The sequence below is a fragment of the Eumetopias jubatus genome, unplaced genomic scaffold, assembly GCF_037043125.1.
Source record: "Eumetopias jubatus isolate StellerSeaLion01/CBP00866 unplaced genomic scaffold, mEumJub1_p1.0 scaffold_12, whole genome shotgun sequence".
NCBI classification, from domain to species: domain Eukaryota; kingdom Metazoa; phylum Chordata; class Mammalia; order Carnivora; family Otariidae; genus Eumetopias; species Eumetopias jubatus.
Window position 1 is genome coordinate 111,691,316 of NW_028274818.1, and position 72,089 is coordinate 111,763,404.

General features: G+C 46.9%; 3 pseudogenes; all 3 read left to right on the plus strand.

Annotated features, from left to right (window-relative positions):
* Positions 1–10,630: 10,630 nt before the first annotated feature.
* On the plus strand, positions 10,631–11,723 carry LOC148162899 (deoxyribose-phosphate aldolase-like; annotated as a pseudogene).
* A 23,480-nt stretch (positions 11,724–35,203) lies between these two features.
* LOC148162900 (histo-blood group ABO system transferase pseudogene) lies at positions 35,204–36,006 on the plus strand (annotated as a pseudogene).
* An 11,405-nt stretch (positions 36,007–47,411) lies between these two features.
* Positions 47,412–53,026, plus strand: LOC148162901 (acrosin-like; annotated as a pseudogene).
* Positions 53,027–72,089: the final 19,063 nt, after the last annotated feature.

The window sequence follows — 72,089 nt, forward strand, 5'->3', positions numbered from 1 at the left end:
GGGATCTGCTGGGTTTGGAGACTCCACACGGGGTCAGGTGCCAGAGATAGCAACACTCGGTCACAGGCCGGGTGAGCACGGAGTGCGGCCAGAGACCAGGGAGACGGGAGTGACTGCTTTCTCTGGGGGCACACTGAGGAGCGGGGCCCCAAGTTATCAGCTCCTCCGGGTGGAGATTGGGAGGCCACCATTTTTGCCTTGGTCCTCCAAAGCTGTACCGAGAGCTTGCAGGGAACAAAAGCTCCTGAGAGCAAACCTGAGCAGCTTGCTTAGCCCGGACCGAAAAGGGCGGGGCAATTCAGCCTCCGGCAAAGACATTTGGAAACCACAGCAACAGGCCCCTCCCCAGAAGATCAGCACGAACAGCCAGCAAGCCAAGACCAAGTTTACCAATCAAGGAAAATGGGAGAACTCCAGCGCTAGGGGAATACTGCACATAGAATTCATGGCTTTTTTTTTTACCATGATTCATTAATTCATCAAAGTTAATTTTTGTTAACTGTTTTTTTTTTATTTTTCTTTTTTCCCTTTTTCAGCCAACATCTTATCAAACCCTTTTTAAAAAAATTATTTTTCATTTTTAGAGTCATAATTTATCCCTTCATAGTAGTTACCCTTATTTTTGGCATATATATATAAGTTGTTCTCTCTTTAAAATTTTGAGATACAGTTTCTTCTAACAGATCAAAATATACCCTAAATCACTAGTGTATGGCTTTGTTCTAGTCTCCTGCCTGATCACATTCTCTCCCTTTTTCCTTTTTTTTTTCTTAAATCTTTCTTTTTTCAAACATCTTCTTATCAAGTCCTTTTATAAAATCTTTTATAATTCTCATCTTTACAGTCATCTTCTATCCCTTCATTGTATCAACCCTTATTTTGTACATATATGTCTTTCTTCCTTTAAAATTTCAGGAGGCACTTTTTTCTAACAGACCAAAATATGCCCAAAATCTAGTATGTGGTACTAATCTATGCACTAGCCTGATCATATTTGATCATATTCTGCTTTTTTTGTATTGTTCTGTTTTTGTTATCTTTTTTTTTCTTTTTTTTTCTCTTTCTTTTTTCTTTCTTTCCCTTTCTTTTCCCCTGGTTTCAGGCCTTTTCTGATTTGTATACAGTATATTTGCTGGGGACGTTGTAAACCTGTTAGCATTTTGTTCTCTCATTCATCTATTCTCCTCTGGACAAAATGACAAGACGAAAGAAATCACCTCAGCAAAAAGAACAAGAGGTAGTACCGTCAGCCAGGGACCTACTCAATACGGACATTAGTACGATGTCAGACCTAGAGTTCAGAATCATGACTTTAAAGATACTAGCTGGGCTTGAAAAAAGCGTGGAAGTTATTAGAGAAACCCTTTCTGGAGAAATAAAAGAATTAAAATCTAACCAATTCGAAATCAAAAAGGCTATTGATGAGGTGCAATCAAAAATGGGGGCACTAACTGCTAGGATAAATTAGGCAAAAGAGAGAATCAGTGATATAGAAGACAAAATGACGGAAAATGAAGAGGCTGAGAAAAAGAGAGAGAAACAACTACAGGATCACAAGGGCAGAATTCGAGAGATAAGTGATTCGATAAGACAAAACAACATTAGAATAATTGGGATCCCAGAAGAAGAAGAGAGAGAAAGAGGGGCAGAAGGTATATTGGAGCAAATAATAGCAGAGAACTTCTCTAATGTGAGGAAGGAAACAGGCATCAAAATCCAGGAGGCACAGAGAACCCCTCTCAAAATTAATAAAAATAGGTCAACACCCCGACATCTAATAGTAAAACTTACGAGTCTCAGAGACAAAGAGAAAATCCTGAAAGCAGCTCGGGAGAAGAGATATGTAACCTACAATTGTAGAAACATTAGATTGGCAACAGACCTATCCACAGAGACCTGGCAGGCGAGAAAGGACAGGCAAGATATCTTCAGAGCACTAAAAGAGAAAAATATGCAGCCAAGAATACTATATCCAGCTAGGCTGTCATTGAAAATGGAAGGAGAGATAAAAAGATTCCAGAACAAACAAAAACTAAAGGAATTTGCAAATATGAAACCAGCCCTCCAAGACATATTGAAAGGGGGGGCGCCTGGGTGGCTCAGTTGGTTAAGAGACTGCTTCGACTCAGGTCATGATCTTGGAGTCCCGGGATCGAGTCCCGCATCGGACTCCCTGCTCAGCGGGGAGTCTGCTTCTCCCTCTGACCCTCTTCCCTCTCGTGCTCTCTATCTGTCACTCTCTCTCGCTCAAATAAATAAATAAAATCTTAAAAAAAAAAGAAATATTGAAAAGGGTCCTCTAAGCAAAGAGAGACCCTAAAAGCAGCAAAGATCAGAAAGGAACACAGACAAATAAAGCTAACAGTCACTTTACAAGCAATACAATGGCACTAAATTCATACCTTTCACTAGTTACCCTGAATGTAAATGGGCTCAATGCCCCAATCAAAAGACACAGGCTATCAGATTGGATTAAAAAACAAGACCCATCCATATGCTGTCTGCAAGAGACTCATTTTAGACGCAAAGACACCCCCAGATTGAAAGTGAGGGGGTGGAAAACCATTTACCATGCTAATGGACACCAAAAGAAAGCTGGGGTGGCAATCCTTATATCAGACAAACTAGACTTTAAAACAAAGACTGTAATAAGAGATGAGGAAGGACACTATATCCTACTTAAAGGGTCTATCCAACAAGAAGATCTAACAATTGTAAATATCTATGCCCCGAACATGGGAGCAGCCAATTATATAAGGCAATTAATAACAAAAGCAAAGAAACACATTGACAACAATACAATAATAGTAGGGGACTTTAACACCCCCTGACTGAAATGGACAGATCATCTAAGCAAAAGATCACCAAGGAAATAAAGACTTTAAATGACACACTGGACCAAATGGACTTCACAGACATATTCAGAACATTCCATCCCAAAGCAACGGAATACACATTCTTCTCTAGTGCCCATGGAACATTCTCCAGAATTGATCACATCCTAGGTCACAAATCAGGTCTCAACCGGTACCAAAAGATTGGGATCATTCCCTGCATATTTTCAGACAACAATGCTTTGAAACTAGAACTCAATCACAAGAGGAAAGTCAGAAAGAACTCAAATACATGGAGGCTAAAGAGCATCCTACTAAAGAACGAATGGGTCAACCAGGAAATTAAAGAAGAATTAAAAATCTCATGGAAACCAATGAAAATGAAAACACAACTGTTCAAAATCTTTGGGTCACATCAAAGGCAGTCCTGAGAGGAAAGTATATAGCAATACAAGCCTTTCTCAAGAAACAAGAAAGGTCTCAAATACACAACCTAACCCTACACCTAAAGGAGCTGGAGAAAGAACAGCAAATAAAGCCTAAACCCAGCAGGAGAAGACAAACAATAAAGATCAGAGCAGAAATCAATAAAATAGAAACCAAAAGAACAGTAGAACAGATCAACGAAACTAGGAGCTGGTTCTTTGAAAGAATTAACAAGATTGAGAAACCCCCGGCCAGACTTATCAAAAAGAAAAGAGAAATGACCCAAATCAACAAAATCATGAATGAAAGAGGAGAGATCACAACCAATACCAAAGACATACAAACAATTGTAAGAACATATTATGAGCAACTCTATGCCAGCAAATTAGATAACCTGGAAGAAATGGGTGCATTCCTAGAGATGTATCAACTACCAAAACTGAACCAGGAAGAAATAGAAAACCTGAACAGACCTATAACCACTAAGGAAATTGAAGCAGTCATCAAAAATCTCCCAAGAAACAAAAGCCCAGGGCCAGATGGCTTCCCAGGGGAATTCTATCAGACATTTCAAGAAGAATTAATACCTATTCTCCTGAAACTGTTCCAAAACATAGAAATGGAAGGAAAACTTCCAAATTCATTTTATGAGGCCACCATTACCTTGATCCCAAAACCAGACAAAGATCCCATCAAAAAGGAGAATTACAGACCAATATCCTTGATGAACATGGATGCAAAAATTCTCACCAAAATCCTAGCCAATAGCATCCAACAGTACATTAAAAGGATTATTCACCACGACCAAGTGGGATTTATCCCTGGGTTGCAAGGCTGGTTCAACATCCGCAAATCAATCAACATGATTCAATACATTAACAAGAGAAAGGACAAGAAACATATGATCCATTCAATAGATGCAGAAAAAGCATTTGACAAAGTACAGCATCCTTTCTTGATCAAAACTCTTCAGAGTATAGGGTTAGAGGGTAGATACCTCAATATCACAAAAGCCATCTATGAAAAACCTACAGCGAATATCATTCTCAATGGGGAAAGGCTGAGAGCTTTTCCCCTAAGGTCAGGAACGCGGCAGTGATGTCCACTTTCACCACTGCTATTCAACATAGTATTAGAAGTCCTAGCCACGGCAATGAGACAACAAAAAGAAATCAAAGGCATCCAAATCGGAAAGAGGAAGTCAAACTCTCACTCTTTGCAGATGATATGATACTTTATGTGGAAAACCCAAAAGACTCCACCCCAAAACTGCTAGAACTCATACAGGAATTCAGTCAAGTAGCAGGCTATAAAATCAATGCACAGAATTCAGTGGCATTCCTACACACCAACAACAAGACAGAAGAGAGACAAATCAAGGAGTCGATCCCATTCACAACTGCACCCAAAACCATAAGATACCTAGGAATAAATTTAACCAAATAGGCAAAGGATCTGTACTCAGAAAAGTATAAAATACTCATGAAAGAAATTGAAGAAGACACAAAGAAATGGAAAAACGTTCCATGCTCATGGATTGGGAGAATCAACATTGTGAAGATGTCAATGCTACCTAGAGCAATCTACACATTCAATGCAATCCCCATCAAAATACCATCCACTTTTTTCAAAGAAATGGAACAAATAATCCTAAAATTTGTATGGAACCAGAAGAGACCCCGAATAGCCAGAGGAATATTGAAACAGAAAAGCAAAGCTGGAGGCATCACAATTCCGGACTTCCAGCTCTATTACAAAGCTGTCATTATCAAGATAGTATGGTACTGGCACAAAAACAGTCACAGATCAATGGAACAGAATCGAGAGCCCAGAAATGGACCCTCAACTCTATAGTCAACTTATCTTTGATAAAGCAGGAAAGAATGTCCAATGGCAAAAAGACAGTTTCTTCAACAAATGGTGTTGGGAAAATTGGACAGCCACATGCAGAAGAATGAAACTGGACCATTTCCTTACACCACACACAAAAATAGACTCCAAATGGTTGAAAGACCTAAACGTGAGACAGGAGTCCATCCAAATCCTAAAGGAGAACACAGGTAGCAACCTCTTCGACCTCAGCCGCAGCAACTTCTTCCTAGAAACATCGCCAAAGGCACGGGAAGCCAGGGCAAAAATGAACTAGTGGGATTTCATCAAGATAAAAAGCTTTTGCACAGCAAAAGAAACAGTCCACAAAACCAAAAGACAACCGACAGAATGGGATGAAAATATTTCCAAATGACCTATCAGATAAAGGGCTAGTATCCAAAATCTATAAAGAACTTATCAGACTCAACCCCCAAAGAACAAATAATCCAATCAAGAAATGGGCAGAAGACACGAACAGACATTTCTCCAAAGAAGACATCCAAATGGCCAACAGGCACATGAAAAAGTGCTCAACATTGCTCGGCATCAGGGAAATCCAAATCAAAACCTCAATGAGATACCACCTCACACCAGTCAGAATGGCTAAAATTAACAAGTCAGGGAACGACAGATGTTGGCGGGGATGTGGAGAAAGGGGAATCCTCCTACACTGTTGGTGGGAATGCAAGCTGGTGCAACCCCTCTGGAGAACAGTATGGAGGTTCCTCAAACAGTTCAAATTAGAACTACCATTCAATCCAGCAATTGCATTACTGGGTATTTACCACAAAGATACAAATGTAGGGACATGAAGGGGTACGTACACCCCAATGTTTATAGCAGCAATGTCCACAATAGCCAAACTGTGGAAAGAGCCAAGATGCCCATCGACAGATGAATGGATAAAGAAGAGGTGGTATATATACACAATGGAATATTATGCAGCCATCAAAAGGAATGAGATCTTGCCATTTGCAACGACGTGGATGGAACTGGAGGGACTTACGCTTAGTGAAATAAGTCAATCAGAGAAAGACATGTATGATATGACCTCATTGATATGAGGAATTCATAATCTCAGGAAACAAACTGAGTGTTACTGAAGTTGTTGGGGGTGGGAGGGTTGGGGTGGCTGGGTGATAGACATTGAGGAGGGTATGTGCTATGGCGAGCGCTGTGAATTGTGGAATACCTTTGAATCAACGATCTGTACTTCTGAAACAAATAACGCAACATATTTTAAGAAAAAAGAAAAAGAAGAAGATAACAGGAGAGGAAGAATGAAGGGGAGTAAGTCAGAGGGGGAGACGAACTCTGAGAGATGATGGACTCTAAAAAACAAACTGAGGTTTCTGGAGGGGAGGAGGGGTGGGGGATGGGTTAGCCTGGTGATGGGTATTAAAGAGGGCACATTCTGCATGGAGCACTGGGTGTTATGAAGAAACAATGAATCATGGAACACTACATCAAAAACTAATGATGTAATATATGGTGATTAACATAACAATAAAAAAATTTTAAAAAAAGAACATTTTATGAGCAACTATATGCTAGCAAGTTAGATAATCTGGAAGAAATGGATGTATTCCTAAAGATGTATAGACTACCAAAACTGAAACAGGAAGAAATAGAAAACCTGAGCAGACCTATAACCACTAAGGAAATTGATGGAGTCATCAAAAAATCTCCCAACAAACAAAAGCCCAGGTCCAGATGGCTTCCGAGGGGAATTTTACCAAATATTTAAAGAAGAATTAATATCTATTCTTCTGAAACTGTTCCCAAAAATAGAAATGGAAGGAAAATTCCCAAACTCATTTTATGAGGCCACCATTACCTTGATCCCAAAACCAGACAAAGACCCCATCAAATAGGAGAATTACAGACCAATATCTTTGGTTAACATGGATACAAAAATTCTCACCAAAGTACTAGCCAATAGAATCCAACAGTACATTAAAAGGATTATTCACCACGACCAAGTGGGATTTATCCCTGGGCTGCAAGGTTACTTCAACATCCGCAAATCAATCAATGTGATATAATACATTAATAAAAGAAAGAACAAGAAACATATGATCCTCTCAATAGATATAGAAAAAGCATTTGACAATGTACAGCATCCTTTCTTGATCAAAATTCTTCACAGTATAGGGTTAGAGCGTACATACCTCAATATCATAAAAGCCAACTATGAACAACCCACAGCGAATATCATTCTAAATGAGGAAAAATTGAGAGCTTTCCCTCCAAGTTCAGGAACATGACAGGGATGTCCACTCTCACCACTGCTATTCAGGATAGGACTAGAAATCCTAGCCACAGCAATCAGACAACAAAAAGAAATCAAAGTCATCTGAATCAGCAAAGAAGGAGCCAAACTCTCACTATTTGCAGATGATATGATACTGTATGTGGAAAACCCAAAAGACTCCACCCCAAAACTGCTAGAACTCATACAGGAATTCAGTAAAGTGGCAGGATATAAAATTCATGCACAGAAATCATGACATTCCTGTACACCAACAACAACACAGAAGAAAGAAATTAAGGAGTCGAACCCATTTACAATAGCCCCCAAAATCATAAGATACCTAGGAATAAATCTAACCAAAGAGGCAAAGGATCTGTACTCAGAAAACTATAAAATACTCATGAAAGAAATTGAGGAAGGCACAAAGAAATGGAAAAACATTCCATACTCATGGATTGGGAGAATCAACATTGTGAAGATGTCAATGCTACCTAGAGCAATCTACAATTTCTATGCAATCCCCATCAAAATACCATCCACTTTTTTCAAAGAAATGGAACAAATAACCCTAAAATTTGTATGGAACCAGAAGAGACCCCGAATAGCCAGAGGAATATTGAAAATGAAAAGCAAAGCTGGCAGCATCACAATTCCGGACTTCCAGCTCTATTACAAGGCTGTCATCATCGAGACAGAATGCTACTGGCACAAAAACAGACACATAGATCAATGGAACAGAATCAAGAGCCCAGTAATGGACCCTCAACTCTATGGTCAACTCGTCTTTGACAAAGCAGGAAAGAATGTCCAATGGAAAAAAACAGTCTCTTCAACAAATGGTGTTGGGAAAATTGGACAGCCACATGCAGAAGAATGAAACTGCCCATTTTCTTACACCACACTCAAAAATAGACTCCAAATTGTTGGAAGACCTAAACGTGAGACAGGAGTCCATCAAAATTCTAAAGGAGAACACAAGGAGCAACCTCTTCGACCTTAGCCGCAGCAACTTCTTCCTAGAAACATCGCCAAAAGCAAGGGAAGCAAGGGCAAAAATGAACTATTGGGATTTCATCAAGATAAAAACCTTTTGCACAGCAAAAGAAACAGTCCACAAAACCAAAAGACAACCAACAGGATGGGAGAAAATATTTGTAAATGACATCTCAGATAAAGGGCTAGTATCCAAAATCTATAAAGAACTTATCAAACTCAACCCCCAAAGAACAAATAATCTAATCATGAAATGGGCAGAAGACACGAACAGACATTTTTCCAAAGAAGACATCCAAATGGCCAACAGGCACATGAAAAAGTGCTCCACATCGCTCGGCATCAGGGAAATCCAAATCAAAAACTCAGTAAGATACCACCTCACACCAGTCAGAATGGCTAAAATTAACATGTCAGGAAACGACAGATGCTGGCGTGGATGCAGAGAACGGGGAACCCACCTACACTGTTGGTGGGAATGCAAGCTGGTGCAACCCCCCTGGAAACAGTATGGAGGTTCCTAACACAGTTGAAAATAGAGCTACCATACGATATAGCAATTGCACTACTGGGTATTTACCACAAAGATCCAAATGTAGGTATCCGAAGGGGTATGTGCACCCCAATGTTTACAGCAGCAATGTCCACAATAGCCAAACTGTGGAAAGAGCCAAGATGTCCATGGACAGATGAATGGATAAAGAAGAAGTGGTATATATACACAATGGAATATTATGCAGCCATCAAAAGGAATGAGATCTTGCCAATTGCAACGACGTGGATGGAATGGGAGGGTGTTATGCTGAGTGAAATAAGTCAATCGGAGAAAGACATGTATCATATGACCTCAGTGACATGAGGAATTCTTAATCTCAGGAAACAAACTGAGTGTTCCTGGAGTGGTGGGGGTGTGGGAGGGATGGGGTGACTGGGTGATAGACATTGGGGAGGGTATGTGCTATGGTGAGCGCTGTGAATTGTACAAGACTGTTGAATCACAGATCTGTACTTCTGAAACAAATAATACAACATATGTTAAGAAAAAAAAGAGGAATAAGATAGCAGGAGGGGGAGAATGAAGGGGAGTAAGTTAGAGGGGGAGACGAACCATGAGAGATAATGGACTCTGAAAAACAAACTGAGGGTTCTAGAGGGGAGGGGGGTGGGGGATGGGAAAAAATGAAAAGGAAAGCCAGTATCCCTCAAGAACATAGATGCCAAAATCCTCAACAAATTATAAGGAAACTGAATTCAACAATACATCGGGAGAATCACACAACACAATCAAGTGGGGTTTATTCCAGGGATGCCAGGATGTTTGCACATGTGCACATTAAACATCAGGATACACCATCTTAAAATAATAAAAGATAAAAATCATATGATTGTAACAATAGATGCAGAAAGAACACTTGACAAGATTCGATATGCATGTATGATAAAAACTATAAACCATCTGGGTATATAGGGAACATAGACCATATTTGAAAAGCTCACAGCTAAAATCATACTCAAGGGTGAAAAGCTGAAAACTTTTCCACTAAGATCAAGAACAAGACAAAGATTTCCACTCTCCTCACTTTCATTCAACATAGTATTGAAAGCCCTAGTCAAAGCATTTAGACCAAAAAAAAGAAAGAAAGAAAAAGAAACAAAGAGAGAGAGAGAGAGAAGAAAGAAAAGAAAGAAAGAAAGAAAGAAAGAAAGAAAGAAAGAAAGAAAGAAAGAAAGAAAGAAAGAAAGAAAGAAAGAAAGAAAAAGAAAGAATGAAAGATAGAAAAGAAAGAAAAGAAAATATGAAATCCAAATAGGAAAACTGTCACTATTTGCAAATGACATACTATATATAGAAATCCCTAAAGATTCCACCAAAAAAACTGTTAGAATAAATAAATTCAGTAAAGCTGCAAGACACAAAGTCAATATACAGAGACCTGGTGCATTTCGTTTTTTTTAAGATTTTATTTATTTATTTGACAGAGAGAGAGAAACAGCACAAGCAGGGTGAGCAGCAGAAGGGGACGGAGAAGGCGACACCCCACTGAGGAGGGAGCCCAATGAGGTTCTCGATGCCAGGACCCTGGGATTGTGACCTGAGCCAAAGACAGATGCTTAAACTGACTAAGCTACCAGGTGTCCCAACTGGTTGCATTTCTGTATAGTGACGACAAACTTCCACAAAGAGAAAATAAGAAAACAATGCCATTTACAATTGCATCAAGAAAAAGAAATCTAGGAATAAAAGTAAGAAATGAATCAACCCGCAGTTCTGAGGCATGCAGAATAAATCCAGGCTTGCAGAACAGTGAAAAAGGAGTGGGAAGCTGCTTGGCTCCTGAAAGCCATTGTCTTTATAGGTCTTACTACACTTTCAGACGATGACACATCATCCAACGTTCAAAGGCTCTGTTATAAAGCCAAGTATCCAATCCGGGAAGCTCTCTTAAAAAGTTTAAATATGTGTGATAAAGGCCTTATGACCACTGTTGTTTATGTCTACACCACGCGGCTGTGTGATGCCGTTAAAGCACTGAAGGCCCCAGGCTGTACCATCCCAGTGGCTTCCGTGCCCACTGGCTTTCCAGCTGGACAGACTCATTTATTTATTTATTTATTTATTTGAGAGAGAGAATGAGAGATAGCACGAGAGGGAAGAGGGTCAGAGCGAGAAGCAGACTCCCTGCTGAGCAGGGAGCCCGATGTGGGACTCGATCCCGGGACTCCAGGATCATGACCTGAGCCGAAGGCAGTCGCCCAAGCAACTGAGCCACCCAGGCGCCCTGGACAGACTCATTTAAAAACACGATTGGAAGAGATCAGATTGGCTGTGGAAAATGGAGTTATGGAAATCGATGTGGTGATTAATAGGACCTTGGTGCTGACCGGCCAGCGGGAAGCCCTGTGTGATGAGATTGGTCCGTTTCACAAGGCCTGTGGGGGGCTCATCTCAAAACCATCTTAGCTACAGGAGAACGTGGATCTCTTACTCATGTCTATAAAGCCAGTATGATCGCAATGATGGCAGGATCAGACTTTATTAAGACCTCTACTGGAAAAGAAACGGTAAATGCCACTTTCCCAGTAGCTATAGTAATGCTGCGGGCCATTAGAGATTTCTTCTGGAAAACTGGAAACAAGGTAGGCTTTAAACCAGCAGGAGGCACCGCAGTGACAAGGATTCCCTTGCTTGTCTCTCTCGTGTGAAGGAAGAGCTGGGAGATGAATGGCTGATGCCAGAACTCTTCCGAATAGGTGCCAGTACTCTGGTTTCGGACATCGAGAGGCAGATTTACCATCACGTTTCAGGAAGATAGGTGGCCTATCATGATCTTCTGATGTCTTAAATCTGTGACCAGTTCCGGAAAAGTGCTTTACAGCAACATGTAAAATGTGTTTTTCTACGTAATCGCTAAAATTGTTTAATTAAAACATGAGGGAATGAATAGATAACTGACTTTTTTCCCGCCTTAAAACTTTCACTGAATTTAATTCAAAGAATAAAAGAAAAAATCAACGAATCCATACATGGAATTCTTTCCAGGTGCCTCTGAGTGGTCCTAATTACTTGAAGATCTGTATTGTTAAATTTGTGAAGATTTTCTCCTAAAAATTCTGAATAAAATATTAATCATAGCTTTGACAGCATTAAATACTAAGGGGGGGGGGACGTTAAACTGCCCAAGAAACGTGTCTTTAGTGAAAGAAAACGTAGCATCCCTGAGCTGCCGGCCATACTCTGACGAATTCAGGAGTCACTGACTTGGCACTAACTTCCTGCCATGAAAATCTGTCTTTAATTTTTGCAACAGATATGCTCTCCTATTAATTGTTTTGTTAATGAAACTCTTGTCGGTACATGATACTAGGCTATTGCATTTAAAAAAAAAAATCTCTGTATGAACAAACAATGAATCATGGAACACTGCACCAAAAACTAATGATGTAATATATGGTGATTAACATAACAATAAAAAATTAAAATATAAAAAAAAATCTCTGTAGTTTATTTTTTTGGAAAAATAAAATTGTATGGTGCTGGTCTAGAAACAGACACACAGGTCAATGGAATAGAATAGAAAGCTCGGAAAATGATAGTCATAGCACTTTTGGCAAAGTTTACTCATTAGAGTCAGTACATTAAAGGTTTATTTAAACTTAGCTCTGATATTACTAACTCTGAATGGGAATTAATATTTATTAATATTAATTAATCAGCTGTTTCAACAGCTGATTCCAATAAATGCTTCTGTTTAAACATGTTTTATATAAATATATATTATAAAATAAGGATGATTTAGAATGCACATTTTTAAGAAAACTTAAAATCACTTTAATAAAACTATCATGGAGAAGGAAATATAGATATCCATCATCACAACTGATAGCATCACAAAAGATGACAATCACACACAATCCGTATTTGATGGAAGGATATAACATGACTTGAGAAGTTCTGCCCAAATGTTTAACCTGTTGGGAGCTATAGATCCAGCTACTCATTTAAAAATCACATGTCAGAGAAGTGTCCTAACAAATAGTATGACATGTAATCAATGAAGTCCACACTGCGTATATTCTTACGGGAAAAATATTTTCTCAAAGGAAAACGCTAAGACAAAAGCGGAGGAAGGAGGAAGAGGAGGGAGAAGGAGAAGCAGAAGCAGAAGCAGAAGAAAGCTGAGAAACTAACCCACACAGCTATGGTCTTAACTGACGACACAGCAGCAGACAATATGCAGTGCGGAAAGGACTGTCTCTTCAGTGAACTGCACTGGAAAACCACACGCTACATGCAGAAGAATGGAACTGCATCACTTTCTTACACAAAAATTTAAATGGATGAATGACTTGAACATAAGACCTGAATCCATAAACCTCTGAGAAGAAAGCACAGGTAGTACGTTTCTGGACATGGTTTTGGCAAAGAGTATTTTAGATCGGACACTAAAAGCAAAGGCAACAAATGCAAAAATAAACAAGTAGAACGACATGAAATTGAAATCTTCTGCACAGCAAAAAAAAAAAAATACTAATAAAAAACTTAAAAGGTGGACTACCCAAAGAGAAAAAATAACTGCAAATCATATGTGTGAGAAGAGGCTAATATCCAAAATACCCAAAACACTCATACAAATCAAAACAAACAAACAAAAACCTGTATAAAAAATGGGGAGAATATGTGAACGGATACGTTCCAAAGATGGCACCCAGGTGACCAACAGACACAGAAAACGTTGTTCAACATCACAAATCATCGTCAGGGAAACATAAGTCAAACCTGTAATCCGCTATCACCTCACAACTGTTGGGACGGCAATGGTCCCAGAGACAGACACCAGGTGTGGTCAAAGGTGTGTAGACAAGGGGACCCTGTGCACTGTTGGTGGGAATGTACATTGGTACAACCACTGTGACAAACAGTATAGAGGTTCCTGAAAAAGTGAACACAACTACCACATGACCCAGGAATTACTCTACTGAGTATTTATCTAGAGAACACAAAAACACTACCTCAAGAAGATAGATGCACTCCGTTGTTCACTGCAGCATTATTCACAATAACCAGACATAGAAACAGAGACCTTGGGAGCATTATGCTAAGTAACTCAGACACAGAAAGACAAATACCAGATGTTCATGGACGTTCCACATGGAAAAATATACTGAACGCATAGATACTGAGAACAGACTGGTGGTTGCCAGATTCGGGGATGGGGGGCACGGAAGGTGGTCAGAGGCACAATGTTCGAGTGATAAAATCCGTAAGTCATGGAACATTCTGTGCAGCATGGAGACTAAAGCTAACCTAGCAGGATGGGGTACAGTTTCCCCCACTATTTGAAAGTACATTGATCTTAGGAAACCTTTCACAGCAGAAATGGTGTAAACCAAGGGAGGAATTACCATTCATTTATACAGAAAAAATAGTGAGCAAGCTCAGACTCCAAAAATGACTTCTCTTTGGCTTTCCTTAGGCCTCAGGACACAAATTCTTAATGGATGGAGATAAAGCACAGCTGATGCTCACAGACACAATTCAAAGCGCTGGGGGCTGGACATGGTGAGCGGTTCCCAGGAAGGAGCTGGTTGTGGTGTTCGCCGCCTCTACAGTGGCTCCCAGCAAAACAGATGCTGAACGCGATGCTCAGTTTTCGACTTTTTTCATAAGAGGGAAATCCTCTTCAGGTTTCTTCCTGTTACTGAAGCCAGGCAATGACGTAGATCTTTCAAAGAAAGCCAGTGTCTCACCGTGAACTTTTAAAAAGTGGGGAACACTTGTACTTGAAATTTGCTGAGGGAGTAGATGTTAACTGTTCTCCCGGACACACACAACAGCAGATCCACCGTGAAAGGCACCTTCCCGAGCGTGCGGAACACAGACAACCTCCTACCCCCAGAAACCTCCTCCTTCCCTTCGCTCAGGACAACCACTCAAAGCTGGGTGTTACACCAATTCCTCCTTTCTCCCATTCCCAGTATCTAACCCATCAGCAAATCCAGTGAGCTCCATCTTCAATGCAAACAGAACATGACTGACCACTTCTTCCAAGGCCACCTGTCTGGTCCACACTGGAGCCCATCTCTTACTTGAGTTCCTGGAAAACCTTCATCATGGCCCTCCGTTGCCCATCCTCAACCCTCTGTCATCTGTTCTCAACACTGTAGTCAGGATGGCCCAGTGAAAAAGGGTCCCATGGGGTCACAACCCTGCAATGGCTTTCTGTCTCCCTCTGTCAGCTCCCTGAGGTCATGTCCTAAGCTGTCTCCTGTGGCCACAGTGTCTTCTTGCTGCTCCTGGACATACCCGGTGTCCTCCTGCCCCAGGGCCTTTGCACATGTTTTCCCTTCCTTTTAGAATGCTCTTGATGTGATATCACTCACCTTTTTTAGATCTTGACTCAAGGATCACCTTCCTTGTGAGGGCCCACTAGCGCCTACGTGAATAGCAAGTACCACCCCCACCTCCCCTTCAGCACCCCTGCCCTGTCTCATGCTCTGTATTTCCATAGCAGTTATCACAGTCACCAGTCCATCTCAGCAGGGCAGAACCAGAGACCTACACTGATGGTTTCACCACTGACTCCCTCCTATTTCCTGTTCCAAAGCCCTGGGGAAAAGGTGCCCCAGGGCTCTTGCACAACCAGAATTCGCAGGACCAGGGGGTCCACCTACTGTACCCTGAACACCATCAGGAAAATGAGCCACACGAGGACTCCACCTGCACATGAGACCTGAAACCAGACACCTTCCTCAGTTACAGGTGAGCACACACACTTCCTCCCCTTGCCTGAGGTGCTCATCTGAGAAAGCTGAACAGAGACCCATCCCAGGGTCCAAATCTCCCTCTGGCCAAGGTCCTGGGAAACAGACTTCTCTCCTCCCTGCACCAACCACCTGCGATTAAAGTCCAGAATCCTCCCGTCGTCAGGCAGAGTGGTGAACCTGTCCCTCTTTCCTGTGACGTCATCACAAACCAGGCTTTGCTGCACAGATTTCAGGAAGGAGCCTGCAGCAGGGTCAGCAGACTGCACAGGTTCAGCCTCAGTCTCACACATCCGGTTCCACTTGGAACTAGACCTTCATGGAGACTGGTGTCCTGTGTGGCCTCAGTTCCAAACACGGGAGCTAAGATTTCAGTTCCACATAAAAAGTGACCTCTTGCACACAGCACAGGAATGTGGAGAGGATTTCTCAGGCTTGTGGCTCTGGAAGAAGTGCTTCTGCCAGCTGAATTCACCGACACGAGGCAGGGGACATCTGCTGTGCCTCCTCTGAGGAAGCAGGGGGCACACTGGGCAAGAATCAATAATGCTGTGTGTGGACTTCTTCCCACCCACCACCTGGCTGAGCCGAGGGCTCGAGAACGAAACAGGGAACAACGCTCTTATCACATCTGCAGCAGGAGGGCTGGCCAGGGAGTAGAACACGGTCTCTGTCCCTGTAGCAAGCTGGCCTGCCCATCATGACTGACTGACGGTCCACCACCACGGCATCACAGCCTCCCAGCTATCTGATCCGACTACCCTGCCAGGCTCAGACCTGCTGACACAGTGAGTCATAAGACCCAGCAACTTCTTTCCACTCCAGCTCAAGGCTTCTCACAGAGAAGCAAACTCCAGCCTCACAAATGTGCTCATCATTAGCTCTGGAGTTCCCTGGGTGGTGTCTACACTGGCCCACACAGGTGTCCCATCCAGACCACTCCACAAATGCCCTAGGGTTTCAAGCCACTTTCAAGCTGCCCTTAGAAAGGCAGGAACTGGCCTGATTAGGCACACCAGCCAGGTGATACCATGTGCTGGAAACTCGGACAATATCCTCGCTGAACACTGACATTTCCAAGTCCAAGCTACAAATCTTCACTCACTGGATGCTGAGCACCGTGTCAGCACCAACGCTGCTCTTTCAATTCACTTGTCTCCCATTCCGTAAAATCAGAAACCAAGCTCCAGTCACCACTCCATTTTCCCTTCAGAGAAATAAGGCAAATGACAGAATAAAACACTATGTATGCACAGCACACTTCTATCAAAATATAATCCCTTCATCTTTCTCATACCGGCAGCCCTACATTACCCATATTAATGAGAGATACCACAAGTTCAATCATTATATATATAGGAGACCTTGTGTTTTTCCTTTTGATATTCGTATCTCGAAGTCAATATCTATATTGCTTTCTTAAAATAATAATAATAATAATAATAATAATAATAATAATAATAATAATGTGGTCACATAAGGGTCTGGATCTCCATAGCCACACAACATGGCTCTGGTCCAGATAAGGATGAAGACACAACCTCAGCCCACGAAGCGAAGCCCTTTCCCTCAGGGATCCCGACACGCCTCACGGGATGATGAGTTCCTTTGCTACATGGAGTTGTCCAAGTACAAAGGATGCAGGCACCCTCCAGGATTCCTTCCGTTTTCTTCATAAATTCCCCAGCTCAAGTTGCAAGTGACTCACCGGGTCAAGCTTCCAGAGCCCAGGATGGGCCACCAGGTAAGCAGCTCCCTCGGAGAAGGCTAACAGGGGGCTCAATTTCCTTTGGGAGCACGATGCACCACTCCCCGAGCTCCTAAAGAACCTACACTCCTTCTCCATGTGTCCCTCTCACAAAGGGCACGGCACCCTGTTACAGCTCTGAGGCTGTGTTTTACTTTAAAACATAATTTCTAATATCAGAATGTGGTTCATGGAAGAGGAAAACATGAACACCCACAAAGGATTCTTTTAGTATTTCGGAAGATTGTTCTCCCATCGTTTAATTGAAACAGGAAATAAAAAAGCACAGATAGCCCCTTCCAGTAGCAGGTATGATTCACTTTGGTGATTGGAAGAAGAGCAGGAAATAAAAGAGTAACAGATGTTCTGATGACCTGTCTTTTCCACCATCTAAGTTTTGCAACTTCACACACACTCAAAGAAAGAAGCTCAAACAAATGTCTCAGCCTGGCAACTCTGAGACGTCTGAACCGGAGTGACAGGGACAGACGATGACGTCATGTATGTTGGGTGAGGCTGGTGGCACAGAAGAAGGTGCTCGGCCAGCTCTCCACCTGGGCTTCACCTGTCCTCAGCCAGGAACCTCCTCACGGCCCTCACCTGTCACAACTCTCACACGGGAGACCCACAGCCACCCCTGGAGCCCGCCCTGCCCACACCCTCCTGCTCAATGCACTCAGCTCTCCTCTGAGACCCCTGTGAATTTTACCCAGACCTGGAACTCCCCCATCTGCTGCAGAGCTCCAGGATTCCACCTCTTCTTCCAAAATGACACTGGCCCAAGGCTTTCATGAGAAAGGTGGAAGGCTACCTAATGAATGGTTCACACCTACTTTCCCCTTCTGTCATATTTCTCTGCACTGACCTTCCTACCTGGGCAAACTGTAACATATCAATGGAACATGAAAATGCTCTGAATCTTTCATCACAGCCTTCCGAGGACCCCTTGTGAGGTAAGAAACTAGTGTATCCTACAACAGGGTGTTTTAAAACTATCATCTACAGAATAGTACAGCCAAAATCACTACATTTTTACCCTACACTTCACGAAGCAGAACATTGTCTTTTTCTTTTCTTCTTTTACTTAAATTCCAGTTAGTTAACATGCAGTGTAATATTCGCTTCAGGCGTAGGATTTAGTGATTCCTCACCTGCATATGACACCCAGTGCTCATCCCAACAAGTACCCTCCCTAATACCCATCACCCATTTAACCCTTCCCCCCATGCACCTGCCCTCCAGCAACCCTTGGTTTGTTCTCTAAGGTTGAGTCTGTTTCCTCATTTGCCTCTCTCTTCCCCGCCCCCCGCAACTATGTTCATCTGTTTTCTTTCTGAAGTTCCACATATGAGTGAGATCATAGGAGATTTGTCTTTCCTTACTGATTTTGCTTAGCTTAATCCACTCTAGATCCATCCACATCCTTGGAAATGGTAAGATTACCAATGACATTGTCTTTTTTGGAAAAGTGAAATTACTCTTCCAAATTACTCCTCAACTCATCTGTTTCTCATGTCACTTGAGTGTGGTCTGGTTTACTCCAGCCTCCAGGGCCCACCCGGAGGACCCTCCTGCACCATCCTAACAGACCATTACCACCATCCCCAGGCAGAGGCAGTGCACAATACTGAAGTTGGGGGACGGCTCTGGGGCTTACTGCCACCACACCTGTGCTCTGGGGCACAGGGACACCCTGCTGAACTCAGGGTGCTGCTTAAGGTCCATTACCTGCACTGTCTATGACAGGGAACAGGGGGCATCCCACTGAAATTGCGGGCTGTGTGTCATCCTTACATGCACTCTTCCTGGGGAATATGGGAAACCATGAAATGTCTACAACCCACCCCACAAAAGCTCAGGTGAGCAAGTGCCCTGGAGTTTACAGGTCTGGGGGATATGGCCAGTTGATGGACTTTGGGCAGAAGAGACTTTCAAGGGGAAAAGAAAACTCATCAGAGTTGGCAGCATTAGCTCACTGCCTGTGGCCTTCTAAGACCCCCACCTCCCACCCAGCCCACACCGTATCCCCGGAACCCCCACCTCAGCCCACAGCACGGACTCACCCAGCCAGGAACTACTCAGGTCAACTCTTTTGGAGCGCCATTTCACCTGCCCCACCTCTGCATCCCTGGGCAGCCCCAGGTCCACCCACAGAGAGGTAGCTCCACCCCCACATGGTCATTGGTCAGGGAGGGTTGTGCCCCGAGCCCACTGGATGCTGCACCTGCCTGTACCACGCAACCCACCCTCACACCAGTGCCTCTCTGTGAGTGCAGGTGGTCCTAGAGGCACCTCCTAGCCCCAACACCTGGCTCAGTGGGGCAGGTATGGGTGGGGTCATGGGTAGGGCCCCCCAGACATCCGACCCCTTTTGCTGACCCCTCTGGCTGCAGACCACCCCCAGAGGTCTGCCCCATCTCCTCCTGCACCAACCCTGCCTACAGAGCTGTTTCTGGCTCCCGGCAAGGTTAGCTGCTCTCAGACCCTCCAAGGCTTGGGCTTTAGGAAATGCCATGGTTTCCCACATTTCCAAGGCAATTTTAAACCCAAAAAGTAATGCTCTAAGCGGGAAGAACTTCAATTTCTTGTCTCACCCAGGAAGTGGATAGTGCTTCTTAGACCTTCAAAGCACACTTGTAGGATGAGCCCTTTTGAGCTAGAATATATATACATATGCCTGGTTCTGCAGGGAAATGTCCAGGATGAAGAATAGCTACCCTTCTGTGCTATTGGAGTTGTGAAGCAGGAACATTTATTTTTCACTTAAAAAGAAAATATACTGTTACTGTCAATACTAAATGAACAAACCCTTTTATTTTATTTATTTTTTTATATTTTTATTGTTATGTTAATCACCATATATTACATCATTAGTTTTTGGTGCAGTGTTCCATGATTCATTGTTTGTTCATAACACCCAGTGCTCCATGCAGAACGTGCCCTCCTCAATACCCATCACCAGGCTAACCCATCCCCCTACCCCCCTCCCCTCTAGAACCCTCAGTTTGTTTTTCAGAGTCCATCATCTCTCATGGTTCGTCTCCCCCTCTGACATACTCCCCTTTTCTTCCTCTCCTGTTATCTTCTTCTTTTTCTTTTTTCTTAAAATATGTTGCGTTATTTGTTTCAGAAGTACAGATCTGTGATTCAACAGTCTTGCACAATTCACAGCGCTCACCGTAGCACATACCCTCCCCAATGTCTATCACCCAGCCACCCCATCCCTCCCACCCCCAACCACTCCAGTAACACTCAGTGAACAAACCCTTTTAAACAGTTTAGAGAAAAATGAAGAGTTTTATTCAAACCCACCTCAGGACAGCGGCCTGGGAGACACAATCTTCACAAGAAGGGAGTGCTCCAGGGAAGGATCATTTGGGGCAGGTTTATATATTTGTTCTCTGTTGTTTTACATACAGAGTTACACATCATCATGAGGAAGAACATTCCAGAAAGTTACAGACTTTTTCTTATGTTTTCAGTTTGTGCAAGTCAGTATGACTTGAATCTTATGGGAACCAGAGAGGTTCTTTTGTTTTTCTTATCTTTATGTTTGCAATGGCATTTTTTGGTTATCTTTTTCTTCTCAAAGCAGATGTACAATATGTGTTTGGGGATGAACACATGGCCCATGCTTTGAGGTTTTACCCAGCTGTTATGAGCTTGGTAAAATGTTAAAGGATATCTTCCATGGGAGCCCAGGATCAGAGCCCATGGATGGTAAAAGGTAAAAATCACCATTATCATTATAATTACACTTAAAGGGAAGAACTTGAGGCAAAACACCTTTAACATTAGTACCAAGAAATCATGTTGAAAAAGAAGACCAAACCTGGGGGCATCACACTGCCTGACTTCAAGCTACATTACAAATGTGATCATCAAGACATCATGGTACTGGCACAAATACAGACACATAGATCAATGAAACAGAATAGAGAACCCAGAAATGGACCCTTGACTCTATGGTCAAATACTCTTTGATAAAGCAGGAAAGACCATCCAATGGAAAAAAGACAGTCTCTTCAATAAATGGTGCTGGGACAACTGGACAGCCACATGCAGAAAAATGAAACTGGATCATTCTCTGACATCATACACAAAGATAAACTCAAAATGGATGAAAGACCTCAAGGTGAGACAGGAATCCATCCAAATCCTAGAGGAGAACACAAGCAGTAACTTCTTTCACAGGGGACACAGCAACTTCTTTCAAGACACATTTCTAAAGGTAAGGGAAACAAAAGCAAAAATGAACTTTTGGGAATTCATCAAGATAAAAACCTTCGGCACAGCAAAGGAAACAGTGAACAAAATGAAGAGACAACCCACGGAATGGGAGAAGATATTTGAAAACGACATTACAGATAAAGGGCTGCTATCCATGATCTATAAAGAACTTATCAAACTCACCAACCAAAAAACAAATAATCCAGTCAAGAAATGGGCAGAAGACATGAACAGACATTTCTCCAAGGAAGACATACAAATGGCCAACAGACACATGGAAAAAGGTTCAACATCACTTGCCATCAGGAAAATACAAATCAAAACCACAGTGAGATACCACCTTACACCAGCTAGAATGGCAAAACCTAACAAGGCAGGAAACAAGTATTGGCGAGGCTGCAGAGAAAAAGGAACCCTCCTACACTGTTGATGGGGTTGCAAACTGGTGCAGCCACTCTGGAACACAGTATGGAGGTTCCTCAAAAAGTTGAAAATAGAGCTAGCCTACGACACAGCAATTGCACTACTGGGTATTTATCCCAAAGATACAGAGGTAGTGAAAAGAAGGAGCACCTGCACCCCAATGTTCATGGCAGCAATGTCTACAATAGTCAAACTGTGGAAGGAGCTGAGATGCCCTTCAACGGAAGAATGGATAAGGAGGATGTGCTTCATGTATACAATGGCATATTCCTCAGCCATCAGAAAGGATGAATACCCACCATTTGCATTGACATAGATGAAACTGGAGGGGATTATGCGAAGTGAAAGAAGCCAAGAAGATAAAGACTATTATCATATGGTTTCACTCATATGTGGAACATAAGGAATAGTGCGGAGGACCAAGGGCAAGGGAGGAAAAAGTGAATGGGAAGATATCAGATAGGGAGAAGAAACATGAGAGACTCTGGACTCCAGGAAGCAAACGGAACGGTTACAGAGGGGTTAAAAACACTGTGACCTTGGGCAAGTTATTGAACCTCAACTACCTGCCTATCTTACTCTTAAAAAAAGAGTATTGGCTCACTTTCAGGTGAATGAAGAGCAGAGTTAATAAAGGAAAAGAGACATAAACTCACACACCAGTTCTGTCACTATACCAGGTGGTTACTGCACTGTCCCTGCTTCTGGTGGAGTGGCCGACTATAGCTCACCACTGCCTCCAGTGGCGGCAAGCGGCATGGACGTGGCTCTCTGTATTGGGCCCGACAAAGGCTCAGCACTGCCTCCAGTGGCGGCAAGCTGCACTTTCATGCCTTCCTGCATTCCTCACACAGAATCCCTGTCTTTCCACTAAATGAGTCCCCTGGGAACATTGTTCCAATTGCTAAATTGAATGGACCCTTTTCAGTGTTTACCATTCTTCTTTCTGCACCACTCGATGTGGACAACAGGCTGAGAGTCTTTGTTTCAGGGATTGTCAGGCTCCTCAGGCTGGCAGGCCCGATTCCAGCCAACATGTTTCCATTGCAACTGACGCTGAACAATGGAGCTGCACATGCTGTCTCCTCTGATGTATCCGAAGTGTACTACTGAGCCCTGGCAGAACTTAAGAAATGTATGGGAGTGTGACTGGGGGCAGCAACCACCATCCGCACCAGCACACGTTCATCACGAGTGTTCAATATGGATTACTGACATAGAGAAGCCAGTCTGAAAAGGGAAAACTTGTCGAAGTCTGAAACTAAAGCACTGTAACGGCATCTAGAAAGCATAAGAATGGGGGGGTGGAGAGAGAAAGCAAATGAAACATTCTAATGGTCTTACCTACTGAGGAAGAGAGAGGAAGTAAAGCATCTGAAAACCTCTCCTCCTGTGAAGAGACACAGCAGGGGGGGAAAGCAGTTGGACTGGGGACATGGGGGTCCTCTTTCTTCCACATAATGGTTGAGAAATTTGTTTGTAAGTCTTACAGGGACAGTAGGAACCATGAGTGGCGTAGGAGAGAAGAAAATAGAACTTTTTAATTTTTTTTAATTTAGTTATTTGACAAAGAGAGACAGCGAGAGAGGGAACACAAGCAGGGGGAGTGGGAGAGGGAGAAGCAGGCTTCCTGCCTAGCAGGGAGCCCGATGTGAAGCTCGATCCCAGGACCCTGTGATCATGACCCGAGCCGAAGCCAGATGCTTAACGACTGAGCCAGCCAGGCGCCCCTAGGACTTCTTAATTAACTAGAACATTTTAAGGGAAGGATAAAGAATCAAACCAGAAAAAAAAAAAACGAAGAGGAAATAGAAGAAAAAACAACAAAGTGAAACAATCAATAACAATTAGATCTAAAGCATAAAATTTAATGAAGCAACTAAAATACTTACAATGAATGAGCTGAATTCCATTAAATAGGAAAGGAAGACTGCATGTAAAATATATTGTTTATAAAAGCAAGTCTTGGGGCACCTGGGTGGCTCAGTCGTTAAGCGTCTGCCTTCAGCTCAAGTCATGATCCGAGGGTCCTGGGATTGAGCCCCACATTGGGCTCCCTGTTCAGCGGGAAGCCTGCTTCTCCCTCTTCCATTCCCCTGCTTGTGTTCCCTCTCTTGCTGTGTCTCTGTCAAATAAAGACATAAAATCTTTTAAAAAAGTAAAAAATAAAAACAAGTCTTAGCAAGTGTAATAAAGATTAAAAATAAAAAGCAAAATATCAGCAAATGCAAATAAAAATAAAGCTGAGGTGGCAATATTAATATCAGAAAAGGTGGAATTTAACTTAACAGCACTAAAAACTAAAAATAAAATAAGCAAACTTAAGAGCACTCATCAGAATAAAGAGGGGCATTTAAATAAAAAGCCATTTAAAAAACCACCATGATAAAGAAGATGTGGTACACATACACACACACACACTGGAATATGACTCAGCCATCCAAAAGAATGAAATCTTGACATTCGCAACAACATGGATAGAACTAGGGTGTATTATGCTAAGGGAAAGAAGTGAGTCAGAGAAAGACATATGCCACATGGTCTTACTCATATTTGGAATGTGAGTAAGAAAACAGATGAACATATGGATGGGGCCAGGAGGAAGAAAGAGGGAAATAAACCATAAAAGACTCTTAACCATAGAGAACAAACTGAGGGTTGATGGAGGGAGGTGGGTGGGGAAGGGCTAGATTGGTGACAGGCATGAAGGAGGGCACTTGTTGTGAGGAGCATTGGGGGGTATTATATGTAAGTGCTTAATCACTGAATTTGACTCCAGAAACCAGTATTACACTTAAATATAAATATATATATATAAATAATAATAAAATACATTTTAAATAACCACCATAGTCATTATAAGTTTGATTAACATGGAATAGTGAAAAAATATACAAGGTCCCAAGTGAGAAAGATGTCATAAACCATATATATAGAAAATACTCATTATTAGTATTTATGACACTGGGTAAAACTCTAAAAATAAGTTTAAGAAATAAAGAGAGGATGGGTAACTTTGTGTATTGTTATACCTGTTATAACAGTACAATTTCTGAGGAAATAGAACTAGAAAATTGACCAAGGATACCTAGAAAATTTAAATCAATCTCAACTTGAAAGAAAAAAACCTATCATCAATCCTAATAATGATACTAGTAATACAGCCCTTGAAACAGATAGCTTCACAGAGTTAGCTAATCATTAAAAAATAAATTATTCAAATGATTTAAATGAATTCAAGGTATAGAAAAAGATAGAAAATTACATAATTGACTCTATAAAGTCAATATTACCAACAGCGCAAACTGATAAAGATTTTTGTAGTATACAATCTCACTTATAAACATCTAGCATGTTTATAAGTTTATAAGTTAATATTTATAGAACAAAATTTTATTGAAACAAGGCGCAGGGTATCAAAAGCACGCATCATGACCCAGTGAATCCAGGATATGAAAAATCTTCCAACATAAGAATTACATCAAAAAAGGAGACTGCCATAGGATATCAATAGATGCAGAAAACTTGTTGGACAGAATTCATAAGTGGCTTATCTAATAAAACCTTGAAGTACAATCACAATGAGAATACCTTCTTAAAGACGATGGAGTTATTGACCTGAAAATAGAAACCAAACTTGAAAAACGCTAAGAGGTATTTCTGTTAAAATTGGTTTTCTTGCTTCAACTACTACCAATCATACTGATATTGTTGAATGTTAACAAATGCAATAAGAAAAAAAAATCAGTATGATATTTGGAGAAAATACCAAGTTATTTTTAGTCTGTTATTATTTTTCACTGGGTTTTATAACTAGGAAGCCTAAAGGTTTACAGAAATGCTAGAATTAAGTGACTTTGGCAGCTGTTTGGTTAATATATATTATCCAAAGGTAAATATACAAAATTAATTGCTCTATCTTTTTCCTTAATGATACCAATGAGAAATGAAAATGAAGAGAGATACCATGAAAATTTTAAAGGAAAACATTGAAAAATTAAGGATAAGTAAAACACCTATCTAAATAATACTATAAAACTATGTGAAAGATTTGGACCAATGAAAAGATATGCTATGTTCCAAAACAGAATAGTTACTAGACCAAAATTACAAGTTCTCCAAAGTTAATATATAAATTTAATATAAAATAAAATTTTAAAATTCCAATTCAGGGGCACCTGCCTCAGTCATTAAGCATCTGCCTTCGGCTCAGATCATGATCTCAGGGTCCTGGGATCGAGCCCCGCATCGGGCTCCCTGCTCCGTGGGAAGCCTGCTTCTCCCTCTCCCTCTCCCACTCCCACTGCTTGTGTTCTCTCTCTCACTGTCTCTCTCCGTCCAATAAATAAATAAAATCTTTTTAAAAAATACCAATTCAAGTACTTAAAATTGGACAAAATGATACTAAAATTTATCTAAAGTACTCTTCTCATAAAATTTTAGAGAATGGTGCCAAAAGGAACAGGGCAGAGGAGATCTTGACTTCACAGATCATAGGGTATACTATAAATTTATACAGTCTACAAGAGACTCAGTTTAGATTTAAAGAGGCACATAAGCTGAAAGTGAAGAAATTAAAAAAAGACAGGTCACAAAAGTGGTCAACAGAAGAAAACAAATATGGTTACACTTACCGCAGACAAAATCGACTTTAAGTCAAAAACTGTCTCAATAGACAAAGAAGGCCCTTATAGGATGGTGAATGGGTCCATTCAACAGGAAAATTGAATAATTATAAATATATTTGCACCTAACCTCAGAGCACCTAAATATGTCAAGCAAATATGGACAGATCTGAAGGGAGAAATAGATAATAATAGTACGGGAGTTCATGACCACACTTTCAACAATGGATAAGCCATCTAGACAGAAAATCAATATGGAAACACTGGACTTCAACTCTACTTTAGACCAAATGGACTGATGGACCCATGCAGGACATTCTATCCAATAGAAAAAGAATGCACATTCTTCCCAAATGCACACGGAGCATTCCCCAGGATCGATGACATTTTAGTTCACAAAACCAGGTTTAACAAATTTCAGAAGATTGAAATCATTTCAACTATCTTTCTCATGACAATGTAGTGAAACTAGAAATAAAAAAAAAAAACAGGAAGAGAGAAAGAAAGGATTTGGACGATTATCTTACACAACACACAGAAAACAACTCAAAATGGAGGGAACTGAAGGGGAAAAAAATGAGCACCTGCCCGAGGTACACAGGTGAGTCCATCAGGAGCACCAGCAACACAGCAGTCTCCGAAGGGAAGGTAGGAGGTCAATGTCAGACAGGCAATTGGAACAAAGAATGGCTGAAAACTTTGCAAATGTACTGAAAGTCATGAATCTAAATACTCGAGAATTTCCATGTGCTTCAAGCAGGATGCATCACAGAGACCCAGACTGCCAAGAACCAAGAGAAAAAACACTGGAAAAAGTCCAAGAGAAGCAATTCGCAATGTGCAAGGGATCCACAGTAAGATTAGATCAGTTTCCCATCCGAAGCCCTGTAGTCCAGGAGTCAGCAGGATGACAAAATGTGGAAAGGAAAAAGCGGGAAACCTGTCCCTCAAAACTAAGGAGAAAGTGCTAATCCTAGATAAAATCCTGGGGCGTTTGCAAACCTGTACAGGGACACCTGTGCTCCAGGCATCGCCAACGGGCTTCCTCAAGGTTAAAAATGCAAGGACACTAGACAGTAAATCTCAGCCACGTTAAAAAATAACATCGGTAGGGGCGCCTGGGTGGCTGAGTCGGTGAAGCAGCTGCCTTCAGCTGAGGTCATGATCCCGGGGTCCTGGGATCGAGCCCCACGCTGGCTCCCTGCTCTGTGGGGAGCTTGCTTCTCCCTCTCCTCCCTGCTTGTGTTCCCTCTCTCGCTGTCTCTCCTTTTCCCTCTCTCAAAGAAAATCTTTAAAAAAAAAAATAACATCGGTAAAGAGAACTACATGGGAAATATTTAAAAAACAGCATTAAAGGCTTTCTGGTTTCTGGTTCTCTCTACTTTCCTACCTAATTAAAAATATGAGTGTGCAGATCACAGTGGAGAGCTCGAGTGAGCGGGAAGATGCCGAGCTCACCTCCTCGCATGGACCCGACAACACACACGGAAGGCCGCCCACTCTGGAAAGGACCTGAAGACTGGAGGACAGGCCTTCTGCAGCGGGGGGCTTGAGGAGAGGGCCACATCCACAGGGCAGCGGGGGCTCAGACGAGGTCCGAAGTCAAAACCCGAGCACAAATAGCCACAATCCAAAGGGATGTCAGAGACGCAGAGATCCTCCGTGGGGAGTGAGGCCATCAAGCCCCACATCGGGTACCCCGCGTCTGAGGACCTCCCCAGGAAGACGAACCTGCATAATGTCTGGCTTTGAAAATCTTCACAGCTTATCTTGGGGAGCTTTGAAAATTAGGGGGACATCACTCTGGGAGAGCTGGAGGCTCCCCTCTTACACCACCAGCGTGGTGCGACACCCCATCTAAGACCTAGCATGGGGGCAGCAGTTTGGAGAATCATTGTCTAACATAGCGTGTGTGCTGGAGGGCAAGGATTGGTAGGGGCTTTCTCTGGGAACAGAATGCCCAGCCCTCAGCACTTTCCTGCCCTCCTTCTGAAGTTACCCTGGTGTTTGCAGGAGCCAATTCTCATGCTTTCCATCTATCTTGCTAGCACTCCACACCCTGCTGGTCCCCTGTGGACCCACCTCCCCAACGCTCCCATCCCAGCAGGTGCCCCTGCAAAGTGGATCAGGCCCCACCGTTCCTGGCGGGCACTTTGGCTGGGACCAGCAGTCCTGCAAGGAGACTCCTGTCCAGGGAGGATGGGAGCCAGTGCGACCCAGCAGCGCACACACAGCAGCTGGGGCTGGGCCTCTCAGCTCACTGTGCTGGGAACAGGGGTCCTGTATCTGATCTGGCAATCCCACCCAGCAAACCCGGCACCTACGGCCAGGCCTCCCAGCAGCCGCACTGGTACAAGCAGGTCCCCAGTTGTGGAGGCCGGTCACTGCCAACAGTTGGCCCGAGGGCAAGCCCTGTCCCTCAGCACTCCTGCAGCACTCATGACAGGGGACACAGGGTCTGGTGACCAGGGTGACAGTGCTGCCTAGCCCCATGGGACACTTTCTGTATAAGACCAGGAGACACAGCCGACCTTATGCACAGAAACAAACACCATATCAGACAAAATGAGGAGACCGAGAAAATGGGGTGTGAGGCTCAAAGCAATGAGGATCTAATTTGATTTTGTCCAGGTAGTTAATGAATTGCCCTAACATAACTTACTGAATAATCCTTTCATCAGTGATTTCAAATCTATAGTCTTATGAAATGTGGGTTTATTTCTGGACTTGCTTTTCTGTGCCATGATCTGTGGTATCTGCTAAATTCCAAGGCTGTCCCTATTCCAACCAGAGCCTCTAAATTCTCAGAAATAGACTTGGCGTTGCCTCAGAGATATGTGTTTGCGGTCTCGTCTCTTACACTAGACTGCGGGTTCCTTGAGGGCAGGGGATCTTATTCTTGCCGGCACCTGAGCAAGTACGGTGCCAGGGAGGAAGGAAGGGCACAGAAGCATCAAGAGAAGTGGGCACGCTCCAGCACAGGGTGGTCAGATTTAGCAAAAATTGTACTGGTTTTCCAGCCACGGTAGAAGATGACATAAACAAGTAATTTTTGTTTAACTATGTCCCCTACAATATTTGGAACATATCCTAAAAAAGTCATTTGTTACCTGGCTGAGATTCTAAGCAGGGGTCCTGTATTTTATCTGTGATAAAAAGTGCCCCAGTGGGCACTCACACATCTGGTAAACCGGACCATTTCCCTGTTGTTACTCTGCACTTGCTCCTTAAAGAAACTATTAACGGGTACACGAGAGACACAAGCCTATACACTCAGTCCAAATGTTCCTCGTTTGTGCCAGGCGCCATACCAACTGAAGGGTTATAATGATGGGCAAAATCCAGCCTGGCCCTCGCTTCATGGAGTTTGCCATTTAGTGGGATAGAGGGCCACGAATCACATGATCAAGCTCATTTATTGGAAAAGTATAAGGTGGTACAAGAATGCATTGCAGTGGACTGAATATGGTGGGGTGGGTACTCAACCCCCAAACAAGGCGTAATTGAGTCAGAGCTCATTATGTATCTAGGAGAGAGAATTCCAGGAAAGAGAACAGTATGTGCAAAGGTCCTGAGGTGGGAGGGCCCAGGTGGGAGGATCTGAGGTGAGTGAGGGAGTAAGCGAGAGGGGGCTGCAAAGGCAGGCCGGGGCCCGATCCTATGGGCCCACAGTGAGTTGGGGCAAGTGCAGGTCTTAGCAAGGCATGACTTAATGCTGCTGCGTTTCTGGAGCTGGCTATGGCCACAATACCAGATTGGGTGGTTGGAAGGGGCCGGTGTGGATGGTACCAGGCATCTCTGGGAGGGCGGACAGTGGCCTCACAGGCAATGGATGGGCAAAAGTAGGCTGCACTGCCATCAGGCACGGTGGAACCACGGTGGAAGGCAGGCAAGGGGAGAGGCATCAATGAGCCCCTGGCACAGCAAGGGCAGACCTCCACCGTCCCTGGGGAGGGGGTGTTAACCTACGGCGAGAAGGGGGAGCCTGACCTAGGGTGGGAAGAGTCAGGGAGCCCAGGAGAAGGTGTGCACACAGGAGGGCTGATGCCAAGATGGCAGAGCCAGCGAGACCCTCGTGCACCCAGCTGCAGAGCTGGGGCAGAGGGGACGCACGCGTCTCCCAGCCTCCCCTCCATGAGCCTCATGGAGATCCTGCAGGTAGGCGGCATTAGCCCCGCCCCACTTTGCAGGGGGGCAACTGCAGTTCAGAGCCTTTCCCAGATGGCAGAGCTGGTACAGGGCAGAGTCGGGATTCGAACTCACATCTGTTGAGCTACTAAGGCCACACTCTGTCCTGTGTGCCAGGAGCCCCCTCCTGTCCCCTGACCCTCACAGCGATGACATAACAAGGTCCAAGATTTAAGATGGAGAGCTCCAATTTCAGCAGGGGAGGAGAGTGGGAAGGTGGGAAGGCCAATTCTCATTTCCTGCAGTTCTGCAAGGTGATCCGCCCGGGAACCTGCACGGCTGGGCCAATTTAGGGCACCCAGAGTGGACACGGCCACCCTGGCCACATGCTGTGGTCAGTAGAGGAGCTTGAAAATGCTGAGCACCTGCCTGTCCTCCCATTGGTGCTTCCCCCCAGGGGGTTCCCACATGCAGTCAGGTAATGACCCACTGGGACATCAGCTGCTCTCAGGCTGGAGGATCTCAGAAATGCCCCCCCCAACCCCGCCCCACTGCACTGCCCAGTATCCCAGCTAATCTGAGTTTTGAACTAAGATCTTTAAAGGCCCAAGACCCCTAAAAATTATTGTCTACCCCCAGCTCTGAAATACAGCTGACCTTCGAACACTGTGGGGGTCAGTGAGGCTGACCCCACATGAAGCCACAGATCCGCATATAACTTTTAAGCCCCCCAAAAAACATAGCTACTGATAGCCTACTGTGGACCAGAAGCCCTACCAGCAACATAAACTGTCGATTAGCCCATATTTTGTATGTAGCATATATTACATACTAAGTTCTTACAATAAAATAAACTAGAGAAAAGGAAAGGTTAATAAGAAAATCACAAGGAAGAGAAAATGCATTCATAGTATCATACTGTATTCACCAGGGAAAATTTCCACCTCTCAGTGGACCCACAGAGTTCAGGCCCGAGTTGCTCAAGGCTCAAGTATAACTGAAAATAAAACAAGACTAACATGGCACGACTGGGTGGCTCAATCTGAGTGTCTGCCTTCAGCTCAGGTCATGATCCCAGGGTCCTGAGATTGAGCCCCACGTCGGGCGCCAAGCTCAGTGGGAAGCCTGCTTCTCCCTCTCCCACTCCCCCACTTGTGTTTCCCCTCTACACAGTGCTCTGGCCTTAGCTGAGTTCCCACGGTTGTACCTCATTCTCCAGAACATGTTCATTCTCCCTGAGGGAGACTTTGTGTGCATTAAACACCCAACTCCCCATGATTTCTCTGGAGAAGGGGCTATCCAAGTCCTTTGTCTATTTTAAAATTAGGTGGTCTTTTTGTTGAGGAGTTGTAAAAGCTCTTTACATATTCTGGACAACAGTCTCTTACTAGATACATAATGTACAAATATTTCCTTCTGGGGGCTGTCTTTTCACTTTCAGGATAGTCACTTCTGATGTACAAAGATTTGTAATTTTTTTTTACATCTTTTTAAGAGCGAGGGAGAGAGAGTGTGTGAGCGGTCGGGGGCAGAGGGAGAGGGAGAGAGACTCACCTGCAGGCCCTACACTCAGCGTGGAGCCTGACATGGGGCTTGATATCATGATCCTGAGATCATGATCTGAGCCAAAATTAAGTTAGGTGCTTAACTGACTGAGCTACCCAGGCGTGCTGAAAAGATTTGTAATTTTGAGGATATGATTTTTTCTTTCTTTTCTAATGCTTTGGTGTCAGAGCTAAAAGCATTGCCAAATCCAAGATTATGAAGATTTATCCCCATTTATTTCTTCTAGAGTTTATAATTTTACCTCTTACATTTAAACCTTTACTTATTTTGAGCTAACGTTTCTATGTGGAATGAGGTAGGGTCCAGTTTCATTCCTCTGCACATGGATAACCAATTGTCCCCCAATGTAATGTTGTCCACCCTTGTCAGAATTCAGTGGACCATAGAAGAACGGGTTTATTTCTGGTCTCAGTTAAATCCCACTGATCTGTATGCATACCTTTTGAAAAGGGTATGCATAAAAATAAAAAATTGTTATTTTATATATTTATTTAAAAATTTTTAAATTTAAATTCAATGAATTAACATGTAATGTATTATTTGCTCCAGGGTGAATGCATACCTTTACAACAGTATCACAACTTTTTCTTGACTGTTGCTTTGTATGAGATTTGAACTTTGGAAGTATGACCTTTCACCTTTGATTTTCTTTTTCAAGATTGTTCTGGCTAACTTGTGGTCCCTTGAAATTCCATATGACTGTTAGGATTAGCTTGTGCATTTCTTCCCAAAGGCCTTTGTGAATTTTCTTGGGAACACATTGAATTTCCACATCGCCTTGTGTTCTACTGCCATCTTATCAATAGCATGTCTTTTCATCACCATGGGGTGTCTTCAGAATTATTTAGGTTTCCCTTACTTTCTTTCAGCAATGTTTTGTAACATTCAATGTACAAGATGTGAACCTTGATTACTTCTATACCTAAATATTTGCTTCATGTTGATGTTCCCTAAAATGGAATTGTTTTCTTAAATTCCTTTTCAGATGATTCATTGCTAGTGTATACAAATAAGAGAGATTTTTGTGTATTGATATTTTGTCCTGTAACTGTGCTGAATTAGGTAACCGGCTCTAATCATTTTTTGTTGATTCTTTTGGAAGCTCTATATAAGATGATGTCATCCCTCGTTTCTGACTGTCCATCTTCAGACTTATGCATGGTGTTTCCTAGAGTTTTAATGAGAAAATTACTCCTTATTCCTGCTTTCATGAGTATTTATATCAGCAACAGACATTGGACTTTGGTTAGAACATTTTCTGCATCAATTCATATGACCACATGTTTTTATTTAAAAATTCATTGTGCTGTATAACATTGCTTGTTTCACTCTATTGAATAACCTTTGAGGTGTTTGTGCAGAGCCACTTGCTTAGGGTGCACAGTCTATTTATGAGCTCTTGGTTTTGCAATTCTTCTGATCTAGCTTCTTACATCTATATTAAGAAAGGTACAGGAATGCATTTTGCTGATTTTGTGGGGTTGGTAATAGTGGATAGGGTTAGGGTTAGGAGTTAGGGATTAGGGTGAGGCTTAGGGTCACCCTGTCCTCTGCTGCACAGAACCCATTCTCCTCTGGCAACTAGAGTGATATTTTCGGAACATAACCTTTGGGCCTTTCTGTGGTATGCTCCCCTCATGCCCGTCCTCTCCAGCCTCATCTCTTCCACCACAGCCACCCTTCTGTGGGCCACCCAAGTGTGTGGTCATCCCACATGTGCCCTGGCCCTGACTACAAGCCTTTGCTTTTGCTGTGCCCTCTGCCAGGATCACTCTTCCGTCCCCTTGCCTCATATCTGACTTCTTCCCCCATTGGCTGGGTCTGGACTTGCCCTCTGGTGACCTGACACATGTCTGCTGGTTGAGTGTGGTTATCCCCTATTTCAATGTAGTGCCCGCCTTCCCTGTGTGAGCGATTTACTAACCTGCCGGGTATGGGGCAGGCACAGGGAAGTAGCCTTAGCGCCTATGCAAAAACATCAGTTTCAGAGGGGCTCACCACACTTGATAATGGGGGAACTGCTGTCCTCACAGGGCGGAGCAAGTATTACCCTTAAAGGGGGACCAGCCATGGGACGTGGTTGGATAAGACTTTGAACCCTTGGGGGCCGGGGAGATGTAGACCTGGACCTGGAAGCTTACACCCTTGGATTCAAGCCTGGGGCCTAAGCAAGCCCCCTCTTCTTCTTGGTGTTGACTTTTGCCTTCCCTGTCCACAGGCTGGACCTGATTCCTGATGTGGCAGAGTTTGAGGGTGACCCCTCCTAGGAATACCAGTGGCTTACTGAGCACCTTGTCAGCAGGATGCCCAGCAGTCTTCCAGGGAGGAGCCTACAGGAAGTGGAGACAGGTCTGTGGGGGCCAGCGGCAGCCCACTCAAAGCAAAATGGGACAGGTGGTAGGCCCTGCTGATTCTAGCCCCTCTGTAAGACAAAGAAATGAGGGCTGTGCCCAAAGGTGCTTCCTTCCTGGAAGGTGGGGATGGGATCTGCAGGGGGGCGGCCAGTGGAGGGCACCTGCAGGGTTTGCCCAGGAGCTCAGCACAGGGGAAGTTTTCCAGGCTCCAGCATGCTGACTGTGGGGCTGCATGGGTTTCCAGCCTCCGAAGCCTCAGGCTCCCCTTTGGAAGACAGGCTGCTGATGGCCCCCATCTCTGGGAACAGACATTAGGGAGGTCCTGCTGGCAGATTCCCTCAGGAAGGTCAGGAGGTGGATGTTCCTTAAAGGAGCCCAGGGCCTGCCCCCATGAAGAAGTTGCACACGTTCAAGGCCCCCAACTCTGGTGTCCTGCTGCCAGCCTCTGGCAGTGACCCTCTTCCTGCCCTGTCCACTCCCCCTGTGGATGCGTGGTCTTCCTGGAGCTGTTCCTGCAGATAGCAGAGAAACACTACATGGTGGGGCATGGGGTCACCTACTAGGTTTTCACCAATCAGCCAGCTGCCGGGCCCCGAGTCCCCTTCCAGGTAAGCCGGAGGGTGGTGGTCCTCATGGAGGACACAGGGTCACTTACTACGTCTTCACCGACCAGCTGGTTGCTGTGCCCCGTGGGCCACTCTGGGAGGGCCAGAGGATGGTGGTCGTCGAGGTCCGCGGCATCCTGCTCTGGCAGGATGTGTCCATGTGGCACATAGCGATGATCAGACGCTTCCGTGAGCAGCGCTTCCTCTGTGATGTGGAAGACCTGGTGTCCGTGGACGTGGATGCAGAAATGAAGTTCTGGGAACATGTGGGCATGGAGATCCTGTCTCCCCTCTTTGGCACCGCACACCTCGGTTTCTACTGGGCAGCCCATGAGGACTTTAGCTATGAGCGCTGGACACAGTCCCAACCCACATCCCCAGGTACCAGGGCAACTTTTACTACATGGGGGCCTTTTTTGGGGAACTGGTGGTGGAGTTTCCCCGAATGACCTCGGCCTGTCACCGGGCAATGGTCGTCAACTGGGCCAATGGAATTGAGGCTGTGTGGCCCGATAAGAGCCACCTGAACAGGTACCTGCTGGGACGCAGGCCCACCAAGGTGCTGTCCCCGGAGGACCTGTGGGACCCATGGCTGCTGGGCTGGCCCCCCCATCATTCCCCGGGTCATGAAAAAGCTGAGAACCATGGCTGTGCCCCAGAATCAACAGGCCACCCTGAACTCATGAGGGGCTGTCCCTGGAGGAGCTGTGGGACCTGCAGTATTGGGCTGTCCCCTGAAGGACCTGTGAGACCCACAGCTGATGGGCTGGCCCCTGTCATGGAGAAGCTGAGATTTGAAGAATCCCCAGGATATCTGTACGTCACAAGGGGCTGCCCCCATCTCCATCAGGGGGTGCTGCCTTGAGCAGAGCGGTCAGAGCAGATTCCTACTTCTGTTCCCTTCAGGGAAACTGTGGAGCCCAGCACTGCTTGCACGGGCATGCCAGCGCCCTAACCAGCCCTGCGCACAGGAGGCCTGCCTGGGGCACAAAGTCCTCTCTTTGCGGTCACTACATTTTGATCATTTCCGGGTCCTTTTCAGCTCAGAATGGCTCCAGTTTTATATCGGATGTTTTTCTGTGTCAATGCTAAGCAACCATCTTAAAAAGAACAATTGAGGGAAAAGGTTTTCTCCATGGTTCTAAACAGACATCTCCTGTTGGGGCTGGGAGCAGCCCTGTAGCAGCCATGGAGCCAGAACGGGTGCTGACCAGGTCTTCCCTCCCAGTCCTTACACCTCACTGCAGCCATGGGGCTTCAGGGTCAGGGGTGCGCCGAGCCACCTCCCAGACCCCCAGTGCCCTCACCACCAGAGGCCTTGGCCGTGGCCACTAGCTTGGCCTCCAGGAGCGTGGAGCCCTCTGGGCTATATAAGGCTCCTGACTTGGTTTTAAATGACTATTTCTGTGCTGGTGTTTGTGAAATGTGGGCATTCGCTCTGTCTGGATGCACATCACCTTGGGATTCCTCAGTGCCCACCAGTGGGTTTGCACTTGTGCACTTTCTCTGGACCATCTGCCTGCACTGTGTCTTAGCAAGCACTTACTAAGCTCAGTCACCCAACAAGGGGCAGAGCATGAGAGCGAGAACTAAGATACAGGCTCCCTGCTCCTGGGCCCTCCAGGGACTCATGATGGCCCCGACTTCATGACTCATTTCTTTTGTATTGTGGTATAATGGACATACAGCTGATACCATGAAGCGTGTATCAGTGGCAATAAGTATATTCCCTGTTCTGCACCGTCTACCTCCGTCCATCACCACAATGTTTTCATCATCCCAAACTGAACCTCTACCCACGAGACCATAACCCCCATTCCCCTTCCCCAGCCCCGGCACCCAGCAGCTCCTTCCACCTCTGTGAAAGGGAATACTCACAATCCCTCACAAGTGGGGTCGTCCGGTGTCGGTCCTTTAGGGACTGGCTTATTTCACATGGCATAATGGCCTCAAGGTCTGTCCCTGTGAGCCTGAACCTGACCCACTTTCCCCCCATAAGTGTGGCCCAGCCCTCTCCTGTCTGAGCCGAACCTCCTCAGTCCCCTCTGCTCCCCTCACCTTCCTCCTCAGACTGAAGATGATCCCAGCCATTCTGCAGCTTTGAAGATCTATTCAGTCTGGATGCCAGGCACATACCCCGGGAGCCTCGGGCCTTACCTATACCCCATCTGTCCACGTCAGGTGCCCGCCATCCTCCCCCAGCTGACCACCTGCACCTCCCACAGGTGTCCCCATCTCAGGAGAGGGAAACACCAAGTCCAGATCCTTGGAGTCCTCTGGGACTTCTTGCTTGCTACCAACTCTCCCAGTAGTGAAGTGGCTACTGGAGGACATTCAATGTCAAAAACATTTAAAGGCATACATCAGTCTCTGCTGCCTAAGGCAATGGATAACAGTTGGGGCAATAGAAACCAAGCAGAATCACCAGAAGAAAGGCTGAGGAATGAAGAGCTTTAGGGAAGAAATGTCTGGAAGCCTGACTGCCTCTACCTGACCTTCCGGTGCTCCTCAGTTACTCCTGTGCCTCTGGTATCTTCCTGGAACCCTGACATGGCTGTTTTCAGACAGCTCATCCAGCAGTACCCTCAGTTTCTGGGAGGCAGATTTGCTGGAATCCGCAGTGTGTTCTGCTGCCCCACCAGGATCTCTTTATGAAGGTGCATTGTCCGGGCCATCTGAGGAGCCAAGACTGTAGGTCTGTGACCTATAGGGATTCTGAGCAGACCTGGTGGGTTGGGAGGGCTGCAAGGTCCAGAGGCAGGTTTTCAGAGACCCGACTCGGGTCCCTGGTATCCTACCGGTTTTGAATCAAAGCCCTGAGATCTTTAAATGCCAGCAATATTACAGCATGGGCCAGAAAAGCAAATGTCCCTGTGCACGCAAACCCACCTAAACTATTGGCCATTTCTTGTCACTTGAGCTGAGGTCAAAGGATTGGGAGTTGGGGCTTGAGGAGGATCCTGGGCCAGACTTTGTATTTGGGGGACAAAGGCCATCCAGACAAGCTTGTGCTGAGCCTGAGGAGGGGGTCTGTGTGGAGACCCCAGCTGCAGGCACTGCTGTCCACGGATGCCCCCTAAGCCTGCCCCAGTGCACCTGCTGCTGGGGGAGAGCCAGCCCCCTCCTCTCTGCCTGAGGGCTCTCTCCTGCACCAGGTGCCTCCTCTCCTGCCAGCCATTGCCATCCTGCAGCTTGGGAGGGTGGCTACCCCGAGTTCCTCTTGCTGCTGGGGGAGCACCTGCCCCCGCCTCTCTGCCTCAGGGTTCTCTCTTGCATCAGGTGCACCTCCTCTCCTGTCAGTCACTGTCAGCCTGCAGCCTCGGAGGGTGGCTACCCTGACAACCTCCAGCCCTGGGGACAGAGCTGGTGTGGGTGAGATGTGGTCTCCCAGCAGGCCTGTGCGCCAGGTCCCCACAGTGCCCCCTCTCCTCCTGCAGGCTCACTGTGCCACATACCCCCTCAGTCTCCCTGGGCCCAAGTCTTCCTCTATTCGCGGACCATCCTTGACCCAGGCTCCACATGCTGGGACTGGGAGCAGGTCGTCTGGACCTTCTGGACTCTCGCTTCCGTGCCTGTGACATGGGCATAGTCTGACCTCACGGACTGCTCAGAGGAGACCCAGCGCAGGAAGAGGCAGGCCACTGCAAGAGAGATGGCTAGTGACCCCAGAAGGAGGACACAGTCCTTGCAAAAAGCACCGGGCTCACAGGACCCAGCGTGGGATGTGGGTGTCAGACCAGGGAGCACAGGGAGTCCTGGAAGGGGTGGCCCTGGCGGGGAAGTCATTGAAGGGTCCCAGAAGAGGCAAAGACAAGGAAGATGACAGGGCAGAGCTTCCCAAGGAGGTTGATGAAAGGATCAGAGAATTGCAGAGACCCTTGGAAAACACAGAGGCCCTGGAGATGTTGGCTGAAACGCAGTCATTTGGTCCAAAAAGTTGGGTCACAACACCCCAGTCGACACTGGAGGATTTACTCTTTGTTGGTTCTAGGAATCAGTAGGTACCTGCCAGGAGAACTCACATTGCATGAAGTCTAGGATATACTTACTTTTCATTACTTTTCAGGACTAGATTTTTCTAGAGGAAGTGCTAAGCATGGGTCTTCCATTCTTTGCATTGTGCAACTGGCCTCTGTTTTCAGGAGCTGATTCTTGGTGCTCATCACCACTGCTAACCCTGAGGACTGCCCCCGTCACCTCCCACAGTGGACATGACCATGTGGGTTGGGGGGTGCTCACTGATGAAGCCCCAGTGCTCAGTACACAGCAGGGACCCCAGATCCTCTGCTGAATGAGGGTGGAAGGAGGGAGGGTTGGAGGGAGGGAGGGAGGGGGAGGGAGGGTTGGAGGGAGGGAATGAATGGGGGAGAGAATGAATGAGGGAGGGAGTAAATCCACAGAAGCTGGGTCCATAAATCAGGAGTCCTTATTTGGGGTGAGGTCCGAGGGCATCACAGCCTGGGCCCTGGATGGTGGCTCAGGGCACGTCCATCTGTCCTCCCAGTGCTGACCTTCCTTCTCCTTGGACCCGCTGTCATCCTGGATCCTCTCCCCCTCCTCCTCAACAATTCTCAATGTTCCCAGGGGCAGGGTGGCAGGAGGGGTGGGTCTTAGGAGGGGCTTCCCGGATCCTGTGCCCCGGATGACACTGGGACAGTAGCTGCAAGGCATTCTATCATGAGAACTGGGACAGTGGATCCCATCCATCTCCTTGGGCATTAGTGTTGTTCCATTCCCTGCTCTCTCCAGCACCGCTGTGATGAACACTCCTGACAATACGTGTGTGAAAAACCGAGCCAGAGTTTCTGGGGCTGAGTCCGAGGCTGAAGTTGGGTGCACCTGTGGCCTGGGATGGATGCTGCTCACTGTTCTCCCAGACAGGGGTGCCTGACACCATTCTCTCCAGGGGACCTCTACTTCCTCAGGTTCTCCCCAGGGCTGCTGGTCCCCAGACCAGGCACCTGCCAGTCTGAGGGTGACCAGCGCTGCCTCCAAAGGGTTTCCTTTGCCAGAGTCCTTCCCCAGGAGCTCCCGCATCTCTGACACATTTTCCCTTCGTGCCTATCCTTCCGCCTTGGACTTGCTTGTGTTTGGTCTCCGTCCCTGTGGAACCCAGTGAGTGGGAGCGTGGTTTGGACCAGAGTCAGGGGAAACCTTTCTCTGCCCTTGGGTTGTGAGCAATGCTTTTGCCCTTTGTGGTGTGTCTTCCAGCTTTCTGCATTTCCCTGGTTTCTGTGTGGGTCTCAGGAGGAACCAGCCCTGTCCTGTCTGGGGTCAGGCTGTGGGGTCCCAGCAGGACCAAGGGTCTCGGCCCTGAGTTTGTGCCCATAATTCCTAAAGTGGCCTCTTTGATTCCATCTGATGTGTAATCCTTCGGGGATTTCAATATCAAATAAGGGAAATTTTATGACAAATAAACACAGAAGAAAAGGAGTCCCCTTTGAAGTTAGGGGGGCAGACACAAAGGCCCCTATTGTGTGATTCCAATAACAGAAACATCAGGAATAGGTAAAGGAACAGAGAGAGAAAGCAGCTTAGGGGTTGCCGGGGTCTGAGCTGGGGGAGAAAAGGGCAGGGAGGGCTTCTGGTTCAGGGACTCATTTGGGGAATGAGATATTCTGTGGCAATGTTCTGGGGTGTGGTGGCACAGCGTTGGGCATGTACTTAATGCTCATGATGTGTTCAATTGAAAAGAAGAAATTTTATTTAAAACAAATAATAAACAGTATATAGGACATGGAAGGATAAAATAACAGTCAAAATGTACCAGAGAGAAAGAACACAGGGGGAGGGGATGAAACAATCGGGCAGGGTCTCGGGTTCCGGCGATGGAACTAAGGGTGATTGTACAAGGAGCTCTCCCTGCAGGGCTGTGGACTCTGGATGTGGCAGTGGGAGCCCTGCAGGAGCAGGAGTAGGGGCAGGGCTCAGGATAGGGGCAAGGACAGGGGCAGGGACAGAGGTAAGAGCAGGTGCAGAGGGAGGGGCAAGGGGAGGGACAGGGTCAGCAGTAGTGGCAGGTACAGGATCCAGGACAGGAGCAGGGAAAGGATATGGGTCAGGGGCAGGAACAGGAGCCCTGGCAGGGGCAGGGGAAGGGGCAGCGGCTCTGGCAGGAGTATGGACAGGGACAGGAGCAAGGGTAGGATCTGGGTCAGGGACAGTGGCTCTGGCAGCGGCAGGAGCAGGAACAGGGGCAGGGGCAGGAACAAGAGCACAGGCAGGGGCAGGGGCTGGGGCAGAGGCAGAGGCAGGGGTAAGGGAAGGGGCAGGAACTGGGTCAAGATGTAGTTCCGAGGCAGGGGCAGGGGCTGGGGTGGGGGAAGGGGGAGTGGCAGGAACTGTAGCAGGGGCAGGGGCAGGGGCTGGCGCAGGAGGAGGTGCCAGTTCTTCCTGGACAGCGCCAGGCTCTCCGTGGGCAGGTGCCGGGTCATATGCTGGCTCCTGGTTTCCTCCTGAAGTCACTGCAGGCACCAGCCCTCCCTCCAGATCCAGCTCTAGCTCCTCAGGTTGTGGAGCAGCTGTGAGAGGAGAAAAGCTTACCCCGTGCCTGCTCTCTGTGGGCCTTTGCAGAGACAGAGCCCAGCCCAGGGCCTCCCAGAGAAGCCACAGCCGGGAAGGAACCCTCACGGGGACTTCTCCCCAACTGCAGTCCACTGCTGTGTGCTCTGTGCCCAGTCGTTGCTCCTGGCCCCACACCAACCTCTGGGGGCTCCTCCCTGTGGGGCCAGCACCGACCTGTCCCCACACACCATGAACACCAAGCCCCAGCCTTCTTACCCTCGGCCTCGGCCTCCGTGGGTTCTGGCTGATGGACCACTGTCCGGTGGACAACCACCTGGGACAGTGGTCTGGGTGGTGTAGGAGGTCTTCCCCTACAATCCCCAGCACCTGCTTCTGGGAACCCCTGTGGGGTCACCCCCTCTGTTGAGGAGATGGAGGGCATGTCCACCAGCCTCTTCTCCATGTACTCCTTGGCCTTCTGCAAAGACAGGGACCGGTATCCGTCCCCGAGGCATCACAGCCCTACCCAGCCATCCGTACACTCCTCTTGCCCAGTCCCCCTGCTGCACCCAGATCAGACACAAACCTGTGCGTGCACAGCCCTGCACCCGGGATGCAGTGACCCATCCCCCCGCATGTCTATCAGGATAAACCTCGGCAGAACGCGCAGCGACCGCACACCCCATCCCACACAGCCAGGCTTGACCTTGAACATGACCTGCCCACTGGGTATCTGACCCCTCATCAGCCTGCTCCTGCTCGGGGTGGCCCCACCCCGCATGACCCCTCTTTATACACACATACACACACAGACGCACACCCCCATCCACACACGTGCACCCAACACACACTCGCACACAAACACACACAGACACACACACACACAGACACACACACACACACACACACACACACACACAGGGAGGGCACCTGGGGCTACACAGGTCATCAGAGTGAGTGGGGCTGGGTGACCGGCTCTGGGCCTCCTGGTGTCACCTTTCTGTCCTTCCAGCCAAATGGCCAGAGGCGGTGGGGAGCCCTGACATTAAATCCCCAGCGGGGGACAGCATCTGCAGGGCGCGTTTTTTTCCACCTGTGGCCTCCAGACCTCGGAAAGCAACATGCGAACATCTTGGTTTGAAGATCTCCAATGAAATGAGCTGGGCAGGGGGCTGTCTGTGGAATGTGGGTCCCTGGTTATCACGGTTCCAAATTCTGTTGGGCTCTGTTGTCAGGGAAGTGAGGTCACCACTGCCTGGGGAACCCTTACAACTTCCTCACACAAGAGTCCCCAGAGTGCCCCCCTCCACCGGCTGCTCAATGCTCATCCTGCCCCCATGCCCCATCCACACAGTGACACCCACACAGCCCACCCACAGCCCCCGGGAGGCCTGGGTGCAGCTGGTGTCTCTGCTGTGATGGCACAGATCTGGGTTCACACCTGTTTCCTGTGCGTGCCCAGATCTGTGACCCTGGACAGACCCTGTGACTCTCAGGGCCTCCCCAGGCTCCCCATGTGCACATTGGAGTATTCTGGCTTCTACTTCTAGTTACACCATTGGGGTTAGGACCTCTACACATGTTCCATACCTGCCTTCACAGGAGGCTGGTGCATACTTGCAAAGCAAGGATGAGCCAGGAGCTGGACTTGGCATAGAACACAGCTCAGAGGGGCTTGCGTCTGTTCTGGGGTCCAGGCAAAGCCACCCCCCTCCTGCTTGTGTCCCAGCCCCCGTGGGAAGGTAGTAATGAACTGATTCTGACCTTGTCCTCTCACAACACAGACTTCCAGAGGCTCCCATTAGGGTTAGGCTCAGGTCCCAGGGCCTCGTCTGTGCCCGTGTGCTGGGCCGTCCCCACAGTGGCCCCTGGCACCCCTGAGTCCTGGTCACACATCCCTGTGGAATCCCCTCCCCTCCAGGGTGGATGGCCTGTGTGACGGCGCTCTCAGGATTGGAATGGCACAAAATGACAGGATGTCATTTCAAGCTGGTGGAAGAAAGTCTATGACTTCTCCTGGTTCCCTCTCTCCTGTGTTCATTCTGTCTCCTTCTCTGTCTCTGTGTCTGTGTCTCTCACAGGAGCAGGATCTGTGGGTTCCATGGGCGATGTGAGAAACCTCAGAAGCCTCCCTTGTCCACGTTTCCATCTCTGGTCCAGGTGCTCCATTCCTTCCTAAGGCCTCCTCACTCTGACCAGAGCAGTGATTCTGGATCCTCTTCCACATGGGGACCCTGAGGCTGCCACAAGCAGGGCCCTGACCTTGGTCCCCAGACTGGTGGCCCTGTGCTCTGCCAAGTTCTGCGTACCCCGGTCATCAGCCCCCCAAGCCCCAAGTCTGTCCTCTGCTGAGAAGGACCTCGAGGGGGTAGAAAGCATTTCCCCAGCACTGGGAGCACAGTGGGTCAGGGATGGAGATCCAAGGCCAACAGACTCTTCTACAAGCCTGTGGGACCCTTGGGACACTGCATCTCTGCAGCCCAAGTGACAGAAGAGTAAGCTGAGGCCTTTTGGGCTGTAGCCCCACTGGACTTGGGGGTGGGTATCTCTTCCTACTCCCAAGTGCCCAGGGTGGTGGTGGACACCGGAACCCAGACCCTGTCTTCCCCCAGTTCCCTGGCAAACCCCTGGGCCCCTTGGGGACCCCTGAGCATCAGCCTGGCTTCTCTCCCCTCCCCATGCTCTGGATCTGGGTCCTTGCCAGGAGTCCTGATGCCCTACCCTATGGCCCAGCTGTCTCCAACCTATTTCTTCTTTCCTGTTGTCCTCCATGTCACTCCCTGGGTGTCCTCCCCTTCTGACCCCCAGCTGGGCAGTCAGAGTGGTGTGTGTGGGGGGGTGGGTGTGCAGGTGCGCATGCCTCTACGTGCATTGGGATGCCAAGGTCATGTCCCCACATGGGGCGGGGTGGGTAGCTATCCCCGAGGATCTGAGGGGCTCTCACCCACAAAGTGAACCTCATGGGAGGGTTCGGGCTGACCTAGGACTGGAGAGCAGCCCTGCTCCTTGGGCTCTGCTCCCCTCCTTTGTCTTGGGCCAGTGCCTGCCTCTCTTGACCCATGTTCCCAACTGTCCCTGAGGGTTGGACATGGAAACGCTTGAACGTGTCTGCTTCCCTGGGGAAGGTGGGGGACAGGTGCACCAGGCACCCAGACCTCCCCACCGAGAGGGCCAGCCAGGTGTGTCATGGCCAGGTGTGCAAAGGAGACCTGCACAGAGCACCTGTACAGTGACCCAGCCCTGCGGCGGATGTACACGAGACCCATGGCTGTGCACATAAAGGGTCCCCCTGTTCCCTCACCACCGCCAACTGCTCTGTGGCCCCAAAGTCCACCGGGCTCTACAACCACAGCCTGTGCAAGGTCAGGTGGGTACGATATCTGGGGATGCACAGGTCATTCAATATCCCCCACCAAGCTGGAATGCATTCCAGTCTGCAGGAATGCAAACTCCCTCTCAGGGCCCAGCTAAGTGCAGGGCTGGGCCGGAGGACCTGGAGGCACCAGTGGAGGCTGACTCAGGACAGGGAGAAGATCAGTCTGCCCCTTGCACTTCTCCTCTCCTCCTTTTGCCTTCTCTTCCTGGCAGGACCTGGGACGATGTCCAGCCTGTCCCTGGCTGCAGCCCTGGCTGGATTCAGAGGGGCAGGAAGGAAGCTGGTGTGGAGGGGCCCACCAGCAGGATTCCCATGTACAGGGGCCGTTACTATAATGAGGAACCATGTGGGCATTCAGGGATTTCAGCCCTTAGTAGACATGCGCAATGGCCCCAGGACTCGGCGCCTGCCCCATCCTTCACCCTCTACAAGGCCCTGCATCCTCCCCAGCGCAGTCCTTGTCCACAGCCCGTCCTCCATCTGGCCCCAGGAAATCCTGCTGCTCCAGGGGCTGGGAAACCTTTACAAGCTGGAGCTGAGCCACCCCAATAGGGCCTGTTTCCTGGTCCTGCAGCCCCACAGTGAGGAGAGGTGAGGCCAGGCAGGAGTGGGGAGAGGGCAGAGTGGACTCTCCCTGGGGGCCATGGCTGCCTGGTCAGCACAGACCCTGTTGTGTACCGGCCACTAGGGCACCCAGACTCCTGCTCCCGAGCAGGCTCTGTGAGGGAGACTAGAGTGTGGCCCCTGCTAGCTCACATGGTGTCACTGTGTCCTGTATCTACAGCCTGTCCCACCAGCTAGACTCCCCTCCTAGTCAGCCAGCTCACCTTCAGGGTCAAGAACAGGCCATCATGAAGCTCAGGAGCAAATGCGTGGCTGGGCAGGCAGGGGAGGGCTAGCTCTGGGCTCAGGGAGTCTCTGGCTGGGCTAGCAGGGGCTCTGGAGGGCTGGCCTTCCAGATTCTCTGCTGATCAGCCCTGGATTAGGGTTAAGGCGAGGGTGAAGGTGAGGGTGAGGTGTTAGGTTTAGGGTGAGGGTCGGGTGAGGTTTACGGTTAGGGTTAGTGTTAGGGTTTAGGGTTAGGGTTAGAGTTAGGGTTAGGGTTAGGAGATGATGGCTCCTGATACTCCAGTAAAGATATATAAGACCTACTGGATATTCAGTTGAAGGGCATGTGATCTCCTGAAAGTTATGTGAGCTGAGAAAGTGTGACACTCAGTTAGAAAGTTAGTAGGAGAATGAAGCTCATTTGACAATCTGAAAACTCATAAAACTCAGGAAGAAGCTATGAGGTGTCCTGACACGCAGGCAGGCAAGGGACAACCTCTTGATGCTCAGATTATCTGGTGGAGAACTTACACTCAGGGAGAGGAGGGAACACTGCCCTTCATGCAGGTGGTGTGACCTCCTTGCACTCCTAAAAGAAGGTAAAACTTCTTAACATGCAGGTATGTGAGGTGAGCATTTGTCATCCTCCTGTTGGTGAGATGCCGTCTCCTGACAATCAGAAAAATTGAAACCTCAGGATATTCAGGTGATTGTGGTGAGAACACCTGACCCTCAGGTATAGGAGACACATCTTCCTGCATGTAGGTCCCAGAGAGGAGCCCTGGAGACACTCAGGTAGGAAACACCAGACCCTGTGATATGCAGGAGTGAATAGAAAAGTGGGCTTTGTAGTCGTAAATTAGAGAAATTCAAAGTGGCTCTTTGAAAAGTGTGCTGATAGTATGTACTTGGAAGAGAGAAAGACAATTTGCCCTACACAGGGTTAAGGATCGATTAATCTGGTGAGCCCGACACCCTGTGACCACTGACATGCTGCATCATCTTGACACAGAGGGACAGACTGCCCCTCAGCCCATGATTTGGAACAGGAACTGTGGTTGCAGCTTGCATGAGGGGCAGACCCTGACACTGCACAAAACTGGATCCTCAGATGATACGGAATCTTTGAAGGGTAACTGGGAATGCAGATCCTGGCCTTCGGACAGAGGGAGGGGGCTGCACATGAGCCCCCATCACCCGAGGGGTGCAGAGGAGCCTGTACAGAAAGCTGGCATCTTGTTTCAGCCTGGACCGGTTAAGCTAAAGGGCTCCTGCCTGGCCTGACTATTGGGGGGTTTGGGGGGATGTAGCCATGTTGATTGGTCAGGAGGCCACAGAGCTGTGTGAGGTCACTGGGCTTCCAGGCCAGGCTGGGGCAGGAGTATGATAGAGATGCTTCCAACTGCCGTTCTGCTGGCCTTGGCAGTGTCTGTGGTTGCCAAAGATAACGCCACGTGTGAGTATGTGTCAGGGACACCTCCGGGGGGTGGAAAGAGTGTCTTTTGAATAGCAAGCCCCACCCAGACTCCCTCTGTCCAGGGCTAGGAAGGAGGCCAAGCTTGGGCCTTAGTAGTGCCCTGGGTCTCACGGGTGTGACCCACATCCCCAACTCTGACCATCCTTGCTCCCAGCTTCATCAGCCGAGAGACCCCAGGGCTGATCCCTGCGCTCCTATGCCTCCCGTAGCACAGACGCTGGGGTCCTTCCCTCACCTAGAGACTGACCTCACTGCCTCTTGCACATCAAGTCCCAAATTTTAGAAACCCCTTTCTTCCCACAGATACTGAGGTGCCCCAACTGTGGCTGACCCCAAAGACCCCAGGGTATTGTCATGGCTTTCTTCTAGGGTCCCGCCTCCACCTAGACTCTGACAGCCCCCAAGGTACCCCCAAAATCTTGTGGCCTCGCCCCAGTTCCCAGAACTTCCACCCCTGGACCCCCACTGCTTCCCACACCTGGGATCATTGGACCTGCCTTGGTTACTCTCCCTCCTCCTGCCACCATCCAAACCCACACTGCAGCCCCAAGACCCCTGCGGCTGTTCTCTGAGTCTCCTGCCCAAAATTGGCTCTAAAGACCTCAAGCCATTACACCTCTCTCTCACCTCCTCTAGCCTCCCCCCTGCCTCGGGATCTCCCATATTTCTAGGTCCCTTATCATCAGTCCTGCTTCCTATGGCGACTTCTTTTTCGCCTTGGGGCTACACCCACAAGACCCCAGAACCCATACTCCTCAAAACCAGTTCCTGAAGCCTGCAGCTTCCTGCTTCCCTACCACCCTGACAGCGCCTCTCCTCAGCAGCTCCCCCTCGGACCCTCCACGTTCCCGGTTGCCCCCTTTGCCCAGCCCCCTAGCCCTGATTCCCCCATCGTGCAGGTGCGAGGACAGGCTTTGCCTCTTCTTGGTTTGAACTGTGCCCCTGGTCTCACCCCAGTGCCCCCTGTGGGTTAGGGTTCAGGCAGAACCCACTGGGAAGTGGCCGTATCGTCGGAGGGCAGGATGGAACAATCGGGGCCTGGCCCTGGATGGTCAGCCTCCAGGTATTCATGTCCCACAATAACTGAAGGTACCATGCGTGCGGAGGCACCTTGCTGAACTCCCATTGGCTGCTTACTGCTGCCCACTGCTTCGTCTCCAAAAAGTCCATGAGGGAGCGCGTGGAGGGAGGTCTTCAGAAAGGCTCTTCCCAGAAAAAGACATTCTCCAGGGCTCCCTGTGCACAGTCTCCCTGGGGCTCTGGGCCATGTGGCAACCAGGCCATGAGTGGGTGGGCCCAGGAACTTGCTGAGGGAGGGCTCTGAGGATCATGGTCACCAGAGGTTTCTGTCGAGCCCTTCCTTTCTGAGGATGACCTGGCTTGCCTCTGTGCCCACAGAAAAGTATATGACTGGAGACTGATTTTTGGAGCAAGGGAAACTATGTATGGGAACGATAAGCCAGCGAAGCCACCTCAACAGGAGAGATATGTCGAGAGAATCATCATTCATGAGAAATACATCCCCAGTTTAGAGCACAATGACATCGCTCTCATGAAGATCACCCCTCCCGTTCCCTGTGGGCAATTCATCGGAACAGGCCGCGTGCCCCAATTTAGGGCAGGCCAACCTGGAGTTCCCCAGGCCTGCTGGGTGGCTGCCTGGGGATTCTTGAAAGAGAAAGGTGAGTATGGGAGGGGTTCTCACAGTGGTAGGGGCACTGCTGGTCATTCCCTCAGTGGTCTCTGCAGTGCAGGGGCCATATGTGGTGCCTAGTGGTGATGTCCACCAGATTCCGGGACACTGTCCCCTTTTAGAGTGGGAGAAACTGGCAGCCGAGTCCCCTGTCCACAACCTCACCACTGATGGCTCGTGTGGTCGCCGGGTGGAAGGGTGCATGCAGCACCAGGAGAACCTGGGCATTTTTTGGAATGGGGTATCGGCTGTGGCTCTATCTGGGGCCTGGAACCCCAGTTGCTACCTTCTGGAAATGGGGGATTGTCCCCTGAAATGGCACTTGGAGAAGAGCTCGAGATGGGGTTTTGTGGTTGCGGGCCAACTCCTCTCCTCTCTGGACATCCATTTCCCCAACTGTCAGTGGAAGGGCCATGTCACATGCTCTCTGAGCTCTGAGACCCCAGAGCCCAGCCCTCTAGACCTCAGTGAACCTCTGCTCACCACCCTTGCTGGTCACAATGCGAGAATCCACCCTCCGCACCCGAGTGACTACGATTTCTCTGCAGAGAGGGGACAGGGTTCTTGGCAGGCCAGCATGCCTGGGGCCAGGGCAGCAACGGTTTAATGAGTAGGTTAGGCATTTCAGCTTTCCATAGCTGACCACATGGACTTTTTACCCAGTCACATTGGGGATGAGAAGAGAGACTGAAAGCTCTTCTGTCCCTTGATAATGGAAAACTGAGGGCTCCTAATTCAAGGCACTTCAGTCATTTGGGGTTCAAAACTCAGCCTATTCTGGTGACAAAACCCTGGTAGTTTCAGTATGCTTCCTGTAACTCTTCTTCCCTCGCTCAAGGCTGCCCTCCTTCTCTGATTGGGTTGCTTCTCCTCCCGGGCACACCCGTTTTCACTGGCCTTTGCTGGCCCTTCCCTCCCCGACCTGGGGTATCAACCTCTATCTGGCTATTGATGTCCATAGCTCTGCTGAGGCCTCTAGAGCATTCTTCTTGTCCCACCCCCGGCCTACCCTGCTCTGCCCACCCACGCAAACAGGTGCGCAGTGTCCCAGGGTTCTTGGAGTCCCTGGGGGGCTGATCTCAGCGTTCCCATCTACACTCCCAACCCTACCACCACCTTTGCTGTCCTATCTCTCAAAAGGATTATAGGCTCCCAGCTACACCCTGGACATCAAACAAGGCCTCTTTTGTTCTAGAATCCTCCTCAACTTAGTGGGATTTCTACCATCTTCTGGTGAATCCCTCCCCCACTGGTAAGGCCAAGTCTTAAAGAAATCCCCAGCCTCCAAATTTCTGTGACATTCTTGCAGACCTTCCTTTTTCTACCTCCTCCTTGAGCCCATATGCTTCTGGGGTAATCCTCCTTTTCCATTGAATTTCAGGTTCTTGTGGACTTTTTAGCATTTAAAGCCAAGGTGTTGGGATTGAGAAAACCCTGTTCTCTTCCAGGTCATCTGTCTCTTCCATAGATCTAAAAGGTCACCACAAGCGACCAGGCTTGTTGTGGTGGTCATTTCCATGTCACCCCTGCCGTGGGGACAGTGCAAGGACAAAACTAACCCTGCTTGGGTGGTATGCAAAGTTGACCTAAAGGGCCTGGAGACACAGTCCAAGCCACACAAACACACAGTCTGAATGCTGTGTGCCTAGCTCCATCCACTTTCCTCCACTTGGTTCTGGCTTCCCACTTGGCCTCCACTGCCATGTTCCAAGTGTGATCCGCCACCTCTCCACCCGGATGCAGGCGATTTCAGACCCACCCACCAGGCTGTGGCTGGGCTGTGGGTGTGGCTGTGGTGGGGGGAGGCCACTTGATGAAGAGGGGATAGCTGCCCCTATAGCCAGGTGTGAGGTTGGCTGATGGAATCATAGCCTGGGCTGGGCCTTTCTTAATCCAAAGATCATGATGGAGCCTCTGGGGCTGTACAGGATGTTCTGACCTGCCTTCCGGTTATTCCAACCACCCATGCCCCTGACAGATCTGTGTGTGTGGAGGCCATCCTGTAGCTGCTCCTTCTCTGTAACTTCAAAACGGATGGGAGGCGTGCAGGGAGGGACTCATCTGCCCAACTCCAGCAGATCCTGTCCAGAACTGAGCTGAGGGGTTTAACGGGGGATAAGAAGCAATGAGGGGGACTTAGAGCCGTACTGTGGGGAAATGAAATGTGTGTCCTGGATTTGAGTGTAGAGAGGAAAACCTTGGTCCGAATCCAAGCCACACCACATCCCTACAAGAGTGTTTGGGCAAGTGGTGCTCCAAGCTCTTGATTCGAGGCAAGATGAGTAACAGCGCTTAACACAGGGGGTGACTGTGGGGTGTAAATGAGGTGACACATCCTGGCTGTAGCTGTGAATAATCATCTGGCATCAACACACATTCCTGCAGCCACATCTGCTCATCCTCCATGCACTGCACCTCCTCTTCACCTGCATATGCCTCCAACACTCCGCATGCTTCACAAGTGTCTGAGGAGAAGCCAGGGGCATTGACCTTCATGGATTTTAGGTTGAAGTAGAGCATTTCAAGTTGATGGGGGTTCCGTGGAGGGAGGAGGCAGGTCTTTCCCAAAACATGTCTTCTGTGATCGCTGACCACAGAGCAGCCTGTCTGTAGCCTACAGGATCGCACCGACACTGCAGGAGGCCCGTGGGAACCTCATCGAACTCGAATTTGTAACTCCACAGAGTGGTACAATGGGTGCATTTGTCCAACCAATGGGTGTGCAGGGTACCCTGAAGGCAAGATCGACACCTGCCAGGTAACTTTCCTTCGGGCACCCCTTTCCCTGTCAACACCTCTTTTGTGAATCCCTGAACTCCACTCCCTCCAGGGACCTGCTTCAGTGACCCTTTCCCTGGTCCCATCTCATAGCAGTGAGGATGGGAGGTGATACCTGGGGCCCCTACAAAGAACCAGTCACCACACAGAGAGCTTTATCCCACCGTGACACAGAGATCATACCACCCGAACACCACCCTAGAAGAGAAGGCTTACCTCTCCTCACCAGAATACAAAACCTTCCAATCCACTTGTACACACATGCCCATGCATGCATAAAGCCTCACACATGGACACATGGGTGGCTTATCTTCCCTCCTCACTGCAAGGAGACCCGTGACAATCCATCCCCTTCTCACATCCACCTGAAGCTGTTGATACCAACTCAAAGTTTACCACCACCACTTGTGTTCATGGCAGCAAGAAGCCATGGGACTGAAGAAACTGTCCTTCCAGAGCCTATGGCCCTTCTGGGCAGGGGAAAAGTGGCTCAGACAGAGAGTGCCTTCTGTGACCTTCTGGGCAGGGGGACAGCGGCGGGCCTCTCATGTGCAGAGACAACGTGGCAAACACCTATGTGGTCATGGGAGTCACAAGCTGGGGGTAGACTGTGCCTGAACTAAGTGTCCTGGAGTCTACATGGCCAACTGGCCCTACCTGAACTGGACTGCTTCCAAGATTGGTTCTAATGCCTTGCACATGGCTCAATCGCCCACCCCTCCCCATCAGACTTTTCAAGAAATCCCGGCCTGACAACCTTCTGCCCGCCCTTCTGCTCGCCCTCCTTGGTACTTCCAACACCCTCCTTGACCTCCTCCCAGCCCCCCTGCATCTTGACCTCGACCTTGACCCAAACCCCCGGCACCAACTCCAGCCCCACCCCCACTCCCACCTGCTCCCTCACCTATCACTAAATCTCCCCAAGTACTTTATGTTGCCAAGCAACTACAGCAAATCACAGAGATCTTGAAGGGGAAGACCTTTTCTAATGAAAAGGGGTATTACAAAATGGAGACCACAGATCTCCCAGAACAGACCGCTGCCTCCTGATCTGACCCCACTCCAAACAGACCCAGTGAGCACTTTACTCCCAAGAAAACAAAGATGAAATCAATAAATATAAACATAAATTTATCTATCTATCTATCTATCTATCTAATCTATGAAGGGATGATTTCTGGACTTCTTCCTACCTGCCCTCCCCAACATAATCCAAACTCACCCCCAGCAAATCTGTCTTCCCTCTGTCACCCTCAAATAGGGTGGAAATGCTTGTGTGTCAGGGGTCATTGTGGTTTCCTAAATCTAGATTTTTGAAGTTGGAACAAGGCGATCTGTGGTGACAGGCCGGTATGGTCTGGATCTCACACTCAGAGTCTCTGCTTATTAAATCAGTGCAGTTGGGCCCTACAGCACTTCTGTGAGGTGAGCTGACTCAGAAGGAGGGATGTGGGTCTGAGTCCATTGGAGAATGACCCCAGTCTGAAGTTTTGTAGCGTGGCCATCTGATGCTCAGTCCACATGGCCAACCCCAGGCAGGAGTCTGCCCTCAACCAGAATTGCTTATGTCCATCTGTGATGTCCTGAGAAAGAGATCTCAATGGCCTCAGGTCAACTGCCCACTCTGGTCAGGGCCCAGATCAAGCCTAAATGATGGATTAGCCTCTTGAGAAATAAAGATGGCAGGCTCCAGAAAGAAACCCCTGGGCTCCTGGCTGGGCCGTTGCTGCAACAAGCAACAGTCTCATACCTGGTCACCTGTTCACTGTGTGCACATGTTTCAAGTGCAATATGGTCCTATGTTTTGGTTGCAAAGATAGATGGCATAGGGTACAGGAGCATGAGGGAGGAACTTTGGGTGAGCAAGGCCAAGGACCCTGACTTTTCCTGCTGGGGCTGCAACAGGGAATGATGAAGCAGGCATGAGTATTTTCACGATTCGTCAGTCTACCTGGGTTCAAATAAACCCCCTACTTTACCCCTCATCAGCTATGTGGCTTTGGGAATATGGCCAGAGGGTTGTGTGACAATGAAAGTAGGACAGATGTGAAGTTTTCAGAGCAGAGCGTGACAGTCCATACATGCTTATAGATGAGTGCTCTAGAGCCACCTGGTGATGAGATGCTGGGTAACCTTATACTTATGCAGGGGCACTCGGGTGTATTTTGTCTGTGCCCTTATGAGCCCTGGAATGCCTAGGCTACCTAAGGGGACTTGCAAATTAATCTGGGTGGCCCATGACTCTGTAGTGTATTAACATTGATAAAATAAAAAAAACAAATTTTATCTGTCTTCACTGAGAGCCAACATTTCTAAGATTAGAGTTGGCATGTCCATGATTCCTTTCATTGGCTTTTGTCTGTCTCTTCTAAAGTCAGTTTCTTAACCTCCCTAATGGGTATATAAGCTTTGTACCCTGGTGTCAGACACCAGGAACCCTCTAAACACTGGACAAAACTCAATGTCAGTCACAGAGTGAGACAAACCCCAAGCCATAGGCCACACAGTCCAAAGAGCAGAAACACCCATGGCAGCAACTCAGGACCTGCCCTCACCCTTCCTGGGCAGTCCTGAACCCTGAGCTTGCAGGTGGGAATGGTGTGGCAAGATGTGCTCAGGCTAGGGAGTAGGGGTGGGTGCGGAGGATTTGGGACAAATTTGGAGGAGCTATAGTACCAGTGGTTTCTTTCCACTTACAGATCATCCCTCCTCCTCAGAGCTTCCCAGGATCCAGAACGGATTCTCCTGGCACTCTCTCCTTTCACATGCTCAAATAATTGTCCTTAGTTTTTCCCTTCTCTCCTCATTGGGCCTGTCATCTGTCGCTGACACTTGGGTCTCCTTCCTGGGGAGACAGGGCTTATGCTCAGGGAGCGCTGATGGGAGGCCATGGATTGGGTAGAGCCTGCAGAATCCAACTGATGGTGTCTTGTGTATCTTCCGAAACTTTCCATGCCCACGAATAGATTTACGTATAATATTCTTCTTATTTAGTCACTGTTCATACTATTCTGACTTCCTGTTTCATTTAGCAAATTAGAGTTATTTTCCTATTAGTACACAGGGACTCACCTTCTCAAATTACATTGTGTGGTAGGCGTACTTACGAGATATAGTGCCACATTGCCTTCCTGGGAGGGGTTATCTAGCCCCCTGCTTTAGCTTTCCCTCAATGTACTCATTTCCCCACATATAAGCCAATACTGGTTTAAATCAAATTCACTGATTTTTGCAAAATGAATAGATGTTCCAATTGTCATTTTTTTTTTAATTATGAATGAAGTTGTTGACAAGTTAAGTGAGTCTCTGATCTGCCTTCATATCCCTGTGGATACTCTAACCCTGAAAATGGCTTACAGGTCCCGGAGCAGATACTGCTGCACACAGAGACAAGAAGAACAGGGGAAAACTGGACAGGCTGTACAATGAGCCAGCACCAAGGGGCATCTAGGCAACTGAGGGATATGCTCACTGTTTCTCTGTGGGATGGTTTAGGCAAATGATAAGTATTTTCTTAAAACCAGAATTCATAATGACTTTTATTGCTAGGAACAGTAACAAGATGGTTTGACGGTGGCTAAACCTGTGCACGTGGTAAAAGCCTGAATCCTGAGCATTCGGGAATAACAGTCCTAAGATGTGTATAGGCACAAGTTCTAATTGCGAATTTGATCCATATGAGAAAACTTTTTTTAAGATTTATTTATTTATTTATTTGAGAGATAGCATGAGAGAGAGCATGAGCAGAGAGAAGATGCAGAGGCAGAGGGAGAAGCGGGCTCCCCACTGAGCAGGAAACCCGATGTGGGACTTGATCCATGGACCCTAAGATCATGAGCTGACCAAAGCAGACGTTTAACCGACTGAGCCACTCACGCACCCCCAATATAAGAAATCTTATATTTACAAGGAAAACCAGATCCCAATAAATATAATTTTAGTATATTTTAAATGGAAGTGGAAAAAATGGAGGTAGTTCTTCTTTAATGCGTAGAAAACTCATCAAGAAACAAAAATTAGCCTAATGGAGTTTTCTGCAGAAACTATATTCTTGGTAAAGAATCGTCAGTGACCTGCTTCTGGCCACAATAGTTGGGCCTGTGTACTTCTCTTGGGTAGGTATTCAGATAGTGGAATGGCTGGGTTATATGGCAGATGTAAGTTTTGACATATGAATGCACCCGGGAAACCAGCACCACAATCAACATAGTGAACTTGCCCATCACTCCAAAGTCTTCCTTGGGGTACTCCGTAATCCCTCCAGCCCCTTCCCTCCCCGGCCCTTACAACTTCTACTCTGTTTCTCTCACTGTGATCTGTTTGCATTTTAAAAAAATTAATAAATGCAATCATACAGCGAGTGCTCTTTTTTTTTTTTTTTTTTTTTGGTCTAGCTTCTTTCACTCAGCATAATCATTTTGAGGTTTATCCATGTGACAGTGTATTCCAGTCCTTGTAGACTGGACAGTCCTTGCGTCTCGTCCTTGTTGCCACCCAGCGCTCCACTATGTGACTGCCCCACCACTTGGTTCTCTAACCAGGTGATGGATTTTACAGTTTTAGGTCAGTAGAAATAAAGCAGCTATGAGCATTTGTACACAAGTCTTTGTATGGCATATGCTTTCATGTTTCCTGGCTAAGTACCTACACGCAGGATCATATGGTACGTGTATGGTGAGCACTTTTAAAACCTGCCAAAACCTGTCTTCAAGGCAGTTTCAACACTCTACATCCCCATCAGCAGTATCTGAGGGTTCGAGTTCCTCCAGCTCCTTGCCAACACTTGGTGTGCTCCGTCTTTTTGATTTAATTTAATCTTTAAAAACAATTTAAAAGATTTTATTTATTTATTTGAGAGAGAGTGAGCACAAGCGAGCACAAGCAGGGGGAAGAGCAGAGGGACAGGGAGAAGCAGACTCCCCGCTGAGCAAGGGAGCCCGACATGGGGCTTGATCCCAGGACCTGGGGATCCTGACCTGAGCCGAAGGCAGTCGCTTAACCACTGAGCCACCAAGGCGCCCCGAATTTTAGCCATTCTTATAGGTGTGTAATAATATGTCATGTGTGGGGTTTTTATCCACAAGTGTAGTCTATATATATATTTAAAGCATTCGAAATGAATATTGTTAAGATTTATCATGAGGTAATAGGGCAGTAACTTTTGACAGCAACAAAATGTGGGAGTGCACATAGGGAAAGGAGGAGGTAGAAATAAGTATAAAATTAAATTCATTCAAACAGAATTTGGATTTTTCAGGCCATCACAAACATCAATGGAAAACATCTGAAAGACATAACAATAGCCACAGCCATAGAACAATTTCTCCATTAAGCCAGGTCTATCCTATATAAAGATATTCCAAAGTATCCAAACTCCCAGAGCTGCCCTGTCTGCTGAAGTTACTACACCCAAACAGAACACTTTATATTTAAAACAAAATCCTCAGGGTGTGCAACTGGCTCAGTCAGTAGAGTGTGGGACACTTGATCTTGGGGTCCTGAGTTCAAGCCCCATGTTACATTGTAGAGATTCCTCTTTAATAAGATACTAAAAAACCCAAATTTAGCACAAGTCAACAATTTGCCCACAGTCAGTTCATCCTCCACGTTTAGGGTGATGATAGGTTTGCTCTTCACAAGAAGCATCATGTGCCACCTTATTGACCTTAATACGGTTTGTTTATTTCCAATATATGCTTTGATCTTGCCCCACTAATTCTTTCTCCCCAAAGCTCTAGAGAACCCCAGTTTGGATCTGCATGCTCAGGGAGAATTCATTCATGTCCATGATATTTTCATAAAGAAGAAGAGAGACAATGCAGAGCCCAGGGGTGAACCTACCCAGCCAGCCCTTGCATCTCTCCTGGCTGGGTTGAGCTATCACTGAACTGACTTTGTTAGGCAAATGTGTGCCACTGTGCCAAAGAGATGCTAAATTCCATGCTCAGACAGATTCCGGAGTGTGGTTAGGGTCAAATGATTCTTCAGGCTGTATATGCCAGGAATAGAAAATTGGTTGATTTAATTTTAGATTGTTTAATTTCTGAGATAAGAATCCAAACTTCAATAACTTTTCCTTGAGTAACATGACTTAAGTGTATTAAAGCAGTCAAAATGTTCTCTCGTGAATACAGTACGGTCATTGTGACGTGGCTCTAGTGATGATGAGCAGGCTGTCCTATCATTGCAGCCCTACTTCATCCCTCAGTCACTGAAACACTATTACTCACCCTAAAGGTACATACTGTACACACAGACACAGCATTGTGAAGACCACTTTGTTGAATATAGGCCACTTCCAAAATTACAGTCAACATTCCTAAAAGCAATAAAACAAATCATTCTACACATTGCTTCTTTAGTGCAAAGCCTTTGAAAATAACCTTATTCAGAAAAGTGGTGCTCTGCATTTGGCTAGCTATTACTCTAGTCATGCGACATCCATCTATAAGAAGGTAAGGAAGGAACAAATTAATAGTGGAAATATAAAAATTTGAAAATTATATTTGGATCCTATGATTTTAAGCAAATGTTAGCTGACAGCTGCAACAGACCAAGATTTAATGAACATTCCAATCATTTCCAACCTTATACTGTTCTTTGTAAAGGAAATAAATTCTCTAATACCACTGCTATCTCCTCTAGGTAAATTGTTTAGTGTGAGTCTATCCAAGGCCTGTGATTGCTACCTCCTAACTCTGCCGCACGCGCCCAGGCACTCTGAGAGCTATACAGGACAGGGTGCACTTGAAAAAGTTCAAACAGCACTTCTCTGTGAGGTCTTGTTCAGAAGACCACAGAATCCACCAGAAGTGAACTTCCAAAACATTTTTCCACACTAAGATGATAAACGGAACTCACGTGATCACAAATTCTACAGAGGCCACAAAATGTTAGAATAAACTGGCCTTTAGCGTTAGTGATTCATTAATACCTAAAATCTGTTTTTGTGTCTTAGTAAAATTAGCATTACTTCATCTGATAAAGGAATAAATCTACTTATAAAACTGGACTTTTGAGTAGATTCAGAGCTTCTTTCTCAGATTTTCTTCTTAAGTCAGCAAACCCATGTGAGGTAAAGAGGAAGCACCTAGGTAGTTTGAAAATATTTTCTTTAGCTGTCTGCTAAATTAACTGATTAATTCATACTCAATGCAGGAGCACTGTATCAGTTCACACCAGACTGAGAAGGCACTGAGAAATCTGACAAGAGCAAAACCAGGAGTGTTCCCACTCTTACTTTCTGTATAGTGAACATCAAATTTTAGATACATATAATAAATGTATACTACACCATGAGCATCTTTAGCAGAGGTGTTGAAGGAGATATTATAACACTCTTTTAAACCACAAATGCTAGGGGTGCCTGGTTGGCTCAATGGGTTGAGTGTCTAGCTCTTGGTTTTGGCTCGGGTCATGAGCTCAGGGTCATGGGGTCAAGCCCCCCCACGGAGCCCCACATTGGGTCCCGCACTCAGTGGGGAGTCTGCTTGAGATTTTCTCCCTCCCTCTGCCCTTACCCCCACAGCCCGCCCCCCATGCTCACATGTGTGCTCTCTCTCTCTCTCAAATACATAAATCTTAAGAAAATAAACTGCAAATGCTAAATACCCTATTTCAAATACTCTAATTTATGAATTAATATCTATGATGTAACAATGGCACTTTACCACAGTGATTGGAGAACAGTCCACTTTTTTGCCAATTTTATGAATACTTTCCTTAACTGTACAAGGACATAACACTTACATGCCTTTTTAGAAAATGTACTGTACACAGTTATAAGACTATAGAACTAAGCTTAATCATACTTTAATTAGAAAAATCACGTTTGTATTATGTTTCTGTTAAAGGAAAAACTGTGTTACTCTAATACTTTTAATGTAATGACTTTGGTTCAAGATTATGAAAAATTTGAATAACTTCTCTCAAGACCATTTCATTTCAAATTTATACAACTAGTTTAGTCAGCTGACCAGAAAGAAAGGAAATAAAAGGAAAATATTTGCCCAGATGAGGTAGAGAATGTTCACACGAATTCAATGCATAGTTCTCTTGGTTGTTCTGTTTCATCCTTAACTGGGCCCAAACCAATTTTAAATCCGAGCTTAAATGAGCTTCTTCAATTCTTCTTCCAATAAGGCTCTGTGATTCCCATCTCCGGGTCAGGGAGTACTCACGTCTCTGCAGAGTACTTTGTCTTTGGTTCCGTGCTGCTCGTCCAAGGACCACCAACACAGCCATTTTGAGAAGGGGATGTAATCACTCTGCTGTTTTTACTCACAGGCAACACTGATTTCTGATTAGGCTTGCCGCCGTCATATCCAGTGGTAATGTCCTGTATATGCAACACAACAAGTATCCCATAAATTTTGGATATTCTTTTGGAGAATAAAACCTGTGAAGCCTTTCAAATACACTTTTGATGTTAGTTGGATCACAACACAAGAAATAAGAAATCTTTGAAATATGATAACCATATTTTTCATGAATCGTAATCAGTTGCTCTTTCAATGTTACATTCATGGTTTCTAAGTAAGACCATCTCAGAACAACAGCGGCAGTACTCAACTCATCATTATGCAAAGGGAAGTTCCACACAGAAAACCAACGAACTCTTCAAATGCAAAAGGACTTCTTTCCCATTTTCCAGGAGGCCTTTGTCCCCCTGCTAGTTTTTTTTTTTTAAGATTTTATTTGAGAGCGGGAGACAGAGAGAGCATGATGGGGCTGAGGGGGGTGCAGAAGGAGAGGGAGAAGCAGACTCCCCCCAGAGGATGGAGCTGACGATGCGGGGCTCGATCCCGGAACCCTGGGATCATGACCTGAGTCAAAGGCAGACGTTTAACTGACTGAGCCACCCAGGCGCCCCATCCTGTTCCCCTCCAATTTTATTGAGAAATAATTGATATACATTGCTGTATAAGTTTAAGGTGTGCAGCAGGGTGGTTTGATTTATATTGATTGTGAAATGATCACCACAGTAGATTCAGCCAACATCCGTCTTCTCAATATGGATACAACAAAAAGAAAAGACAAGAAAAGAAAGGAGAGACATGTTTTCCGTGGGATAAAAACTCCTAGGGCTTACTCCCTCCTTGTATCTTGCTGCAGTCATCAGGTTGCACCAGAGACCTCCCTGACCATCCAGTCCGATGTCCATTCCCTAGCCAAGCTGCTGACGTGACAGCATTCCCGTGGCCAGTCTCCCGAAGTGGTCGCTGCCATCAGGATCTGTGGCTAGCACTATCTGGGCATTGTTGTCTCTGCCAGGCTCACAGAAAGTTCCAGCACTGAATCTCCTCCTTCAGGCTTTGGGCATTTAACCGTAGACAATTTGCTCTTTTGTTTGGGGTTGTTTAGTTGTTTAGTTAAAAGGATACAATCCAGGAAGAGACAGATGGAAGAGATGAATAGGGCAAAGTATGTGGGGGAATGGCTGTGGAGCTTCGCGTTCTCTCAAGACCCCCACCCTCCCAGCACTGCCATGAGCTCACCAACCTGGAAATCCTGTGGTTTCCATGTGCATTTCCCTAAAGGCTAGTGATGTTAAGCATATTTTCATGTGCCGACTGCCATTGACATATCTTCTCTGGTGGTCTGTTTAAATCTTTTGCCTTTTTAAAATTTTTCATTGTCTTTTTATTTTAGAGTTTTGAGAGTTCTTTTTATATACCGAAAATAAGTCCTCTATCAGATATATGCTTTGTAAATATTTTCTCCCAGTCTATGGCTTTTTTTAATTCTCTAAATAATGTCTTTTTGCATTTTGATTAAGTTCAATTAATGTGTTCTTTTGTAGATCATTCTTTTGGTGTCGTATCTAAGAAATTTTTGCTTAACGTAAGGTCTCAAAGATTTTCTTTGATGTTTACTTCTAGAAGTTTGAGAGTCTTAGGTTTTACATTTAGGTCTATGGTCCCTTTGAGTTAATTTTTATTTATGGTAAACTATGGATTGATGCTCGTTTTTCTGTATGTGTATATCTAGTTGTTGAAAAGACTCTTCTTTCTCTACTGTGGCTTCATATCTCTGAAGAAAATCAGTTGTCCTCATATGTATGGTTCTACTTTTGAGCTCTGTTTTGTTCCTTTGAACGAGTTTACTTGACACTATTTCCACACTATCTTACTATGTACAGCTTACAAGAGGTCTTGAAATTAGGTAGTGTACATCTTTCAAATGTTTTTTCAAAGCCGTTTCGGCTATTTTAGGTCCTTAGCATTTCCATGTGAATTTTAGAATCACCTTATTGATTTATAAAACAAATCCTGCTGGAACTTTTATTGTGATTGTGTTGAATCTATAGATAATTTTTTTAAAAAAAGATTTTTTATTTTAAGTAATCAACATGGGGCTCGAACTTACTACCTCAAGGTCAAGAGTCACACGCTGTACTGACTGAGCCAGACAGGAGGCCCAATTCTATAGATCAATTTGAGGAGACATGACATCTCAACAATATCGAGTCCTCTGAACTATTAACGCAGTGTATCTTTCCAAAAAAATTTATTTAAGACTTGTTTAATTTCCCCTGGCAATGTTTTAGTCTAAGTGTGCAGGTCATTTTTCAATATTTTGTCAAAATTATTCCTAAGGATTTCATCTTTTGATATTATTATAAATATTATTTAATTTCAATTTTCAACTATTCATTGCTAGTATATACAGATATAATTATTTTCTGTGTATTAATTATGCATCCTGAAACCTTGGTGAACTCACTTATTGATTCTAGCAGACTTTTTTTTTTTTAAGTAAGCTCCATGCCCAGCATGGAGCCCAATGTGGGGCTTGAACTCATGACCCTGAGATCAAGACCTGAGCTGAGATCAAGAGTGGGACGCTTAACCAACTGAGCCTTCCAGGTGTCCCTCTAACAGCCTTTAATTATTGAAGTATCGCTGACACAATGTTACATTAGTTTCAGGTGGACAACAAAGTGAATTGACAAGTCTGTATGTTGTGCTCATCACAAGTGTAGCTGCCACCTCTCGCCATGTGATACTATCACAGTATCACTGACTGTATTCGCTGTGCTGTACCTTTCATCCCCATGACTTACTTATCCCATAACTGGAAGCCTGTATCTCCCACTTCTCTTCACTCATTTTGCCCTGCCTCCTACCCCCACCCCTCTGGCAACCATCAGTTCGCTCTCTGTATTTATGGGTCTGTTTCTGCCTTTTGTTTTTGATTCCACATGTAAGTGACATCATATGTTATTTGTCTTTCTCTGACTTATTTCACTTAGCATAATACCTTCTACGTCCATCCATGTTGTTGCAGATGTCAAGATCCCATTACTTTTTATGGCAGAATAACATTCCAATGTGTTTATACACCATGTCTTTATCCATTCATCAGTCAGTGGACACTTGTGGTGCTTCCATATCCTGGCTATTGTAAATAAAGCTGCAATAAACATGGGGGGGGCATATCTTTTTGTTTTCTTCAGGTAAATACCCAGTAGTGGAATTACTGGATCACATGTTATTTCTAATTTTTTGAGGAATGTCTGTACTAGTTTCCAAGTATACCAATTTACATTCGCACCCACAGTGCACAAAGGTTCCCTTTTCTCCACATCCTTGCCAAAACTTGTTATTTCTTGTCTTTCTGATTTTAAGTATTCGGACAGGTGTGAGGTGACATTTCATTATGGTTTTGATTTGCATTTCCCTGGTCATTAGTGATATAGAGCATATTTTCATGTGTCTGTTTTCCATCTCTAGTAGGCTTTTTGTAGATCCCTTTGGGTTTCTATATAGAAAAGCAAGTCATCTGTGAATAAGAGGGTTTTATATAATTTTTTCCCAAACTGGATGCCCGTCTGCCTTCATCCTTCCTCTTTTCCTTCCTGCCTTCTTCAATTGGCCAGACCTTCAGAGCAATGTTGACTGCAGGGTTGAGAGTGGAATACTTGTCTTGTGTCTGATCTGAAGGGCATATAATTAAGCCTTTCATCCCTAAGTACGATGTTAGTAGTGAAGTTAAGTGTTGAGCATGATTTTTCTTCACAGATATCCTTTATTAGGTTGAGGATATTCCCTTCTACCCCTACTTTGCTAGGATATTTTTATTTATCTTTTCAATATCAAGAATGAGTGTTGGATTTTGTCAGAAAATTTTCTGCATCTATTGAAGTGGTCAGGGAGTTTTTCTGTTTTATTTTGTTAATCTGGTGAATTATACTGACCTCTTTTTCTAAATAAACTTTTATTTCAGAATTTTAGATTTACAGTAAAGTTGCAAAGTTGTACAGAGTTCCCACATGCCCTTCACCCAGTTTCAACTGTGTTGAAACAGTTGATAGGTTCCCCTGGGTTCGACAGTTGATAGGTTCCCCTGTCGTTAAATCTTATATTACCAAGGTATGTATGTCAAAATTAATAAATCAACATTTGTACATTATTATTAGCTAAACTCCAGAGTTTATTAATATTTTTCCAGTTTTTCCATGATCGTCATTTTCCTGTTCCAAGGTCCGATCCAGGGTACCACATTCTTTCTATGTTTCAAGTCTCGTTAATCTCTTGTGGTCTGTGATAGTTGCTCAGTGTTCCTTTGCCTTTATATGGCCTTGACAGTTTTGAGGAATACTGATTAGATGTGTTGTAGAATGTCGCTTAATATGAATTGTTTTATGGTTTTCTCATGGTTATTGAGATTATGAGTTTTTCAAAGAATTCCATGGAGATGAAGTACCCTTCTCCTCACTCCTATGGGGGAGTCCATGGCGTACACATGACATCAGGGATGAAACTAAACCTTGGCCCCTTGGGCAGGGTAGTGTTTTCCAGGTTTATTCACAGTTCCCTCTCCATCCTTTATGCTTTGAAATTGAGTTGCTCTGTCTAGCGCACACTAGGGGGTGGTGTTGATGAAGTGTCAGCTCCTGTGAGGTGTAGTATCTACATATACTACTTAGAATTCTTCTGGGGCGCCTGGGTGGTGCAGTTGGTTGGGCGTCCGACTCTTGGTATGGGCTCAGTTCGTGATCTCAGGGTCGTGGATTCGGGCACCTTGTCAGGCTCTGTGCTCAGAGGGGAGTCTGCCTGAGGATTCTCTCCCTCTGCCCCTCCCACTTGTGCTCTCTCTCTCTAAAATAAATAGATAAATCTTAAAAAAATTATAATTCTTCTGTAGGGAGTATTTGCCTCTTTCCCACTATTTATTATTTTTGCAGTATAGACTCACATATATTTGATACTTTGGATGATATTCCAATACTGTATTATTTAATTTGTTGTTTACATTGTTCTACCTTTGGCCATTGGGAGTGCTTTCACATGGCTACTGTGTCTGTTTCATGTGACCCTATCATTTATTTAAATATATCTTTACTTTCATATTATAAAATGCTCCAGGCTTGTATTTTCCCTAACTCAGTCCTGCATTTCTCTAAGATGACCTAGTTCCTTTCATTGGAGAATGTTAATTGGAAACCAAGATCTAGACACAAGGCATGCTTGTTGCTCCTGAGATGTGATTGATTTTAGGCCCCCTGAGGTAGGTAACACAAAACCAGGCAATGCAGGCATGTATCCTAACCCACGTGTACATGCATGCCTGTACTGATTCTGTATCTATCCATCTGCATATATATTAAACAGGAGTTCATACTGCTGTTTCCAACCCATATCCAGTACCACAGGGTTCATTTTATCTTTCACTTCTTGCATATACTGAATAATTTTTGAATGTTTAACTCTTTTCTTTTTTAAGATTTTATTGACTGATTTGACAGAGAGAGCACAAGCAGGGGAAGGGGAAGAGGGAGAAGCAGGCTCCCCATTGAGCAGGGAGCCCCACGTGGGGCTCGATTCCAGGACCCTGGGATCATGACTTGAGGCAGATGCTTAACTGACTGAGCCACCCAGGCGCCCCAATTTTTGAATGTTTAATAAACATTACATTCCTGGAATAAACTCCACTATTATTATAGTGTATTACCCTTTTCATATCTTACTGGATTTCATTTGCTAAAATTAAAAATAAACCGGTGTGTTTATGTTCATGAAGAATATCGGTCTGTAGTTTCATTTTCCTGCAACATCTTTGTGTTAGTCTCACTATCAGGATAATGCTGGCTACATAAAATTAATTGGGAAGTGTGTTCCATGTTTAAGCTATTGGGAAGACTTAGTGTAAAATTCATATTATTTCTTCCTTGCATGGTAGACTTTGCCAGTAAAGCTATCTGGACCTTGATTTCACTTTGTGGAAGGGCATATACATGGGCAGGAGACTCCGGGGCGCTTAGTTCAGGCACAGCCACCCCCAGCTTGTGACTCCCACGACCACATAGGTGTTTGCCACGTTGTCTCTGCACATGAGAGGCCCGCTGCTGTCCCCCTGCCCAGAAGGACACAGAAGTCACTCTCTGTCTGAGCCACATTTCCCCTGCCCAGAAGGGCCATAGGCTCTGGAAGGACAGTTTCTTCAGTCACATGGCTTCTTGCTGCCATGAACACAAGTGGTGGTGGTAAACCTTGAGTTGGTATCAACAGCTTCAGGTGGATGTGAGAAGAGGATGAATTGTCATGGGTCTTCTTGCAGTGAGGAGGGAAGATCAGCGATCCATGAGTCCACGTATGAGGCTTTATGCATGCATGGGCATGTGTGTACAAGTGGATTTGAAGGTTTTGTATTCTCGTGAGGAGAGGTAAGCATTCTCTTCCAGGGTGGTGTTCGGGTGGTATGATCTCTGTGTCACGGTGGGATAAAGCGCTCTGTGTGGTGGTGACTGGTTCTTTGTAGGGGCCCCAGGTATCACCTCCCATCCTCACTGCTACAAGATGAGACCAGGGAAAGGGTCACTGAAGCAGGGCGCTGGAGTGAGTGGAGTTCAGGGATTCACAAAAGATGTGTTGACAGGGAAAGGGGCGCCTGGAGGGAAGATACCTGGCAGGTGTCGATCTTGCCTTCAGGGTACCCTGCACACACATTGGTTGAACAAATGCGCCCATTGTACCACTGGGTGGAGTTACAAAGTCGAGGTCGATGAGGTTCCCACGGGCCTCCTGCAGTGTAGGTGCGATCCTGTAGGCTACAGCCAGGCGGCTCGGTGGTCAGCGATCACAGAAGACATGTTTTGGGAAAGACCTGCCTCCTCCCTCCACGGAACCCCCATCATCCTGAAATGCTCTACTTCAACCTAAAATCCATGAAGGACAATGCCCCTGGCCTCTCCTCAGACACTTGTGAAGGATGTGGGGTGTTGGAGGCATATGCAGGTGAAGAGAATGGGCAGTGCATGGAGGATGAGCAGATGTGGCTGCAGGAATGTGTGTTGATGCCAGATGATTATTCACAGCTACAGCCAGGATGTGTCACCTCATTTACACCCCACAGTGACCCCCTGTGTTAAGCGCTGTGACTGACCTTGCCTCCAATCAAGAGCTTGGAGCACCACATGCCCAAACATGCTGGTAGGGATATGGTGTGTCTTGGATTCAGACCAAGGTTTTCCTCTCTACACTCAAATCCAGGACACACATTTCATTTCCCCACAGTATGGCTCTAAGTCCCCCTCATTGCTTCTTATCCCCCGTTAAACACGTCAGCGCAGTTCTGGACAGGATCTGCTGGGGCTGGGCAGATGAGTCCTCCCCGCATGCCTCCCATCCGTTTTGAAGTTACAGAGAAGGAGGAGCTGCAGGATGGCCTCCACACACACAGATCTGTCAGGGGCATGGGTGGTTGGAATAACCGGAAGGCAGGTCAGAACATCCTGTACAGCCCCAGAGGCTCCATCATGACCTTTGGGTTAAGAAAGGCCCAGCCCGGGCTATGATTCCATCAGCCAACCTCACACCTGGCTATAGGGGCAGCTATCCCCTCTTCATCAAGTGGCCTCCCCCCACCACGGCCGCACCCACAGCCCAGCCACAGCCTGGTGGGTGGGTCTGACATCGCCTGCATCCGGGTGGAGAGGTGGCGGATTACACTTGGAACATGGCAGTGGAGGCCAAGTGGGAAGCCAGAACCAAGTGGAGCAAATGGATGGAGCTAGGCACACAGCATTCAGACTGTGTTTGTGTGTCTTGGACTGCGTCTCCAGGCCCTTCAGGTCAACTTTGAACACCACCCAAGCAAGCTTAGTTTTGTCCTTGCACTGTTCCCAAGGCAGGGGTGACATGGAAATGACCACCACAAGAAGCCTGGTCGCTTATGGTGTAATTTTAGATCTATGGAAGAGCCAGATGACCTGGAGGGGAACAGGGTTTTCTCAATCCCTACACCTTGGCTTTAAATGCTGAAAAGTCCACAAGAACTTGAAATTCAATAGAAAAGGAGGACTACCCCAGAAACATATGGCCTCAAGGAGGAGGTAGAAAAAGGAAGGTCTGCAAGAATGTCACAGAAATTTGGAGGCTGGGGATTTCTTTAAGACGTGGTCTTACCAGTGGGGTTGGATTCACCCGAAGATGGTAGAAATCCCACTAAGTTGAGGAGGATTCTAGAAAAAAAGAGGCCTGTGTGATGTCCAGGGTGTAGCTGGGAGCCTATAATCCTTTTGAGAAATAGGACAGCAAAGGTGGTGGCAGGGGTGGTTTGTAGATGGGAACCCTGAGATCAGCCCCCCCCCAGGGACTCCAAGAACCCTGGGACACTGCACACATGTTTGGGTGGGTGGGCAGAGCAGGGTAGGCCGGGAGGTTGGGAGAAGAAGAATGCTCTAGAGGCCTCAGCAGAGCTATGGACATCAATAGGCAGACAGAGGTTGAAACCCCAGGTCAGGGAGGGAAGGGCCAGCAGAGGCCAGAGAAAACAGGGGTGCCCGGGAGGAGAAGCAACCCAATCAGAGAAGGGGGGCAGCCTTGAGAGAGGGAAGAAGAGTTACAGGAAGCATACTGAAACTACCAGGGTTTTGTCAGCAGAAAATGCTGAGTTTTGAACCCCAAATGACTGAAGTGCCTTGAATTAGGAGCCCTCAGTTTTCCATTATCAAGGGACAAAAGAGCTTTCAGTCTCTCTTCTCATCCCCAATGTGACTGGGTATAAAGTTCATGTGGTCACCTGTGGAAAGCTGAAAGGCCTAACCTACTCGTCAAAACCTTGCTGCCCACTGCTGGCCTGCCAAGAACCCTGTCCCCTCTCTGCAGAGAATACGAAGTCACTTGGATGGGGAGGGTGGATTCTCGCATTGTTTCCAGTGAGGGTGGGGAGCAGAGGTTCACTGAGGTCTAGAGGGCTGGGCTCTGGGGTCTCAGAGCTCAGAGACCACGTGACATGGCCCTTGCACTCGCAGATGGGGAAATGGATGTCCAGAGAGGAGAGGAGTTGGCCCGCCACCACAAAACCCCATCTCGAGCTCTTCTCCAAGTGCCGTGTCAAGGGACAGTCCCCCATTTCCAGAAGTTAGCAACTGGGGTTCCAGGCCCCAGATAGAGCCACAGCCCATACCCCATTCGAAAAATGTCCAGGTTCTCCTGGGGCTGCATGCACCCTTCCACCCAGCGACCACACGAGCCATCAGTGGTGAGGTTGTGGACAGGGGACTCAGCTGCCAGTTTCTCCTGATCTAAAATGGGACAGTATCCCGCATTCTGGTGGACATCACCACTAGGCACCACATATGGCCCTGCCCTTCAGAGACCACTGAGGGAATGACCAGCAGTGCCCCTACCCCTGTGAGAGCCCCTCCCGTACTCACCTTTCTCTTTCAAGAATCCCCAGCCAGCCACCCAGCAGGCCTGGGGAACTCCAGGTGGGCCTGCCCTAAATTGGGTCAGGCAGCCCGTTCCGATGAATTGCCCACAGGGAACGGGAGGGGTGATCTTCATGAGAGCGATGTCATTTTGCTATAAACTGGGGATGTATTTCTCATGAATGATGATTTTCTCGACATCTCTCTCCTGTTGAGGTGGCTTCGCTGCCTTATCGTTCCCATACGTAAATTCCCTTGCTCCAAAAATCAGTCTCCAGTCATATACATTTCTGTGGTCACAGAGGCAAGCCAGGTCATCCTCAGAAAGGACGGGCTTGACAGAAACCTCTGGTGACCATGATCCTCAGAGCCCTCCCTCAGCAAGGGCCTGGGCCCACCCACTCTCGGTCTGGTTGCCACAAGGCCCAGAGCCCCGGGGAGACTGCGCACAGAGAGCCCTGGAGAATGTCCATTTCTGGGAAGAGCCTTTCTGAAGACCTCCCTCCACACACTCCCACATGTAATTATTGGAGAATAAGCTGTGGGCAGCCGTAAGCAGCCAATGGGAGTTCAGCAAGGTGCCTCTGCACGCATAGTACCTTCGGTTATTATGGGACATGAATACCTGGAGGCTGACCATCCAGGGCCAGGCCCCGATTTTGCATCCTGCCCTCTGGCGATATGGCCACTTCCCGGTGGGTTCTGCCTGAACCGTAACCCACAGGGGGTACTGGGGATAGACCAGGGGCACAGTTCAAACCAAGAAGAGGCACAGCCTGTCCTCGCACCTGCACGATGGGGAAACAGGGCTAGAGGGCTGAGCAAAGTGGGGCAATCGGGAGTGTGGAGGGTCCGAGGGGGAGCTGCTGAGGAGGGGCGCTGTCAGGGCGGTAGGGAAGCAGGAAGCTGCAGGCTTCAGGAACTGGTTTTGAGGAGTATGGGTTCTGGGGTCTTGTGGGTGTAGCCCCAAGGCGAAGTAAGAAGGCGCCAAAGGAAGCAGGACCGATGATAAGGGCCCTAGAAATAGGGGAGATCCCAAGGCAGAGGGGGAGGCTAGAGGTGGAGAGAGAGAGGTGTAATGGCTTGAGGTCTTTAGAGCCAATTTTGGGCGGGAGACTAAGAAAAGAGCCACAGGGGTCTTGGGGCTGCAGTGTGGGGTTAAATGGTGGCAGGACGAGGGAGAGTAGCCAAGGCAGGTCCAGTGATCCCAGGTGTGGGGAACAGCGGGGGCCAGGGGTGGAAATTCTGGGAACTGGGGAGAGGCAACAAGAGTTTGGGGGTCCCTTGGGTGCTGTCACAATCTAAGGTGGAGGCGGGACCTTAGAAGAATGCCATGACTATACCCTGGGGTCTTTGGGGTCAGCCAAAGGTGGGGCACCTCAGTATCTGTGGGAAGAAAGGGGTTTCTAAAAATTGGGACTTGATGTGCAAGAGGCAGTGAGGTCAGTCTCTAGGTGATGGAAGGACCCCAACGTCTGTGCTACAGGAGGCATAAGAGCCCAGAGGTCAGCCCTGGTGTATCTCGGCTGATGAAGCTGGGAGCAAGGATGGTCTGAGTTGGGGATGTGGGTCACACCCGTGAGACCCCGGGGACTACTAAGGCCCAAGCTTGGCCTCCTGCCTAGCCCTGGACAGAGGGAGTCTGGGTGGGGCTTGCTATTCAGAAGACATTCTTTCCACCCCCCGGAGGAGTCCCTGACACTTACTCACACGTGGCGTTATCTTTGGCAACCACAGACACTGCCAAGGCCAGCAGAATGGCAGTTGGCAGCATCTCTATCATACTCCTGCCCCAGCCTGGCCTGGAAGCCCAGTGACCTCACAAAGCTCTGTGACCTCCGGACCAATCAGCATGGCTACATCCCCCCAAACCCCCCAATAGTCAGGCCAGGCAGGAGCCCATTAGCTTAACCGGTTCAGGCCGAAACAAGATGCCAGCTTTCTGTACAGGCTCCTCTGCGTCCCTCGGGTGATGGGGGCTCATGTGCAGGCCCTCCCTCTGTCCTAAGGCCTGGATCTGCATTCCCAGTTACCCTTTGAAGGTTCAGTATCATCTGAGGATCCAGTTTTGTTCAGTGTCAGGGTCTGCCCCTCATGCAAGCTGCAACCACAGTTCCTGTTCCAAATCATGTGTTGAGGGGCAGTTCTGTCCCTCTGTGTCAAGATGATGCAACATGTCAATGGTCACAGGGTGTCTGGCTCACCAGATTAATCGATCATTACCACTGTGTAGGGCAAATTGTCTTTCCCTTTTCCAAGTACATTTTATCAGCACACTTTTCAAAGACCCACTTTGAATTTCTCTAATTTAGGACTACAAAGCCCATCTTTCTATTCATTGCTAGGTATCACAGGGTCTGTGATCTCAGGTCTCACTCCTACCTGAGTGTCTCCAGGTCTCCTCTCTGGGACCTACATGCAGGAAGATGTGTCTCCTATACCTGAGGGTCAGGATTT